General features: G+C 42.3%; 2 protein-coding genes across 3 annotated transcripts in view; one reads left to right on the forward strand and one right to left on the reverse strand.

Moving 5' to 3' along the window:
• The window catches only part of LOC306921680 (glutamate receptor 2-like), a gene marked incomplete at its 3' end in the record, with an annotated part of 52,911 nt that extends 52,303 nt beyond the window's left edge, over positions 1-608 (forward strand). For both annotated transcript variants that reach the window (XM_079498926.1, XM_079498925.1), the window contains exon 18: positions 474-608. In XM_079498926.1, the coding sequence (XP_079355052.1) occupies positions 474-608 (135 nt within the window). The remainder of the gene's footprint in view (positions 1-473) is intronic.
• A 10,404-nt stretch (positions 609-11,012) lies between these two features.
• On the reverse strand, positions 11,013-60,305 carry LOC306921208 (glycine receptor subunit alphaZ1-like; the record flags this gene model as incomplete). The annotated part of the gene is made up of 10 exons (XM_079498319.1): positions 11,013-12,053; positions 21,615-21,764; positions 26,675-26,785; positions 29,751-29,854; positions 41,842-41,979; positions 44,881-44,963; positions 45,247-45,470; positions 53,780-53,847; positions 55,786-55,924; positions 60,180-60,305. The coding sequence occupies 10 exons, from the start codon at positions 60,303-60,305 to the stop codon at positions 11,673-11,675; spliced, it is 1,524 nt and encodes a 507-aa protein (XP_079354445.1). The 3' UTR covers positions 11,013-11,672.
• Between the last annotated feature and the right edge of the window lie 11,784 nt (positions 60,306-72,089).

Genomic DNA, 72,089 nt, shown 5'->3' on the forward strand with positions numbered 1-72,089 from the left:
ATCACATTCTGGCTATTTGTGGCTAATGTTCCCCCCGGAATATGGATTATGGGGTTCAAGTGTTTAAATGATAAATTACTTTAAAGCCTAATTTATTTATTCACAACCCTTAAAATAGCCAAAGTAAAAGCTCACAATGTGGCACATCTGTGACGTGCTGAGATTGTAGACGAGCTATTTTAGGCATACAACACCGCCGTGTGATGAGTATCAATAGGGATTAACTCATGATGTGTCATTGAATCAACCTAAATGAATAACAACCTTTGCAGGTTTTATAATAAGGTTAATGTGTTGTTAATGTTTCTCTCTCTATGCAGATGGCAATCATGTTTACTTTATTCTAATAATGTTAACATGTTTTTTTTCCACAATTATTATCATGAGGTTAATTACATGTCTTATTTTCTCTATGCAGATTACATTTAGGTTTCTTATAAGATTAATGACATATTGTTTCTCTCTCTATGCAGATGACATTCACAGATGCGATGCGCTCTAAGGCTCGTCTGTCAATCACAGGATCGACCAGCGAGAATGGTCGCGTTCCGGTGGCATACCTTCGCCCAGGATTACCCATGAGTCTCAGCATGACTGACCTGTCCTGACCACGCCCTTACCTAGTGCCTTACAGTCCAATCAACATTCACGTCACAAAACATCAACCCTGACACATCAAGCAGCCAATGGAAATACTCAATGTTCACTTCCTCTTAGCCAATCACTGACCATTTCCTTTGTAGTCGACTCCCACCACACCACTTCAACCAACCACAGATGTATGAAAACTCTCGACTCCACCACTGACATCTGGATTGGATATATGACATCACTTCTTTTCCCACCAATCCAGTGGTGAGGCTTCTGCCATGACACGCCCACCCAGGAAGTGAATTAGCCAACCGACAAGAAGGCCCGTTCATTTCCACAGCGATGGAAAAAAAAGGAAGAAAAACAAAACATAAAAATAAACAATCAAGCACAGAGGACAGAGTTTTATAATCAAAGCAAACAAACAACATGGTTGTTTTTCTAAAAGATATTTTGGATAAATAGCATTGCCATGGCGATGGCTTATCAGAATTCAGACCCTTCCTGTATATACCATCCAATGACAATGGCATATTCTGTCGATGCTAATATCTAATGCAACCACGGTAACAACGTCCATGATCATTGAGAACAACATCAGCAACAATAGCAAGAACAATACCAACAACCACCGCCAGTACAGCAGCAACAACAACAAATCAGGAATGCAATAAGGAGCTTCTGAGAAGGGCTTGAAAACGGTTCTGTTATTAACAGAAACAGATTTTTTTTTCTTTCGTTTTCTTAGTACTGGCCTTCCAAACAGGATAGGAACTAAATTAATGTTCTTTAATAATATTTAACTACCATTAAATCACCTACTGATGAGCTACTATAACAGCACATTCTCACATACCCGTGACAGCAAACCAGTGACGAGTTGGGATTTTACCATCCGTTGTGACGTGATGGTGACGTGATGGTGATGGGACAATGGCGCATGTTGACGCGGATACCATGATTCAAAGTTCCCCCACCTGTAATCTTGACCTTTACATCTGTCCCTTATGCCTAACATTAACCTCCCACCCCTTACATGAACATCCCTGCCCTATACCTAACCATCCCTCCCCCTAACAATAACCTTAACCATCCCTCCCCCTAACAATAACCTTAACCATCCCTCCCCCTAACAATAACCTTAATCATCCCTCCCCCTAACAATAACCTTAACCATCCCTCCCCCTAACAATAACCTTAACCATCCCTCCCCCTAACAATAACCTTAACCATCCCTCCCCCTAACAATAACCTTAATCATCCCTCCCCCTAACAATAACCTTAACCATCCCTCCCCCTAACAATAACCTTAATCATCCCTCCCCCTAACAATAACCTTAACCATCCCTCTGCTACTCCTTTAACCTTAGCAATCGCTCCCATTATCTAACCTTAACGAAGACACACACCTAACAATAACCATCGCTCTGCTCCTTCTAAACGTAACAATCGCTGCAGTTATATGCTTAACCTAGCTGCATTTTAAGTGTTTTCTGCTGATTTGCTAACCAATTATGAGTTTGGAGTGAGAGTGGCACTAATGCATTCTAGTATGGGCGGGACCGCGGGTGCCACGTCAAACGCTACTACTTTAAACATTTAGCACAGCTAACCATGAGGTCAGTAATGCAGTAATCAAATCACTAGCATGTCAACAGAATAAAACGACTAGGCTTAAGCATGTCTCAGGTAGGCTGAATCTAAAGATAAATGCCGTTGTTCGTCTATTGTAACTTGTATGCATATGCATACTAGTTTAGCATACACACTTAATTTAGCCAACCTACAATTGAATCGGGATTAAGCAATCTAGAATATTGCTAGATAATTACCAGGCAAAGGCAGTGGATAATCATTCACACATTTGTCTCCTTTATGTAGACGTTTGATATGAGTAGCTGACTGTTATGATACACTAATGCTAAATATAATACTGATATACATAGTATACATGCATATACAGTATACAACACATCTACATGTGGTAGATGTGTTGTTATTTCAGAGGCAGTACAGTTCCCATACATTTTCGTGAAAGGCTTTATTCTGTTTAGCTTGCGCCATTGTCCAGATATTCCCAGGGCAACAAAATAACGCTCTGGCCACAGGTTGCGGGTTGTAAAGCTAAGCCGCTGCATAAGCGCTGTCACATGGCACGTAATCCGTTTTAGTTGTTTAAGTAGTTAACATCTTTTTAAGTATTTGCTTTTGCATACGATCAAAAGACAAAAAAACAAACAAACGAAAAACAATAGCCTATTCATGTTATTTTCATTTTCATTCTCTGAACTGGTTTCAAGCCCTGACTCTGACGTTGCTTACAATAGAAAATAAAAATAAAATAAAAACATGACTCTTAAACGGTATTGTGTCAGAACACACAGACAGGCTGAACAGTCAACCTCCATGAAAACTCAACCTCCATGAAACAATAGGACACCTAATATTAATAATGGCGATGTTATTGATGGTGATATTTTACGCTATTTCTTGTTTCTGCCTGAAAATCCCTCATTTAGTAGAGACTCTTAGATTTAAAAAAAAGAATCTGACTAATGCATGGAGTGGCACATACAGTATAAACACACACACATGTGCACGCACGCATACACACGCAGACGAACATGCACACACACACACGCACACACACCACACCATCTCGTTGCCATATGAGAGTTCAGAAGCCAACGGAAAAAGGAGGTGCCAAACATAACTGAACCCTTAAAATGTGCGCTCTCTTGCGCTCAGCCCCACAGCCAATGGCAGATGCCGATACTGAAACCTGAGCCAATTGGAGCTGTCGATGCTGTGAGGTGGACAATTCTGGGAGGGGAAAAAAAGATCTGTGAAAAAACTTTTGATAAACACCCTGCACTGACGGAGATGATGAAACTGAAGATGATGATGATCATACAGGAGGATGAAGAGGAGAAGTGGCAATATAAAAGTCTGCATGTCATGTTTGCTTAATTTTAGCTTTTCCTTTAAGACAATGCCGTCAGCCTCTAGCTCTACGCTCGGCTGCATTTTAGTGTTTTAATAATAATAGTAATAAGATTTATTGATATTTAATTACAGTATTGATATGGAAGATGATATCATGTTATTTGTATACAGTGTATGTTTCAAAGGGCACACTTTGACATGGGGAAACATTAGCCTGATGTATTTTTTGTTTTGTTTTATTTTTTCACATTGTGTGTTTTTATCATGTAACACAAACCGTACAGCTATTGTTCCTTCAATGTGAAGAATTCTAACAAAAAAAGTGTATTTGTTGAAATGACAAATTCCTCCGGTTTTATGCTGCAGTATGGTGCAAGCTGACAAGTCCCCTTATTGTCCAGATATGAAATGACAATATAAAATGTGTGGATGCAACGCGTTGACAAGCTTGTAAGACAGCTATTTTCGACGAGCTATAAAGCTTAAGGCTACAGCATACTCCAAACAAACATGAACCTTATTCTCCTTTTGGTAGGTCACTAACAACAAAATGACCTCATATATAAACAATTTGGCAGTGCTTTGCCAACGTTCTTTTAGGTAGTTATCGCACCTCCAAGATGTCCTAATTCATCCAATCAACTCTGCTAACCGATCGTCGTTTATGAATGCTCAGAACTTGATGATATATTTAGTTTTCTTTCCACCTTGACGTTGTGCGCAGCCCAAGGTTTCATTCCGCCAGCAGTGGAGTTTTGAAGGGACATTGCCAGAGGAGGTTAGGAGGTACAAAACCTCTGTCCCCGTAATAGTGACCTTGCATAAACATAACCTGTCCCACAATTTGCCAAAGAAGAAAAATAGTGAAGATACAGGTGATACAACCTCAGTTCTCAGTTCCAGCACTGTAAACAATATTATTGACATTACAAACTGTGAGAACCACTGCCAGGTGCTTGCCAGCCATGGTTCTGCAAGGCCTGTTAGCAGAGGAAATACATAAATAAATGAGGTTTTGTTGGTGGTTTGGAGTGTGCTGCAGCCCTTACATTGGATGTCATTCTCATCCAGCTCATGAGTGATAACTTCAATTGACTTAATGTTCATTTGCTGTTAGGCAGAAACCTTGTATGTCCAAAACTGTTACTTGCAGGAAAATACTTCTTATTGGTTCAATGTTTATAACACCCCCCCCCCCCCCCCCCCCACACACACACACACACACACACATACACTATGTGTGACCTGTCCAAAATACAGTAATTCAAGTTGGGATTGTTTCCTTTATTTTTTTATTTTTTATTTTTCTTAATATGGAGATACAAGGTTTCTGCCAGTGACGATAATATTAAGAGTGGAAGTAGAAGCTGAAATTAGAGTCTACATGTGAATCTTAAAGCAGTGCTTCTCAACAGGTTCAGAGAGGTATAAAGCTGTGAAATTGCTTATGCTTGCTGGAGACAAGCTTTCAAAATCAAATGCATTGTCTCATCTTTCTACCATGCATCTTTCACACTTTTTTACAATAATGTATTTTCATTTGATGATGACATATAGCATAATGAATCATTGCAGTCAGTGACACACAGACCCCAGCTAAAGTAGTGAATGGATATCTGCAATTTTGTAACTTTTTTTTGTCTTGAAAGTATAGGAACATATGGGGTCTGTGGCAAAACATATATAAAATAAAAAACAACAAAAAAAATGCATTGAACCAATGCAACATATTAACAAGAGCGTGTGGCTAGATCACAACTACATACAGTCCAAGATCCATTATAGGTAAAACCTTTATTTCCTGAAAAGTCATGATTTTGGACTTGGATGATTTTCACCCAACAGTGTTGATTTCATAATACTGTATTATTATTTTTTAATTATTATTATTTTGTCTTTGACAGTTATTCTTCTGTGGCTTACTGTTTCACACTCTTTGAGAAAAAGAAAAAAAGAGTTCCCTTTGACAAGAGTTTCCTACCAAAGGCTTTGTTCAACACACTTCAGGCCCAGGCCAGAACACAATTATGCATGAGTTTCATTTAGCCATGTTAACAAAACTGCCATTATGCTCTCTTCACACAGTCAAATCATGTTAGGACCTGCATATCTGTACATAGCAGTTTCTCTCTGAGTTGAGTCATCTATGTATTTTGGAAATAGTAACTAGTCTTATTTTGTATTCCAAAATGCATCCCATGGTGTATTTTTAATGAACTCCACCGTTACACTCACGCTTGGTTAGGATCTATTCCAAAAATAAATTATTAATGACATGTACTTTTTATTTTTATTTTTTAACCAATATCTTGTGTTAAAAGTTGCATCACGTTGAATTACTTTCACAAAGTTAAATGCCAAAAGAATATTATATATTGTAACGTTTCGATCAAAGTAATGAGTTCTATTATTGTTGCTTTCTGTGAAGAGTATGGTGTTTTTGTTACATCAGTTCATGAGTTACGTTCACAGACTCTTCAGCTACAGAGGACGGATTTGACTCAAGTGTTCTCCTCGACGTTTGACAGCTGCCATGTTGATTTTATTTGTGTGTTTATGAGAACTGCAATCGAGTTGCAGCACCAACTCGGTTTCAAAACTTCAAAATGTGTGTATATATACAGTATATATATGACTAGTAGAAATGATGATTCTGAAAGTACTTGTGTTATTTGAAGAAACAAATACTAGCCAATTTATATAAAAATGTACTTCATTGCATTGATTACTTAATTAAAGTAATTACACTTCTGTAACGCCGGTAACTATGTCAGTCTGGGCCAGGGCTTGGGTCAGTTCACTTTCAAATCAACACATTCACAAATATTAAGATATTTATTTACTAACAAACAAAAACGTGATTGTTTGATAAGTGACGGTCAGACGTACATGACGTGCCAAAAAAACAACAACCATGGGTTTCGTTTTCCAGTCTCAGAAATGAGAAGAAACAACCCCACCTAGTGGACCGAAGCAGAACTGACCCAGCTCCTGGTGCAACGCTAAACACAGCACGCCATGCTAATAATGTTACAAAGTTAATATCTTGGCATTTTGAACTTTTATCGCAATTGCCTTCACCAGACACCTGTGAGAACGACTTAATTAACCACATGCACCCTATTCTGAGGCCAACATTCAGTGAAAAATATCCAATCCACAAGCTATTATAGATCAACTATTTACGACCATCAGGAAGATCAGACGTTTATGGCTACTTGTTTATAGATCAGATATATCGAAGATATTTAGAGAGCCCATGCATTATCGAGCCCTGAGGGCCTACGATCAAATACGCATGTATATAGGGTTTAAGTGGTTAATTTGATAATTTCAATAATCCTATAGAGAGCTTACAGTATGTACGTTTATGTAAAGATGTGTCTGAGACCGCTCTGCCAGTGACGACACGTGGTGGTGAGGAAAGAAAAACGGATTAAAAGTCAAAATGTCAGGGCTTGACTTTGTTGTTACTAATGTGTTATAAGACTATGTGTACAGTATATATATAAATATCTATATTTATCATTTGACAGGTGTGTATATACAAGCCACTGGTAGGTCACTGTCTGGATATGGAATGTGTGACTGCGGAATTATTTTTGAGACTTTTTTCAAATAAAGATCAATTATAACCCTCCACCTGTCCTGGTCTGTGTTTAAATGATAATTATACTAGAAACTATAAATATATTTGCTCGCTAAGTCTGTGCAACCTTGTGTTTGGGAGGTATACGGGCAAATATAGTGGGGGATACATTGCAATTTTCCCGCCTTCATGGTGGTGGGATTGACTTCCAGTCGTTACCCTTTATTCCGCATACCCATAAATAAGGGGTTAGGCAGAGTTTTGGGTCTAATTTCTGCTTTGATTCATCCATAAATATGATACATATCATGCATAAAATATGCATAGATCCAAGCTGAAAAGTAATTAATTCATGAGCAATCAATTAACAGTAGGAGAAAAAATATTTACATCACAAGGAAGCTGTGCTTTAGGTCAATTTATTTGGCCAAAATATGTGATCTTAGAATTGTGACCAAAAGTTCAGTCAAGCAGCAATAACATTAACCCATTTCAACTGAACTTCAATGATGTATTAGCTATCTATGAAATCAAACAAAGAATGCATTTGCTCGTTTCAGCTGGACTCCAGCCATGTATTACTGTAGCTATCTCATAAAGTCAAACATTCATGTTCGACTTAAGAGAGCTATTACATGGCTTGTGTGCACACATTGTCAAATGAAATAATGAACATGCATAATAAATCGTGCATGCAAAACATTTAATGACAAAATTATAATTGTCACAAATTGTTTCATCATATCGTCATACTAATATACATTTGAATGTGGAGCAGAATGTTAATGTACCTCTAGGCAATTGGTTCAGGGCCCCTTCCGTCCAAGATAATCATTTGTTATTTATTCATGTTTGCCAATTGCCTCCCAGATATGATTCACTTTTTGTGAAGTGTGTCAGATGTTACACATTAATACGGTGTGATCATTCTACCTCATTAAACACCAAGGATCAGGTAAAAAACCTTGGTGTCATACTTGACTCCGATCTCAATTTCAAGGCCCATATCAGTAATATCACCAACGTGTCTTTTTATCACCTGAGGAATATTGTCAGAGTCCGTGGGTTTCTCTCACAGGCTGACACAGAAAGGTTAATGCACACATTTATCACTAGCAGGCTAGATTACTGTAATGCTCTCCTCCTATCTGGTGTCCCCAAAAAAGAAGTTGCCCGGCTACAACTAGTCCAGAATGCAGCAGCACGCGTACTGACCAAGACCAGACGGAGAGCACACATCACACCCATTTTAAAATCACTTCACTGGTTGCCTGTTTCATCTTGAATTGATTTTAAGGTCCTTCTGATAGTTTTTAAATCTATTCATGGAAATGCACCTGCATATTTGTCCGAAATGCTCTTAGGGTAGATCCTCGGGAACTGGTCTTTTAGAGGTTCCTAAGGCTAGACCCAAATCTAAAAGGCATGGAGAAGCAGCCTTTAGCTATTATGGTCCTATAATGTGGAACAGCCTGCCTGTAAACCTGCGGCTCTCTGAATCCACAGACAATTTTAAAAGAAACCTTAAGACATACCTTTTTAGCATTGCTTTTAATTAGGTCATATCATTAATCCTTGTTTATGTTTATTTGTAATGTTTTCAAATGTTTTCTTTTTCCTTTTTTGTTTTTCTTTTCTTTTAATGTCTTATCTATGCCACTGGAAGAAACTGTAGTCAGTGTTTGACTGAACTTCTGAATTCCTACAATGGCCATAATGCTTTGGTGCACTGTCCCTCCTTGTGGAGAAGGGGGAGGTTGTGACTTGTAGTCCAGGAAGGAAGTGAGACCACATTTTCATGACATTTTGTGCCATGACTAACCTATACCTAAAACACATATTATAAAAAACCGAGGAAAGTGTTTCTTGTGTACTAAACATCATTAAAATAGGATCTGGTTGAAAAAGGGGTGAAGTGGCTATTTCAGTTTGTCTGTGGGTTTTGTAAATTGAACCAGTAACCAGAAGTAATAACAAGTGCTTTTGATTAAATACACACTGGATGCATTGGAACACAGCTTCTATTTTTTAACATTTTCTGAAAAGTACCCGACAGTGACAAATAATTATGTTGAGGATTCTGATGATGTCCATTGGGGTAATACACCAGCAACCCTGTCCCTAAACCTAAACCTAATCCTAACTGCACACTAACTGACAGTAATATGCAATTATGTGGCCCTCTGGAGTGAGTGTGGAAGTATAGCGGCCCTCTCCATTGTCAAAGTTGCCCACCCCTGCTCTAGAACAACTCCTGGCTGTGGCTTGAGGGCACAAGCAGAAGATCCCAAAGAAAGACATGTAGTACTTGACTTCCTCATCTGAAACAGGCTCCAGTACAGGCTCGAGGCTCGAGCTGCCTCTATTTACATTATTTAAGACCAGTGTTGGGCAATATTACCCAAGAGAGTAATATATTACTTATTACATATTACCCCTTAAAAGCAATACTATTATATTACTTATTACTTGGAATCAAGAGTAATATATTATATTTCATATTATATTACATGTTACCTTTTTTTACAAAGTACAGTAATATGGTATAATATTACTGTTTTGGCAGAGTAATAACTTACACTACTGGGTAAAGTAATAATATTACAGTAATATATTACTAGTAACTTGTTATTGTTACTGCCCAACACTGTGACTGTTCACAAGTCAGGTAGCCCACTTACATTCAGCTGTTTTAGGACCACCATCATTATTATTGGTGGTGGTACCGTAATACTAATATTTTGAGCCTGGCAGGTATAATCAAATCCTGTGTTGAGTATCACTGTGACACTAAGATTTGTTCATCTCAAATTATTAGTATGCAGCCCAACATGATGGTGGGCTTGGTAGGCCTTCATGGAGTCATAATGATTGATGTTATTGGTTGGGCTCTGAAAATAGACAATCTACAAGGTCACAACGCGTCGCGTGTCAGCTAATTTCAGAGCGCAACACCAGAGCGCAACCAAACCATTACTTTTAGTCTTTTAGTTCTACACAGGATCTCCTCTCCACTAGTCCCTGCCTAATATAACATTTTAGTCTGGTTTGTATTTGTTGTCAACATTGTCAAAACATTGAATTAGTCTCAGTTCCCGTCATCATAGTTTAGTTTTAGTTGATGAAATTAACAATGCAACGTAGTTAGTTTCTTTTACAGTGGTCTTCCTTCAGAATCCCCATCTGTCACAGTGTATGTCTCCCGCTTTTCACTAGTTTACTTCATGTTCATCCTGTGGTCGTTTACACCGACTGTTGATTTGTCCTGCATTCTTGCAGGACAAATTGTATCTCTTCATTAATCATTATTTAGCATTTCATAGCCTTATTATGGAACCATTTTGAATGCATATTTTCCTCTTTCTCCTCATCCCAGAGTTTGAGGGACCCCGAGATAGCTTGATTTAGTATTTAGATTTTTATATGAATTTTATCCCCTTCCTATACAAGCCCATTGTAACTTCAAACTTTATTTTAACCTAAAACAGACACCAGAACCAACGATGGGTGTTTTCAAAGCATCTATCATGGCTAAAATAGAGTTTGAAGTTACAATGGAATGGGTTTGTATAGGAAGGGGGTGGGGCAGAAAGAATCAATACGTTTTTATATATTTTAAACTGTCTGGGGTTCTCTCAAAACCTGAGTAGACGATAAAATGACTAAACATGTATTTATGTTTTCTTAATAAAAACAACAACAGTGAAATACCCTTTAAATAAACAAATAAAAACTCTATCTTGCCAGGCGGCTAATTATATCTTGTGAAAAGTGTTGTGACCAGAGACCAGCGACGAGCCCCAGCCAATGAGAATGCAAGACACAGAGTGAGGAGAAACAGGGGCAGGAACACCCTGCATATACGATGTATCGTCTTAGTTTTTTTTGGCTGCAATCAACGGCACACAAAACTTGGACTAAACGTTTCTGGTGGACATCCATTTTTTGGGAATCCCGTCTTGGTATCTTGCCATGGTATCTGTCATTTCTCATGTCGCCTGTTACTTTCATGACAAGACACAGTTTGGAGAGCTTGACGAGACAGACTCGTCACAGAAAGGCCTTGTAAACACGTGACCGTTCCCTGATGCCGATGAGCCACGTATAGCGTGCCAAAAAAACAACAACGCAAACATCCCATTTTCAAGATGGAAGGTTGTGTTAGCGTGAACTTTACAGCGACACCAGACACTTTGGAAGCCGTGTCGCGACTTGCGTGGACATTGTCGCATGTCGCCTGTTTTTCGTGTCTGTATGTGCATGTGTGTTTGCATAACCACTTAAATCCTGTAGACGTGGTAAACAGGACATCACTTTGCTCTGTACTGTTTCTGTCTACACCAAATATCTTCGCCATAAATTGCCGATCTACAAGCTTGCAAACGTGTCGCAACAAAACGCGTATTTGAGGTTGTAGATCAGCTATCTTTGGCTAATGTTCCCTGCAGAATGCGAATGCTGTGGTTCAAGCTGATAAAACCTACGTAGGATCAGCATCTCTCTCCCTCTCTCTCTCTCTCTCTCTCTGTGCAGATAGCCTATGCGTCTATTGTTTGTGCACATCCTCATGCCTGAGTATCTTGTAGAGAACCCAGTAAAATATGTTGAAGAACAGGAAGGCCAGGGGGAAACCGGCCCGGGACACCGTGTCAATCTTCTTGGCTCGGTCGATGAACAGCTTCCTCATTTCCTCGTGCGTTTTGCCGCCCGGTGTGGTCGCCGGGGCCCCGGGGCCACTGCCCCCTCCCGCCGCCCCTCCTCCTCCTACTCCACCCCCTGCGGGAGGGTTTTGCGTGGCGCTGCTTCCTGGTGTGGTTGCCACGGCGATGGTGTTGTTGGTGCTGGACTTGCAGACAGAGGAGGAGTCCTTGTTGTTGGTGGACGCGGAGGCAGTGAAGCTCAGACGACTCTCGCACACTTCCTCTTCCTGTTTGGGGGAAGGGGGGGGGCAGAGGTTAGAAGGAGGAGATATCACTAGCAGTGGCGGACATCAGTAGTTCTCAAACCTTTTTTATTTGGCTTTTGAGCCACGGACCACCATTTGATGAGATTCAGCCTCTCAGATATAATAGTTAGTTTTAGTTTTAACCGGCAACGCATGTCGGGAGCCACCGGTGAGTCTTAACCAGCCACGCATGTTGTCAGACTGTTGCATGTCGGACTGTAGTGCCTACGTCGGAACAACGTATGCGTCCCCCGACAGACAGATAGATGAAGGAGCATTCATTTTGTAACCTTTTATTTTCTGTTTGCTAGGTAAGTCAGTGTTTTCTTTATTTAAAGTTAGGATAAGACTACTTTGATTATTTATTTGATTTGCCCCATACAGCCTTTATTCTAAGGACAATTTTCAGTTTCAGGTTTGAAATCCTTTAAAATTCTATGTGAATTTGTACTTGACCTTGAAAAAAAGAGCCTATAAAAAGGCCAAAAAACTAAACTTCACTTTCCTTCTATGTTGCAATCCTTTATTCCCCTAGACCTATAAGGATTGTAATATAATGGGGGCTCGTCCGGGATCCCGGACGAAAATGAATCCTACTTCAAGCTGGCTACGCTGAGTCACCTATTCAAAAGGTGGCTTTTACAATAAGCTGACGCCCATACTCCATTAACTTTAAGAATCACTGCTTTTAAAACTGACTTGACATAAGATGCATGTGGTTAACAATGAAGCAGAATGAAAATTTCGGGCTCCATCTTATGCCATGCTTTATCCTCAAGTAATAAACATTTTCCGTGAATTACGCATTTAGGAGCTTCCACTATGCGTAAACGTTATCTTGCGGCCACACAACCCACTATTCATTTTGCCGACTCCTATATTTGCGGGTGGAGGTGTGTCTGTAGGCGTGTTGATGCGCTTTCCCTATATTTGCTATCTTATGCACAAAGGTTTAGGACAATGGAAAGTGCCTCTTCAAACCACCCCTAATGCGAATTCTGTTTGATAAAATAATGCGCTCCTGATTCTGAGACGGTGAGACCTGAGTTGGAGCTGCCTCGGCTCGGCTTGAGACTGTTGCACAACATTCACAGCTCAGAGGTCTCGTTCTGTCTTAATTCTCCACAAATCTCTGTGATTGGAATTTTACTATATAATCAGCAGTGTCAATTCCTTGTGCTTATTGTGTTTAATTGTCTAGTCAAAGAAGTTATTAGATTTGCACAGTGAGGCTGTGTTGGAGCTACTGGACACAAAACAACCCGGCCTCTGTATCAAATATAAATACTGGTAGGCTATATTTCAAGGCAGCAACGTGTATCGCTCTTCCATGGCCATGGGCCATAGTGTAAATCCCTGGGCATAATGTTAAATGGATAATGGATCTCTTAAAGGCAATGGCAGGTGGCATGGTGATTGGTTTAACGCCCAAACCACACCTATGCATAATGTAAGGGGTAATGGAGGTGTTTTAGGGACTTAGGCTGTGGCACAAGATAACACATTGTACGGGGCCACACCTCTCACACAATGCTAAATCCCCAAATTAAGGAAAAATGGCCCCTGCCGCCAAACTCACACACTGGGTACGGGGAAGCAGGAGGCATGGCGCCCAAGATGGCTGCCTCATGTGTTTGTGCAAAGTGAAGTGGATTTAGAATCCAATAGATATCTTTCTTTTTAGCTGCCATCATTTGGATCTCTCAGTTTGAAACAGTTTGGAGCTGTGTTTGGAACCGTTTGGAGCTATTCTTTTTGTGTTTGACTGGTTTGACTGGACCCCCAAATGGCAGAAACACCACCTGTCTTAGAGTACACTATGGAATCCATGAAAGGACTCAGACATTCTGCTCCCCCACTAACTCCTCGCCTGAGAAAGATCTTAAGAAAAGAGGGAGTGGAACGGATACCAACCAGAAAAAGAGGCTGTAGAGGGGGTAAGAATGTTGTGCGCAACATTGGGACTGTTGTTGGCAGAAGATTTGACCACACTAGGCCTCGTCTGTTTGGATTTGGGAACTCCAGAGCTACATCACAATCAAACTTAATTAAAGTTAACACCCAGAATAATAGGCCAACAAACCATGCCATGTTACCAACTTTCTTGATGACAAACCCCAGATCTCTTGTATATAAAATTGGTGAGCTCCAGTCTATTTTGATACAAAACCATGTGGATGTAGCTGCATTTTCAGAAACTTGGTTTGGTCCCCATAAGCCTGAAGAACTATTGGGAATGGATGGTTACACCTTGTTTTCCAAATGTCGCAGCACCCGCCGTGGTGGTGGTATTGCATTGTACATCAGAGATTGTGTCCCATCAGACCCCTTAACCTGCATTAATGTTCCACAACATCTAGAATGTCTTTGGGTGAAAGTGAGACCTCACAGACTCCCACGGAACATATCTGCTATTGCTGTGTGTGTGGTGTATTCACCACCTAAATCACCACACCAGGATGAACTTATTGATCATCTAATAGCCTCAGCTGATTTGCTTCGTACTAAGTACCCAGACATTGGACTTGTAATTCTTGGAGATCTTAACCGCCTTGACATCCGTGACATCTGTCTGGATAATAACCTTTGCCAGGTGGTTGAGAATAATACCAGAGGCGAAGCCATCCTTGACAAGATTATCACTAACATGAAACCAATGTATTTGAAGCCTGAGATTCTCCCTGCCGTTACTTCAAGTGACCACAAATGTGTTCTCTGGAGGCCTAAAGGGAAATCATGCCCCCCCCAGTGCATTAAACGGGTAGTACAACCTATAAGGGAGCCTGGTCTGAGTGAGTTTGGTAGGTGGATCACCACCCATCCATGGCAGGAGGTGACTGAAGCAACCAGCACCAGTGAAAAGACAAATGCCTTTTATAATACTATCTTGCCTGAAATAGATAGAATTTTCCCTATGAAGACAGTGAAAATCTATCCATCAGACAAACCATGGATCACCCCCAAAATCAAGCACCTCATTCACCAGAGACAAAAGGCTTTCAAATGTGGAAAATCATGTGCTTTGGCTAGGTTCTACAAAAATAAGGTCCAAAAGGAAATATATGCAGCAAAAAAGCACTTCTACAAGTCCAAAGTGGAAGGCATGGAAAAAGCTAATTCAAGAGTTTGGCACAACAATATTAGATCGATGTGCAGCAAAACTCCTAAAAAGGAGGCCCGAATTGATGTTCCAGGAATTGACCCCCAGGACTTTGTGACAATTGCCAACGCAATCAATGCAAGGTTTGTCACGGTGTCCCAGTCATTTGAGCCCCTAGAACGAACAGCTTTACCTTCCTTCCTTCCATCCCCCCCATTGCCCACAATACCAGTTTGGGAAGTTTATAATAAACTGTCCTCCATCAACTGTCATAAATCCCCTGGCCCAGACATGATCCCCCCCAAAATATTGAAAGAGTTTGCATGTGAGATCAGTATTCCTCTTTGTGACATCATCAACAGTTCATTTGATGAAGGGGTCGTTCCTAGACAATGGAAAGAGGCTACTGTTGTCCCTATACCAAAATCGTCCCCATGCAACATAGATGAATTGAGACCGATCTCATTAACAGCTCAACTCTCAAAAATATGTGAACATTTTGCTGGGAACTGGATTCTTAACGACATCACGCCAAACCTAGACCCCATGCAGTTTGGCAGCCGACAGAACCGTTCCACAACACACAATCTAGTCAGTTTAATGGACTTTGTTTATATGTCCAGTGATGTTGCTGGCTCAGTGTGCACAGTAATTACAACAGACTTTGCCAAGGCCTTCGATGCTGTAGACCACACAGTGGCAGTGCAGTGTCTCCTTGATTTAGGAGTGAGACCAGGTCTGATTCCATGGATTTGCAGCTTCATGACTGATCGGCAACAAAAAGTGCGCTACCAAGGACACCTGTCTGATTGGGAATACCCCACATGTGGAGTCGCACAGGGAACCGTATTAGGGCCTATAATCTTCCTAGCACTGATCAACAGCGCCCTCCGGGATGGAACACACCACTGGAAATATGTGGATGATATGACCATGGCCCAGTCGTGGAAGCCCAAGGTTCCCTGCACCCTCCAAAAGACCCTGAATGGTCTGGACATCTGGGTAAACGAGCACAAAATGAAACTGAATCCAAGAAAATGCAAAGTCATACATGTCACTGGCATGAGACAGAAACCGGCCCTCCCAACACTCTCCATTGACCAAAACATACTAGAAGTGTGTGACTCAGTAAAGGTTCTGGGGGTCACCATTCAAGCGAACTTGAAATGGGACAGTCAGGTAGACCATATGTTGACCTCAGCCAATAGAAAGCTCTTTGTCCTATGCCGCCTGAAGAAATTTGGGGTCCAAGACCTTGAATTGGTTTCAATCTACACAGGCTACGTGCGCCCGGTGCTGGAATATGCAGCCCCAGTCTGGCACAGTTCCTTGACTGCCAGCCAGACTAAAAGTCTGGAAAGAGTCCAAAAACGGGCTTGCAGAATCATTCTTGGCCGGAGGTACTCGGGATACACAGGAGCTCTCCGCACCCTCACATTGTGCACCCTAGCAGAGAGGCGCACCCACCTATGCCTTGACTTCGCCAGGAAGCTGTTCAAATCTAACTTCAGGAACTGGCTACCTCCCCTCAGAAAAGAGATCTCTGGACGTCAAACTAGAAATGGAGACGACCTGGACACCCCATCATGCAGAACTGAGAGATACAGAAAATCACCAATCCCATATATGTGTGGACTTTTAAATGATAGTGGATTTTAGTTTTGTGTTTTACACCATTTGCATTTTTAGATAGGCTATTGCATTTTAGATTTGAAGTTTTATATTTGTGATCGGCAAAATAATTCAGTGTTTTTAATGGCACCTGTCTTTTAAAACCTGTGATCATGCTGAAAGTTGAATAAACATAAACAGATAAACATAAACATAAACAGATGGAGCCCGTAGCCTACTAAGGGCGCACCGAACTTTCAGAGGCCCATATTATTGACATTTATTACATGGCTTGGTTGAATGCTTGATTCTGATTGGTCAATCGCTTAATTCAGCGGTGAGTTATCTCATGATAATGACCGCTCCGCTGTATAATGACCGCTGCCTAATCAAACCCTCTGAGCACCACCAGCTGCGCGGCTGCGCCCGCTTGATTTACTGCCGTTTCCAACATAACAGCCATGTAAACACACACACTACTGACACACAATGTAATTTACAGCTAAACATTGCTCTTAAAAATGTTTTTGAAAACATTTGAGCGAGAAATAGACGAAGCAGCTGGACCCGAAAATGGATTCTATTTGATCAACTCACTTCCTTGTTTTCCGACAGTGCTTCAGCCCTGCAGCTGGGCAGACGCAGCCAGCGCGAAGTTATGGAATACTTTTTTTGTTGTGTTTTGGATCAATGGATTAATTTATGTTAGTTAGCCATGTAATAAGCGGGATAATATCTGGCTAGGTGGTCATTGTCGGGATATAATTCACCTTCAGGGAGTGTAACCACCTCGGCTTCGCCTCGGTGGTTAAACTCCCTGTCGGTGAATTATCTCCCGACAATGACCACCTAGCCAGATATTATCCCTTACTTGACAACCAAAGCTCTGGACAACCTGCACACAGTAGGCTACTGACAAACTGTGACACACTGCCGGGGAGCACAGGTGAGAACACTTCTTTAAATTAGTGATGTGATGGACAGCCCTCTGCTGATGATTGGTCCAGTCTTGATTGGAGGCAGCCAGAAACAGCAGGTAGGTCTCCTCCCACATACACACACAGCCGAACCTACACTGAAAGCTGCAGTCAGTACTATGGCCAGTAACAAACTGTACTTGAACACACAAGTATGAACACACAAGTATGTAACAGCCTAATATCTATCAATGCCAGATAATAAATGGCATTGTACGATATGCAGTTTGTGTTATTCATAATGCATACAGGAATATTCAATGGATGCTATTTCATAATTTGTGCATGTCACACACAGCTGACAACAGACCAGATTTATCCCCTGAGCAAGCAGGGTATATTAGCTCAATGATAAAAAAAAATACACGCACAAGTGCACGAAACCGGGTTAAAATCCGGGATATCCTTAGCTTTAAGAGGTGACCCAAACCTGTAATCGGAATTATTTTTAAAAGAATGTAATAAAAGTGTCCATGTATATCCGGGACTTTTGTTCCTCTAGTTCATAATAAACTAACCAAAATGCCCTGCCTACTTCACACTGGGTGTGATGTTGTCTTCGTCATAAACATTTTATAAATATCATTTTTTTTTAATTGTTTTTCAAATTACATTGAACTCGGAAAACAACAACTGCATCAACAACAATAACAACAACATCAACAATGACAACAACAAAAATGACACATTGACCACTTAAACCTTATAGTCAGTTGACAGTATCCCCAAGGGCCTCATATACAAGCCCCTTCCAGTTTACACATTAAACTAAACATTGCGTTAAGCTTAACGTGCCAAATTCTATGCTGTCTTGTAACACGCTTTGGAGAAAAGCACTATATGAATGTCATTTACCGCATTTGTGCTTGAAATGTACTGTAATTCTCCAATCAGTTAATATAGACTTGAATCAATCAATCAATCACTCAATCATTTACCATTGTGAGCTTATTGTTGAGCTAGTATAGAGCCCCATGGAATCCGGTCAACGGTTTAAATGTTTAAAACGGAAGCATTGGCTGCACATAGAGACAGTGAGATGGTGAGGCACTGTAGCATAGTGTGTTATTCAGTGGTGGACAGAAACTAAGTAGTTGAGAACCGTATAGTTAGTACATTTTCTTACAAACGTAAATGATATTAAGAATGACCATATTGTATATTTCCAAATAGTAGCTCTCCTGTAAATACCCGCCCACTACCTAATAACCGGTGGGGAGTGGGGACACTGCTAGCCTACATCTGCTATTTACTTATTTTCTTTTATTCATTTCACATTTTGGGGGGACATATTTATTCAAGCAAATATTGTCTCCTCGTATGTCCAAAACTGTTACTTGTAGATTGTCTATTTCCAAATGGAAATGTAGGGCTGAAGTGGTTTAATAGTAATAATAATCAGAATCTACAAAGTAGGCTAACTAGTAAGTAACTCAAGTTTTCAAATAAATGTAGTGGATTAAAAGTACGATGTTTGGAGTAGTGGAGTAGTAGTAAAAGTATTGGAAATTGTACTAAAGTGCAGTAGGCCTTGAGTACATTAGTACTGCTTGAGAGCTAAGTTAATACTTTGTCCACCACTGGTGCTGACATAGGGACGGTGACAGAGTGAGGTGGTGTCATTACCCTCTGTGAGTAGATGAGCTAAGATAATACTTTGTCCACCACTGGTGCTGACATAGGGACGGTGACAGAGTGAGGTGGCATGGTGTCATTACCCTCTGTGAGTAGATGTCATTGAGAGATCCGTACAGTGGCTCTGACGTGTCAATGCCGCGCAGAGACTCTGCTAGCTCCACTGGATCAACTGCACCTTCACCATTCTACCACCAGGTGGGGCAGCATGCAAACGAATCCAAAGCACAGCAACAAGAACACAACACATACAAAAAAACAAACACACAGAAAGGCAACACTGAGACACACACACAGAAACTCAAAATACTTAAGTCGATATAAAATAAATAGCTGTGAAACAATACAAATGAAACACATGGGACCCTGATTGTTCCGTTAATTGCGTAGCCCGGCTAGACTTTTGCCATGATTTATGTTCTGTCAAAGTATAAACTGGGCGTTTAGATGCCGCTTAATTGTGTTAACACTTTCTAAATTCTAGTCTTTATAGTAAGTAATTACATTATGTGCAGCCAGTTATACCACCTGGTTATAATACTAATAATAATAAACATGTGTACACTATGTTTTATGACATTTAGCCTATATAAGAGCCCATATTGATTTACAAGTAGTAGAGCACTCAATAGTATTATTATTATTATTATTATTATATTAATATTATATATATAATAATAATATATATATATTATTATTATTATTATATTATTATATTTCCCAAACTAGATACATTTGATAACACAAACATTACTCTAGCTGATCAACATATCACACCTTAACATTATCTTCCAGCCAAACTAACATGCATAGCTCCCTATTATAATGTGCTATAGCATTGTGTATTTTAAATCATTTCAGTATTATAAATCATTCGTTAGTGCCATGACACATTATAAACACATTATTAGTTAATTACAACTGTACCTTTAACGTAAACATAAATTGTGGCATTGGCTTTACTCTTATGTGTTTATGGATATCGTGATACTGTGCAAATGTCTAGAATTTGCCTTTATTGTCTAATCTGCTCTAAACTGATGTAAATACAAGAGAACGACAGTGACATCTAGTGGCTCTTGTGATGTAATGCACGTGCCCACACTGATGGAGGAAAAAGCTGAATGAAATGAAAAGCTCACATGGAGTGATGGACATGCATGCATAGTGTGCCACACAGAGGGGTACATGAGACATGTCGTGGCTCTTACGCAACATACAAAACCAGAGCATAGCGCATACACCATAGATGAGTCAACATGGTACGAAATACCATGTTTGCCGTTGCTGTTCATTGGAGCAATGCGTCAACACAGCTGCCACTATATTGTCAGGGTCAAGCTGTGGCTCTCAGTGTATACTAAATGGCTATTGAAGCTTGAGGTATCTCCACAATTAAAATAATCATAAGTGTGTGTGTGTGTGTGTGTGTGTGTGTGTGTGTGTGTGTGTGTGTGTGTGTGTGTGTGTGTGTGTGTGCGTGCGTGCGTGCGTGCGTGCGTGTGTGCGTGCGTGCGTGCGTGCGTGCGTGCGTGCGTGCGTGCGTGCGTGCGTGCGTGTATGATTTGGTTTGTTACACAACAAACAACAGGTCAACAAACCAGGTAAATATGTCAATTTTACCTTGTTGTTTGTTGACTAGAGTTACTTACTTTGCTACCGATCTCACATGTAAGTCACTCTGGATTAGAACAACTGCTAATGGCAATTGTAATTGTGATTTAACATGTGCACACCTCCGAACTTTGGCACAAATATCGCTCATGCATCTGCCTTTGAACAGACTACTTTTCCTCCTTCTGATGTGCATTCCCTAAATCAGACTAGTCGAAGCTTTATACAGGTAGCTATATTAGCTGGCTGTTTAGATATTTTAAAAATTATTTCAAAAACTATTTTCATGAACGGAAATGACAAATTTGATGACAGCTTTGTGCCTTTCAGGAGGCATATGGTTCTATGTATAACATTCGAAGATTGTGGAATAAGTTGTCTGGCTTCAAGGACTGAAGAGAATGAATGAGTTCATGAGTTGGCATCCGCCTGCCTCATGGCAGCTCTATCATCTCCGGAATAGAACCAGCAGTATGAATATGTTTTATTGTGGGCGACTGAGGAGGGAATGACTGAGGAGGGAATAACATAGTAATAACAGTGGTTCTCAAAAAGGGCAACGTTATTTAAATTGCACATTGCGTACGTGCATGGTAGATTGTATACCTTGTTCCTGTTCCTTCGTGGTCGGCGGATGCGAAGTAGCTCTTTGTGTTGCCGAGAGACAAAGTTAACAGCAGCGTACTCCAACAGCGCCGAGAACACAAACAGAAGACACACCGCCATCCAGATGTCTATCGCCTTGACGTAGGACACCTATACACACACACACACACACACACACACACACACACACACACACACACACACACACGTGGGGTGAAGCATTTGACACATTGCATGCATCAGTCTGTACAAGGATTCAATACACCTAAGGACACACATATGGCACCTTCTCACAGACACACAGACACAGACATGTTGAGGATGGGTAAGGAGTCCTGACACTGGCCTCTTTCAACATCTGCAGGAAGCTCCTGCAAACATACTTTGCAGGAAGCTCCTGCAGATGTTTTTTGACATTTTTTGACCTGTGACCTGGTGCCAATTTTTGTTTTACACCTCTGCTGCTTAGCGGACAGTGTGGTGTTGTAGAGGAGGTCTCCCCGGACGCGTGCGTATGTCACACTAGTCAAAACATAGCAGGGATTTTTGTCCAGCGTCCAATTTATAAAGTCCATGCTCTCCAGTGAATAGCATTTATCCATTTAGATAACTTTTTAATTACTTATCTTTACACAGAAACATTACTTATTACTTATTTTTACACAGAAACATAATGTGTGTCCTATAGCATCGTTTAAATGCTTAATTAATCGTTTTAATGTGCAAATTAATCTTTTTTTCAATACTCTAGAGGGTACTCTTATTTTGAAGAGATCGTCCCCCAGAAGTCTTATATTTGCTAGCTTAGATTTGCCAGAAAAACAGTGCCCAACATGAGAGGGACTGAGCTTTACTCGTTGTGTCGATGGCAGATAAGAGGACTCTGGCTAAGGCTGAGCTCACACCTTTCATGCAATTCTCTGTGCTCGTTGGGTGTTGTGTCATGGCCGCCCAGCGGCCCAATGCATTTCCAATGGAGGTCACATGGTTTGACCCAACATTGTGTTGTGTGAGGGGGAGGGGCGCAGTCGTCCGCCCCTCCCCCTCACACAACACAATGTTGGGTCAAACCATGTGACCTCCATTGGAAATGCATTGGGCCGCTGGGCGGCCATGACACAACACCCAACGAGCACAGAGAATTGCATTAACCGTGTGAGTGCACCCTTAGGCTGCGTACACACCTAAAGAACAAATGTTTGGTCCGTGTGCGATGCCTGATTGCTATTTGATTGCTGCTCCAATTCATTTTCAATGGGAGTCACGTCGTTTGATCGGACAAACCTGTCCAATGTGGGGGCGGAGGGCACAACAAACACATCGGACACCTTGTAGTCAAAACAGCCAACGAACAGGGTGGGACTTCAGATCGGACAGAAGGGTGGTTTTTAACCGCCAACTAATAGGAGAGAACTTCCGTTCTTGACAGCACTGGGTGGGGTTTAGGCTGTAGTCTTCTGAGTTACGTGACACAGACTATTATATCGCTTGTTTGTATGTCTTCTTTTGGCTACGGCCGTGCGTAACTTGGAGAGTCCAAGTTGCGCACGGCTGTCTCCAGTGAGTGAGTCCAGTCTGGTACTGGTTCTATTCTATATACAGAAATACAGGACGATAGCCAAAATAGCCGTCGGGCCTCGGCAGTTGTGAGGCTGCATTAATAATTAGTTCTAAAAGCATGTCTTTTTTACGGGGATCACTATTGATTTTAATAGTAGACGCATATATGTCTATGAGTAGCCTAGAGTAGAAATGTAATGGCAGCGTACGAGGTTCACATGCGCAAATATAACAGATGTACAAGTTATCGACACGAATGGTACTTACAGTCTGGTACACGATGTAAGCTTGTAGATCTGTTTATTTTAAGCATGCGCTACCGCCACCACGCAAAGTTATGACGCGCGCACATGTGGGGGGAGAGACCCGATATATTTTATAGCTCTATGGGAGAGACGCAGACAGAGAAATATTTAAAATCATCCTGTCTCGCTCTAGCGCAAGGCCGCACGCATAAAGAGCCAATGGAGCAAATGTTAAATAAGCTACACAGGTGGTCCTAAATGATTAATTGATTACATCACTATAGCAAAAGACGTGATATAGGTCAACTCAACTGCAGCGGAGCTGTTCTGACTTGAAGCTTAACTGACCAGCACGGCTTCAAGTTTAAACCATAAGATGACATGGAAATGCCCGTCGATTTGATGCGCAGAAATAACATAGGCCTATATCGAATCAGGTTAAGGTGCACACATGGAAGAAAAGTCCTTTTTATCGGGATTCGGGGATATTTTGTTGTAGGCTATACGTCTCCGGTGAATTGTATGCACCAGCAGCAAGCACATTATTGTTCAAACACCTGCTCCTCTGTTTGTCTTATTTGGCTAATAAAATACTTATTAAGAATTCATGCAATTTCAAGTTGTTGCTGCAATCATGATTCATGTTGCTGTTCTCTTCTCTCTGTGTGACTGAAGTTTGCGCCCAAAAATTGTACAGTGATTTCCCGCACCCCCTCATGTTATTTTTCCCTCCGTAGCAAAATGACCTCTTTTCTTTTTTTCACTATTTGGTTCGCTTAACATGTCCACGTGTCATTTGTTTACATATTTGGTACGCTTTACAAAGTCCAGTGTGAACACCAAACGGACCAAAATCAAAATGCAAATATTTGGTCCTTGGTCCGGACCTTCTAAGTGAACTTTGAGTGTGAAAAACGGCCTCGACAAACTACTGCTAGCTGCTGCTGCAGTCAAGAAAACTACACTGAACATATGTGCATCTATTTCCGCGTGTCGTAGCACCGCCCAAATCGCGCAAAGCATTGTGGGACATGGAGGCATCAAATCATAAAAATGTAATCAGTGGTCGGTCGGACAGATCTGTGTGTCCGAAAGGTGTGTACGAAGCCTTAGACAGACTACAAATGCCTTCTAAATCAGTGGTTCTTAAATGACTTAAATGACTGTCATTGTAATGTGAAACACATGGTTTTTGGTGAAAACAAGCTATCATTCAACTGCCAATAACTAAATAAATTAACATTGCAGAAATGAACACAGTTTTTCCCCAATGAAAGTAGAGACACTTCTTTCTTTTGAGTTATTTGTGTGTACATCGTCATAGAACAAAATATTCTGTGTCTGTGGGTCTTGAAAGATTAGTAAAAAATAACTCTGACAAACATGCTGGCTGTTCTAGAGAAACTCTGGCAGTCAATGAGATTGGAATGTGGTGGAGCAACCATATCTCATCACACAGACAGAGAGGATTAATGTGCTTATACCTTAAAACACACACACACACACACACACACACACACACACACACACACACACACACACACACACACACACACACACACACACACACACACACACACACACCACAAATACAGTACATCGCATGCATTCACTGGCGAGAGAGAGAGAGAGAGAGAGAGAGAGAGAGAGAGAGAGAGAGAGAGAGAGAGAGAGAGAGAGACTTGATAATGAGGGTTACGTAACAAAAGTGTTTCATGTCCAATTGTCTCTCATGCATATGAGACACGCTATCAAGACTGTGGCACTCTCTCTCTCTCTCTCTCACACACACACACACACACACACACACACACACACACACACACACACACACACACACACACACACACACACACACACACACACACACACACACACACACACACACACACGCGTATATGGTACCGTATATAATCCATCTATATCACACTTTTAAAAGCCATCAGCCAAGCTGGTGCAGAACACATAGGGAGTGCTGCCATAGTTTAGTCATGGCAGTCAGTCAGTCACCCTCCAATATCATTCGCTAATGAGTTTACCACTTAAAGCCTCAGAAATGTAATTTTGTCTGTATGGTGGAATATGTTAATACGATATAACTTCTACAATCTGTATATGGTAGAGTATGTTACAATATGGTAGTGTATGGAAATACAGTATATACTGTAACTTATACAATATGTATGGTAGAGTATGTTACAATATGTATGCTAGAGTATGGAAATACAATGTATAACTTATACAATATGTATGCTAGAGTATGGAAATACAATATATAACTTATACAATATGTATGGTAGAGTATGTTACAATATGTATGGTAGAGTATGTTACAATATGTATGGTAGAGTATGTTACAATATGTATGCTAGAGTATGGAAATACAATATATAACTTATACAATATGTATGGTAGAGTATGTTACAATATGTATGGTAGAGTATGTTACAATATGTATGGTAGAGTATGTTACAATATGTATGGTAGAGTATGTTACAATATGTATGCTAGAGTATGTTACAATATGTATGCTAGAGTATGTTACAATATGTATGCTAGAGTATGTTACAATATGTATGCTAGAGTATGTTACAATATGTATGGTAGAGTATGTTACAATATGTATGGTAGAGTATGTTACAATATGTATGGTAGAGTATGTTACAATATGTATGGTAGAGTATGTTACAATATGTATGGTAGAGTATGTTACAATATGTATGCTAGAGTATGTTACAATATGTATGCTAGAGTATGTTACAATATGTATGCTAGAGTATGTTACAATATGTATGCTAGAGTATGTTACAATATGTATGCTAGAGTATGTTACAATATGTATGCTAGAGTATGTTACAATATGTATGCTAGAGTATGTTACAATATGTATGGTAGAGTATGCTGATCATTTCTACAATTGGGATGGTTGTATTTTGTCTCCCTGCTTTTCTAAGACCTATAGATCAGGTCAAAGGTCATGGATCACCTGACACAGGATCTGACACCAATTTTAACCTGATGGTCAAGATTCAATTCATCCCCCGGACATGCAGGCTGGCTCTATTAGCTCAATGGTTACTATGTCAGCATACAAACCGGGTTCAAATCCGGGGTAGAAGAGAAACACACATATTCACTTCTGGGGGTCTCTCTAGATCAAAATGGACTATCTTCCTAAACATGTGGTGAGACTAAGGCAGCTGATATACCGACATCCGGTTTCAGTTGAGGTCAAGGTCACCACTTCCTGTGTACCTTGGGTAGAGAGGTCCTGGATCCCGAGCTCTGTGTCGTCATGGTGAGCACGGTGGTGATGCCCAGGGCCACCCTGGCCGGAGCAGCGTCCATGTTGATCCAGAAAGATACCTGTAACACCATGAAATGTAATAATTGCTGAACATCCCAAAGTAGTAGTAGCGTTGCGGTCGTGCATCATTGTACCAAAACACGGAAGACAATTTATTGACTGGTCTCAAGTAGCCTGCCTGCTGCTATATTATTAATCACAACATAATGTTATATTATATATCATAGTCTTTGAACATTGTCATTGATCCTGGTGACGAACGGTTTATGGATTCATGGTCGGGAAAACTTGGGATTCCCTTCTCGCGTACCAGTGGGACATGTCCCATATACTGTACCAGCACAGGTACACGTACCAGTGGGACATGTCCCATATACTGTACCAGCACAGGTGCACGTACCAGTGGGACATGTCCCATATACTGTACCAGCACAGGTGCACGTACCAGTGGGACATGTCCCATATACTGTACCAGCACAGGTACACGTACCAGTGGGACATGTCCCATATACTGTACCAGCACAGGTACACGTACCAGTGGGACATGTCCCATATACTGTACCAGCACAGGTACACGTACCAGTGGGACATGTCCCATATACTGTACCAGCACAGGTGCACGTACCAGTGGGACATGTCCCATATACTGTACCAGCACAGGTGCACGTACCAGTGGGACATGTCCCATATACTGTACCAGCACAGGTACACGTACCAGTGGGACATGTCCCATATACTGTACCATCACAGGTACACGTACCAGTGGGACATGTCCCATATACTGTACCAGCACAGGTACACGTACCAGTGGGACATGTCCCATATACTGTACCAGCACAGGTACACGTACCAGTGGGACATGTCCCATATACTGTACCAGCACAGGTACACGTACCAGTGGGACATGTCCCATATACTGTACCAGCACAGGTACACGTACCAGTGGGACATGTCCCATATACTGTACCAGCACAGGTGCATGTACCAGTGGGACATGTCCCATATACTGTACCAGCACAGGTACCAGTGGGACATGTCCCATATACTGTACCAGCACAGGTACACGTACCAGTGGGACATGTCCCATATACTGTACCAGCACAGGTACACGTACCAGTGGGACATGTCCCATATACTGTACCAGCACAGGTACACGTACCAGTGGTTGGGAACCTCTGCATTAAACGAGGTCAAATGGCGTTAAACTCACTTTGCCACTCAATTTGCCAATCACAATACTAACATTTGGGGATTTTACGATATTCTTTTGCTGAATGCGGCGAATTTGTTTGAGTGCATTGTGAGTACACTAGAGGTTCGGACCGCTACGCGGCCCTCAGATCTAGTAACCTCTCTCTCCTCTCACTCCTCCCTCTCTCCCCCTCTCTTCCCCTGCTCTCTCTCCCCCTCTCTTCCCCTGCTCTCTCTCCCCTCTCTCTCCCCCAGACCTCATACTATTTCTGAGGGCCTCCTATATACAGCTTTTTGTCCTAACTCTTGTCACATTTGCCATTGACAATGAAAGGAGAATTTACGTCATGTGTCTGAGAAAATCGGCGTTTTGGGCTAACATTAACATTAAATTCCATTGACAATGAACGGAGAATTTACGTCATATGTGTCTGAGCAAATCGACATGTTATGTCATGATAATGTACGATGAATAAGAGCGCCCCTCACTTCACACGTGTGATCTTTTTCATCTATACGTTCCCACTTATATAGGCACAAACGTTATGCAAAGCTCAGCCTCTCTCTCTCTCCCTCCCTCCCCCCCCCCCCCCCCCCCCTCTCTCTCTCTCTTTTTGAGTGGTGTAAACCACTCCAAAACTGGCTTTGTTAGTTTACGTGTCCACGTGTTTGTTCGTACCAAAAAAATGAGCATGGTTGCTATGGTCACTCAGTTCACACGGGTGTGATTTCATTACGTCAGACCACAGCTGATCAGGCTATATAATACCTTACACCACTCAGTTCACACAGGTGTGATTTCTCATCATATCGGGGATATTTAATTGGCACATCAAAGTTTGAGAACCACTGATTTAGAATGCATTTGTATTATCAGCCTCAGATCATGATGTTAAAGTTATTACAAGAACCAGATTTATCTAAAATAGCTTTCTAAAATACCAGCTGTAAGACTCCCTGAGGAGGTTGTGTGCACGCATCCGCCTGTGTGACGGCAGACTGCTGGGCGAGTGCTGGCGCTTTGGCATGGGGGTTCAGATCAACATATGGAATGAATTCTGTCTGTACTGGACATATATGGAGCGTGTCTTGAGTGTACAGGGTGTGATATGCAGCTCAGCTCCATATATGGAGATCTAAGGGTGGCAGCGGGGGCAGTGTCTTGAGTGCACAGGGTTTGATGAGGTCAGATGAGATCAGATCAACATATGGAATTAATTCTGTATTGGCCATATATGGAGCGTGGCACGATGTGTGATGGACTGACTGACAGGTTTCCAGGTTTCCATAGTAACCTGCGACTGTATTGACAGGGCTACCCACCCAGGACTGTATAACTGTAGACAGGGCTACCCACCCAGGACTGTATAACTGTAGACAGAGCTACCCACCCAGGACTGTATAACTGTAGACAGGGCTACCCACCCAGGACTGTATAACTGTAGACAGGGCTACCCACCCAGGACTGTATAACTGTAGACAGGGCTACCCACCCAGGACTGTATAACTGTAGACAGGGCTACCCACCCAGGACTGTATAACTGTAGACAGGGCTACCCACCCAGGACTGTATAACTGTAGACAGGGCTACCCACCCAGGACTGTATAACTGTAGACAGGGCTACCCACCCAGGACTGTATAACTGTAGACGGGGCTACCCACCCAGGACTGTATAACTGTAGACGGGGCTACCCACCCAGGACTGTATAACTGTAGACAGGGCTACCCACCCAGGACTGTATAACTGTAGACAGAGCTACCCACCCAGGACTGTATAACTGTAGACAGAGCTACCCACCCAGGACTGTATAACTGTAGACAGGGCTACCCACCCAGGACAGGATGACGATGAGAAGAGATGGGATGTACATCTGGATCAGGTAGTATCCCATCTGACGCTCCAGGTGGAACCGCACCTCGATGCAGGTGAATTTACCTGTGTACACACACACACACACACACACACACACACACACACACACACACACACACACACACACACACACACACACACACACACACACGATACAGTAAGTAGGTTATTTAGTCAAAAAATTGATCTGTGTGAAATATTACATGGATAGTGTAGGATTTGTCTTTTAAGAGAGAACTTATTGACTAATCATGGATTTAAATGAGTAAACACCAAGATACAATAGGAAACGTCACTCGAAGCACACTCGTCAAAGCATTTCTTTCCATTGAAAAATCCCATGGTGAATTCTTAGATTGTGCCATGTTAGAACTGTGTAAAGAAATCAGCCATTCTGTCTGGTATGTCGTTTATCCTGAGTTACATTTGATAATGTCTGTGTTTCCATTCATACTGCAGTTTTAGGTGATAAGCAACTCACCACGGTGTTGTTTTCTAAAGTTAGAAAACTACAACATCACAGTACGTCACTGCGTGATTTCTTTCTACGTCCGAGTAACGCCCCGCCTGCCTATAATACAAGAGAATGACAGCTTGGCACGCGCGACAGTAACTTTTATTTTTCTATAAGAGGCAAACTAATACCCATCTCTTTCCCTCTAGTCTATCCCCGTTCACTGATTGGTCTAGAAGTTGGGTGGGCATCTGAACTAGAGGGAGGCGGGGTCACAGCTCAAGGACATCACCACAAGTATGATGGCCTCAACTCGTTATCACCGTTTAGGTGAAGGTGAGTTGCTTATCAACTAAAACTGGAGTGTGAATAGGCATTTATCTTTGTAACACAGTTACTCTATGGAGAAATTCAATGACAAAAAATTATGCCATGACCCAGGGTGACAGCACCTCTAGCATGTCAGATGATGTCAGAGTTGGGTGCTGTTTACATACACTTAATTTGACCTCATGACCACACCCTGACACATACAGACACACACCACACATTCCTACAGTAGATGGATGCAGTGTAGCGACATGGAGTGCAGCATTAAGTCATTCAATCTAAAGTATTTTTTACTCCACTACAATTATTTAAAAACTTTGGTTAGTAGTTACTTTGTATTTTGAATATTATTACTATTTCAACTACTTTTTATATACTTCGGCTATGCGTACTTTTACTCATACTGAATACATGATACATGAATACTGGACTTTTACTTTACAGATTATTTCTACCTTGTGGTATTAATACTTTCACTTAACTCAATAAGACCGGGAAAGCATCTGTGTCATTCTAGATTTTTGCTAAAAGCATTATTTTAGACTTTGGCGAATATTCAAGCTTGTAAATGTGCTATTTGTTTTTTAAATTGTGAAAACGTGTGCAAATCTTTGAATATGTATGTTTTTTTAAGCAAATATTTTTAACTCAAATCTTCTGGGGGTCTCTGGAACAATATATCGGCAGCCAAATACATCATTTTGAGGGTCCTTGACATGAAAAGGTTTGAGAACCACTCACATTTAGAAGACATTTGTAGAATCGGCCTCAGGTCTTAATGGTAGTGTGTAAACTATGGTACGCGTACCAAACCTGACTCCGCCAGATGGGGCAGCAACCCAGTGTACTCTCTGCTGCCCCATCTGGCGGAGTCAGGTTAACGCGTACCACTGGTGGTACAAAAGACCTCCTCTGGTGGTACGAGAAATCTTCCCGAACATGAAAAAGGAGGGGGTGGCCCGGGTGGGGGGTTGCAAGTTTTGTTGTTGGCTTTGTGCTGAGCACTGCCGACGAAGTGTTCACGGATCACAACAAACTAAAGGTGGCAACGGACGGACCTACAGCACTATTGCTCCAGTGAAACGACATCCAGGCTGCATGGTGTTGTGGTCCCAGCAATTTGCGCATCGCGAAACCACAGTAAAAGTAAAACTTCTCACTCTGTGTGTGTGTGTGTGTGTGTGTGTGTGTGTGTGTGTGTGTGTGTGTGTGTGTGTGTGTGTGTGTGTGTGTGTGTGTGTGTGAGAGAGAGAGAGAGAGAGAGAGTGAAAGTCTCCCTCTCGTGTGTGTCTGTCTGTCCGTCCGTCCGTCCGCCCGAGGTGGTACTTGGTGAAAAAAGGTTGAGAACCACTGCTTTAGAGAGAAACAAAATGAGTTCTCCCACCCTCCCTCAGGCCTACGGATGTGGGGCAATTAGGATTGCTCAGAAAATGTGTCCCTCGTGAACCCATCTCAGCTGGCACAAAGTGTCCCCTCTGCATGTGACCCATCCTAACTGCTAGTGGCCTTAAGGCCAGTGGGCAGGAATATGTCCTTACCCATCATGTCTGTGTGCACCAAACCCATGAGGTCGGTCTCTCTCTCTCTCTGTCTCACACACACACACACACACACACACACACACACACACACACACACACACACACACACACACACACACACACACACACACACACACACACACACACACACACACACACACACACATCAGCGCGCGGTACTCTATATTATCTCCATTTCGTCCAGGCTTCATCAAACATGTCTGTACTAGGATCAAATATTTTGGCCATGCGGAAAACACAAATGTGCACACACGCACGCACACACACACACACACACACACACACACACACACACACACACACACACACACACACACACACACACGTACACACACACACACTACAGCAGAAAAATAGGATTATGATGTACTGTATGCAATAAGCATGCAAAGCTTTTAAACTAATGGTGTGCGTGTATGCGCTTGTGCGTGTGTAATTGTATTATTGACCAAATTGTCCCACAATGTTTTATGGTTAAAATATATAACCAATATCGATATAACCAGTCGGGTTTGGTAAGGGTGGGGGGGGGGGTTTATTTTGGGGCACAGTTTTCTAATGTTTAGTAATGAGTACCACAGACGAATAACAGTCTAAGTCCACACTATTGATCCATAATATATAAATGATAGATAAGGGTTCAGGACAACGAGGCCTTTTCGTGGAGGGGTCAGTCTGAAATTTGGACTTAGACTGTTTTTCGTCTGTGGTACATGTATTTTCCTTTGTTGATTCCGGACAGTTCAGTTAGGGTTAGAATAGTTAGTGTTGATTTTGTGTTGTTTTGCTGCTCAGACTCCCCCCCCCCCCTAAAGACGAAATAAAACCCATGGAAACACTGTACTCCTGTTTGCTGGTGGTTCATTTGAGAGGTTTTAAGAGGGGTCCATCGCATTCATGTTGCAGTCCAGTTCCAGCTAGGCTGTGGCTGTAACACATTTTTCAATTAGGAAAAGATTCAGGTTGGTACAGTAGGTTTAGATATTTAGAAGGTAGGTTTAGGGGTTTGGATTGACTGAGGCCCAACATATGGGATGGACTTCGACTGCAGGGAAAATTGGCCTGTGTTGATTCCGCTGATCATTCTGCTTCACATTTGATGTACAAAAATGCTGTTATTGGGGAGAATGTTTTAAAATTCACCATCAAAGCAAGACTGCAAATATTACCAACCAAGTACAATCTGTCAGTCTGGTATGCTGACATCCATACTCCACTCTGTATAAACCATCATGATTCTGAATCCATTGTACACATAACTAATGGATGCCGTGCATTTACAACATTTGTACATTGCTCGCCACGACCATACTGTTGACCTGTAGGGTCTGATGCAGTTCAATAATGTATGCCATCCAGTGCAGCAATGTATAAATTCAATGTTTGTTTGTTTTTGACAGCAGTTTTTTGTTGACACCAGTCACAAGCAGGTCTTGATTCTGGGGGTGGGCTGTACTTTGATTTGTACATGGACCAGACATTTCAAGATAATCATTCCAACCGTTATTTAGAATCATAACAAACCTTGGGTACATACTGTATGTAGATTATCCGTACTGATATTTGGAAACCTGGGCCATGTACCTAAACTGAGAGCAAAGCCAAACAACTTGCCAAATATAGCTGTTATAGGCAGTTTGACTGTATGTATGGAGGAGAAGGTGCCATATGTGTGTCCTTAGGTGTATTGAATCCTTGTACAGACTGATGGATGCAATGTGACAAATTCTTCACCCGTGTGTGTGTGTGTGTGTGTGTGTGTGTGTGTGTGTGTGTGTGTGTGTGTGTGTGTGTGTGTGTGTGTGTGTGTGTGTGTGTGTGTGTGTGCGTGTGCGTGTGCGTGTGTGTGTGTGTGTGTGTGTGAGAAGTGTGAAAGCCACCAGCTATAGGCAGGAATGGAAGGATACATAATTGACAACGAGAGCAGAAGAAACACGCTTTTTCAATTATCACTCCTCTCTCTCGCCGCGCATCTCTCTCGCATTGTTTCCGTGCCATGGTAGTGTCGCTTTTTTGCTTTCATGTATTGTCTTTTTTTCACCTCGTTTCATTTTTTCCCTTTTTTTTCATTTGTTGACAAAACTATTACTGTTGAACAGTTGAGTTGGTTGAACTTCTTTGAACCTGGTGTCCCTCCTAAAATAAATACATAAATCATGTATTGATAAAACAAAATGATTATAATAAAATAAATACAAAATACAAAAAAGGGAATAATTTGAGTTTATTCATTGAAAATGGCCAAAAAAAAAAGGTCTACAAGCTTTGGTTCTACATCGTCTCTGCCGGGTGGAAACCTCTTTATATGTCCAAAACTGTTCTCTTTTCGTGATTCAAATTAAAAAAAAACGCAAAAGTAGCAGATCTACAAGCTCAAAGTGCACCGCTTCGCACCTCATTTCGAGCTTGTAGATTTTCCACTTTTGATACTTTTGTCTGACGCTAGTATATGATCAAGTAGGGCGGTAATTTAAACCACAAAAAGTTAGAATAATAAGTTTCTTCCCCGAGTGTAAATCACATGGTGTGAGCTTGTGGTATGACTATTTGCAGCTATTTGCAATTGTATTGTTTCCAATTATATTATTATTATTTTTTTTAAAGATGTTTTTTTTTTTTTGCCTTATGGAGGGATAGACAGTAAGGCTGACAGGAAATGGGGAGAGAGATGGGCGGTGACATGCAGTAAAGTCGTGATCGGGAGTGGAATAGAACCCGCGGCACACTGCCAGACTGGATTACCAGCCAAGGTGCCTGGACCGCTGAGCCACGGCCCATGAGCACACTGCCAGACTGGATTACCAGCCAAGGTGCCTGGACCGCTGAGCCACGGCCCATGAGGCATTATATTACATTTTAATTTGGGGCGGCCATAGCTGAGTGCATGGTTCTCAAACTTTTCATTTCAAGAACTCCCAAATTAGTGTTTGACCGCAGACCCTCCTCTGAAAATATTTGGTGCCAGGGACCCCATACAAGATTTGTGCCGTTTAAAATGTCTAAAAAATTTAAGATTTTTTGAAAATGCAATGTCTTGTGAGCTTGTAGAATATTTTCAAATAGCCAATTTGGGGTTAGAGTGGTTAAACAGATCTTTATGCCATATTAACAACACATTTTGCTTCATCTTCCAACCTGTAGAATATGGTGCACCAACTTTGGTTCCCAGTTCAGGGCAAGAAAATGAAGTATTTTTTTGTTCCAGTTCTGTACCAACTTTTATGGTTCTGAACCAATTCATTTTCAGTGGAAACAAGTCTGAACTGGTTCAATATTAAGCATGAAAAAAGACCCCGGTGGAAAAGGGGCCTTGTCCCTGAGCAGGACATTTAACCCCCTAACTGCCAGGGGGCATGTTTTACTTTACTTGAGTATTTCCAATTCCAAGTAGCCTACTTTTACTTCTACTCCACTACATCTCACAGGTAAATAGTGTACCTCTACTCCACTACAATTATTATTACAAAACATACATTAACCACTTCAGCCATATATATATACATTTAGGCCCATTTGAAAATAGACAATCTACATTAAATGGGACATTCTGTACAATAGTAGTATAATTTTACTTTTACTCAAGTACATTTTGAATTCTTGGCTTTTACTTGTAACAGAGTAGGCTATTTCTACATTGCAGTATTGATACTTTTATTTAAGTAAACATCGGAGTACTTTTTCCACCACTGGTGGTGATGAAGTAGGACATTAATTGATGGGGGAAAACATCAACAGAAAACTAAATCTGGAGATATGAGGTTTCTGCCCGACAGCAACGACAATGTGAAGCAGTGAGCTGAAAGGCTTGATGTGATAATAATGTCCTTTGCATGTTGTAACAGGAGTTGTTGTGGTTCCATTAAAACTCTTCCTACATAACTTGGAGAGAGATAACAAGAAAGCCCCCAAAAAGTATGAAATGTAGAATTTCACTCAGCCAAACTAGCTAGTGTGCTTTTAGTGTGGCTTTTACACGCTCATGTGTCTACAGTAGGTAGGCCAACAACTGCACTCATCGATGTCATTAACCAAACTCAGCTGTCATTTTATATTTCAACTTTTTTTCAGAAAACTCTTAGAAGTGAGAACAGTGGTTCGCAAAATAGCAGATGTACAAAATGTACAAGCTTGTATACATCAGCATTTTTAAGTGTTTAAAACATTTTTTAACACAGATGGTGGTTCGCGGCCAAATAGACTACATATAAACGTGGAACTATAAAGGCGTTTGTGGAATCAGCCTCATGTTTAAAACGATGGAATTGCTGCCACTGCTATGAAAGACATATACATGACAAACTTTATAAACATGATCAACTGTTGTGATTTAACAAACTGTGAGTCATCATCTCTGACCGCATGCAAGATGAAACCTGACTAGTCAATTTGACGATTAAATTTGACTAGTCACATTTGATAAGTCAAATTGTTTGCGTGTGTGCGTGTGTACGTGCGTGTCAACCACAGTAAGATTAAGTGAGTCAGTATACGTGTGACAGAGGCTGAGTACAGTAGAATATAACAGCAGTGACAACACACATTAATGAGGAATGAATCGACATAACGACTACATTGGGGAGAGAGTAATTATTTTGCATTTGAGTATACTTGTAAGCAATAAAGGCTGTCTGTAGGGGCGGACTTTAGTTACGGGCAGAGACGTGCTGGCCATTGGGAAATTCGGGACAACTCCCGAACGGAACCTAGAGGGCCTCCGCAACTCCACTTCCCGGGGCTGAATTATGGGCCCACCATGTCTCTGGTTACGGGCCTTTGGATATAGCTTGTTTTGACCAAAAACGCAATCTGGGAATAGAATCCGAGATAAATGTAATTTTCTACATCTGATAACGTTGAGGCGGATGGAGGCAGAGTTTACACTTCCGGTTCATTTTCGGTTGTATTAGTCACCTAGCAACCTACAGTAGTATCATTCATACCGCCAAAAAATGCTGAATAAACGCACATGCACGCCCACACGTCTGTGCTCCAGCGCCTATTGACTTACAAATTAAGCAATGGACGCCATCAAGGCCCGGCAAAATACATTTTTGTCGACAAAATCAACTGTAGATATAATACACTCTAAAATCTTATATTTAGTCAACTAAAACTAAACTAAAACTTGTCAGATAACTAAAATATGACAAAAACTAAATTCATCTTTATTCAAAAGACTATACTAAAACTACATAAACCTGCTTTAGGCAGGTTTCTAAACTGTCCGCAGTCCACAATCTGAGACAGAGGTAGCAGACAGGTATGGTGCCATCTTAAAATCAGCATTTGTGAGGACCAGTGATATGAATGATGATATGAATGATACTAATGATATGATATGATAAGGTTGAACATGGCTGAAGTGTTCCTTTCAGTGTACTTACTTTTTTGCCCCCCCCCCCCCCAGTGTTTTTTTCTCTGAAATGACATCCCTGTTTTGTGTCATCGTGTCGCCTCCACTCTCTCTCTCTCTCTCTCTCTCTCTCTCTCTCTCTCTCTCTCTCTCTCTCTCTCTCTCTCTCTCTCTCTCTCTCTCTCTCTCTCTCTCTCTCTCTCTCTCTCTCTCTCTCCCCGGTGGCACTTGGGGGCTTTCATTATGCAGAGTCGGATGTGGTATATGTGGTACTCTACTCTACTTAGCCTCTACAACATACACTTACAAGCACTGACTCACTTATCCTTACTTATCCTCGCTGTGGCCGACACACACACACACACACACACACACACACACACACACACACACACACACACACACACACACACACACACACACACACACACACACACACACACACACACACACACACACACACACACACACACAGAGACGCGTGCACACATACTTTATCAAACTTGCAGCTGTGGCCATCTCCATTATTCACAAGGTAAGACGCGCTGCAAATGTCAACGCTCTGATTGCTGCTTATGTGCAAGCACTCACGCACGCACACACACACACACACGCACACACACACTTGAGTGCACAAACACACAGGGGTTTGAATGGTGGTACGTAACTGATAGCTACAGATGACCTTTAGTCCATGGTGGCGGGAGAAGTGCTCAACCACATAACGACCTGCCGGAGGTCAGCACCAACTGAGGAGATGAAGACGACCAACACGCATGCCACGTGCACACACAGACATCATGCAGGGGTAAAAAAGGGCCCCTACCATTTTTACCAGTAAAAAAAAGTTTAAAAAAAAATAGTAGTTGTGGAAGAAGAACTTTTTAATCGATTTGTGACCCATACAAATTCATCCGTGACCCACAAATGGGTCCCGACCCACTGTTTGGGGAACCAGTGCAGTAGATCAGGGGTGCCCACAGTTTTTGGACTTTCAAAATGACCAGCTCAACCCACCAAAAATTAAGATCTCATTGCTGAAACTAGTTTAAAAATGTATACGTGAGGGGCTTTGGAATAGCAGTGCTGTCGTTATAAGACAAACACACTTGGAATGGGAATAGAGGGGGAAATGGAATTCTTATTTTTTTTATTTTTTATTTTTATAAAACTTCTTAATGCTACTGACATTTGTGGGCAACCTTCTTGAAAACGTATATTGCATTTCTGGTTTGAGCTGACAGGCCTGTTTTTCATGTCAATCAAGTCACCTTAATTCAAGTGGCAGATTTCAAAAATATTTTTATATTTTATATCTATTTTTATATCTTATTTAAATTATATTTTCAGGGCCATGTCAAGTGGTCTACCTGCATGGCCTTTGTGATGTACTCAACCTTTTGGGCACCCCTGCTCTAGACACTGCACTCTCTCTCTGGTCGTCCTCAGACAAGCCCTCCATCGTCACTTCCAGTCATCCCGGTTTGCCATACATCTGGCCAGCTCGTTGGTGCTTTGCACTCCTGCGTCTTTCTTGAGTATATCCACATATGTTAATGTGGAACGTCCTCTTGCCCATGTGTTGGTTCCCACAGCACTACTTTGCTGGCTGGCAGTTCTTGATGTCTTAGCACTAGCAGTGTCCTGCTAGTCTCATTCTCCTGGCTGCTACTTTCTGGCTCACCCTTGGTATTCCCTCATACAGGGTATTTTTGGTAACATGTACGCTCTTGCTGATGTTATGTACTGCACACAACATTCTGGTGTAGCACCCATCTAGAGACTTCTGCAGGGTTGGCTTCAGGATACAGCATTCGCTGCCGTATATAGAACAGATTCCACCGTTGCATAGAAGAAGCTGAATTTGATTTGTCAGGGGAGATTGGAGTTCCATACACTGGTGTGCCTTCCTCACTTTCCTGCTCGGTTGAGTTGACCCATGAGCCCAGCCCAGGTACTTGAAGTCCTTGACTTCCTTCAGCACAGTTCCTCCTGTCTGAGATGTTATAGGTGATAACCTCAGTTTTCTTGGTATTTAACCTGAGGCCCACCTTGGCACACTCGGACTCCACTCTGGTCAGGAGTTACTGTGCTTGCTGCACGTTGTCAGAGAGTAGGCTGATGTCGTCCGCACAGCCACGCACAGCTTTGCTGTAATGTCAACATCATGTATGCTGATGCCATGACGGTGAGCGGCCGGATTGAGAACAATGTCTGGCTACACAGGGAAGTGGTGACGTCACTGGCACGTCACGTTGCAGTGGAGAGGGTCAGCAATTTAAAGTTCCTCGGTGTACACATCGAGGAGGAGCTCAAGTGGGACACACACACCACGCATGTGAGGAAAAAGGCTCAGTAGCAACTGTACAGGTTCCGTCAAAGCTCACCGTATCAAGGACACCACCCCAGCCACAATCGGTTCATACTACGACCACAACCAGGCAAAGCGCTCTCCTGGGCTCTCTATGAGACCCCTGTTACTGAACATCACAATATAGAGCTATATTTAACACTGTTACTGAACGAACAAACACTCTATAGCAATGACTGCCATCAAAATATAGAGCTTTAACACTGTTACTAAACAAACACTATTCTAGCAATGACTGCCATCAAAATAGAGCTATTTAACACTGTTACTGAACAAACACTCTATAGTCTATAGCAATGACTGCTATCACAATATAGAGATATGTAACACTGTTACTGAACAAACACACTACAACAATGATTACTATCAGTAAATTAAACATCTACTGATGCACAAACTTGGACACATAATCAGTGTTGTAACCTGGAATCGTTGGGTGTTTCTGGGTCTTACAACAGACATCCTCCTCCAGGCGACCCGGCCAAGGCTGATCAGACACCCCACTGTCTCTTGCGAGACTGAGACACAGTCAATAGGGAAGATGGCTGATGAGATGTTGGCGACGCTAAGAGGCTCCAGGCACTGTAGGTGTCTGGGCCTGGCTCCTGCTTCGTCAGACCACAAGTACAGAATCCTTTGGTGCGTTGCGTCGTCATTGCAGCTGAACAGCACACATCTCAGCCTCGGCACAATATGAGGACGACTTTAAACCCTTCTTGCAGGTTTTACTGCAGTCTGTAGCTTTGGTTCCTCCTCAGGGAGGAAGTGGTGGTTTGGGCTGCCAACCCTCAACACCCCAGTCCCAGATTGCCGTCTCTCCGGCCGTCCTCTGTCTCACCAGATCACAATAGAGCTCCAACAAAAAAAAAGAAAGAAAAGAAAAAGAAACCTATACCTGTATATAAACACTAGAGATGTCCCGATACTGTATCGGTCCTTATTTGTCATATCAGGTCATATCGGTATCGGCAAATATGCCAGTCTAACCACCGTTCTGACACATGGGGTAAGGGTTTGACACAATGGCAGGTAATGTGGAGTTTGCTTTTGAGAGATATATAGCTAGATAGCTACTGTATAAACACAACACGAGATCACAACACTGGTATCGGTATTCAGTATTGGTAACGGCTAACAGAAATTGTGGTATCAGGATCGGATCGGGAACAAAAAAAGTGTATCAGGACATCCCCATTAAACACGTATCCCTTTATCTCTGTATATAAACACATGCATCCCTTTTAATCAAATTGATCACTGATGCTTTACAATCCTTTTCTTTCAGTGTGTATAGTGAACGTGGCTCATTCCCCTGACAATAATGCTTTTTGTCTGGTGCGATGAATAGAAAATGTTGCCGTGGCCATTAGACAGTGTTGTATATTCTCCCTGTACGGCTGTAAAATACGGTTTAAATATTCTGTGTGTAATGCTGTACGGCCGGCCTAAATGGCTCTGTGATGGCTTTAGTGTTTGGCACGCATGAGAAAGCCATGGACCGGTAACTTATAAAGCATTTAGTGCTGTGCACTGGGGTGTAAAGTACTCACACTGACGATACTGATGCTACTCAAAACCCAATGCACCGCACACACCTAAAACCACACCTAAAACTCTCTTGCATACACGCCCATGTGTACGCACACACACGTCAATCGAGCAACCCACATAATTGTGGAAACATTTCGTGTCTCATCCATGTGTCACTTATAAGCCTTTTTTTACTCAATGCACTGCTCAGTCAGTCAATAAAACCTTAAATCAAATAAAAATATTGAGATTTCTGCCTGGTAAAGCATATCAAGTGCGTGCGTGCGTGCGTGCGTGCGTGCGTGCGTGCGTGCGTGCGTGCGTGCGTGCGTGCACGTGTGTGTGATGTGTGTGTCGTGTGTGTGTTGTGTGTGTGTTGTGTGCGTGTGTGTGTGTGCGCGCACGTGTGTGTGCGTGTGCGTGTGTGTGTGTGTGTGTGCGTGCCCGTACCTGTGTTGTAATGTTTGGTACAGTATCTCATATCTAATTCGTCCTTTAGGAGGAATTGGGGGAGGGTCAGCCCCTCGGCCACTTGGACTGGTCCATTCTCCTGCCACTCAAAGATCAGGTCATTCATGGTGTAACCAACTGCACAAAAAAAGAAGAAAACATGACATTTAGTTACTGCAGTGATTATCTCTTTTTCTTCTTTCTTCTTATTAGGGAATTCAATGTGAGGGTACAAAGGTGCAGGTGCAGATGTGTATATCCCTCTTTTTTACAGATTTACTACAGATTAAAGTAGACAGTTGGTCGTTACTTAGATTAACTTTGTTTTGTTTTAACTATGTATGGTCCCGTTAATATTTTTTAAATTATGCATCAGGCTATTTGGTAGGCTATTATCTATTGTTTCCTGTGTTCTGAGGTGGAATAGAATAAAGTTTACCTTCAGAAAAAGGTCACGTCACGTCACGTCACGTCAACACCATTAGCTCAGAAAAGGGGGCGGGGAAAGGCTGTGAGATAGGCCTATTGAGAGACTGATCACTGAAGACTGCCAGCTGATGTGGGGAATTGGCCATCATCACAGATTGGTTGGCTCTGATGACACCTGCAGTGGCTTGGGTGGTGGCCACACCCAGTCTACTATAAAGCTCATTCACAAACAAGTCTGATCAGAGGACTGTCAGCTTCAGGGCAGCAGGGAATCGGTCCTCCTGTCCTCTCACCCCAACCCAAACCTGTGACCATCCGGTCTTTGAGCACATTTGGAAGAGACTCATTTAGTAACCTGCCTCAGTCTGCAAGTCTTGAGAAGGACAGTTCTTTATTTGTGCTTTTGATTTCTGTCATTTGATTTGTGTTTCTAGTTGGGTTTTGTTAGGTAACTTAGGTGTGTGTTTACTGTTTATTGTATATTTTTGCCATTATTACACATTTGGTCTGTAAATAAATACATTCAGTTTTATTCCAATTGTCTTTTTGCATTTTATGTTGCCCCATAACCCTAGACTAGGGGGCGTAACAACCTAATAGGAAAAGAAAGGAGAAAGACAGGGAATAAAAGGAAAGGAAATATGTCTGGGGGCGACTGTGGCTCAAGAGGTAGAGCAGGTCGTCCAATGATCCATGGGTCGGCGGTTCGAATCCCGGCTCCTCCTGTCTACATGTCGAAGTGTCCTTGGGCAAGACACTGAACCCCAAATTGCTCCCGATGTGCTGGTTGGTACCTTGCATGGCTTCCGCCGCAATCGGTGTATGAATGTGTGTGTGAATGGGTGAATGTAATGCACAATCTATGTAAAGCGCCTTGGATAAAGGCGCTATATAAATGCACCATTTACCATTTTTACCATGTCTGTGTGTGTGTGTGTGTGTGTGTGTGTGTGTGTGTGTGTGTGTGTGTGTGTGTGTGTGTGTGTGTGTGTGTGTGTGTGTGTGTGTGATAACCACATTGGTTATTTAATAACTACGTTATTTCCAATCTGTTCTATACTAAATGTATTTCCCATATAGCGATACTGGAAAGAAGTCTAAATTCTATTTTAAGAGACTGTAATCAGCCTGAAGAAGGTCAGTAGACCGAAAGCTTGCTAAATAAAATGTATTGTGCGCAGATCTGAGTGTGCGGAGCTTCCCTTTATTTTTCTCAAGAGACTTGTAATCACAAACTGAAAGAAAGAGTGAACATAATGCTTTCAACTGTGTGCATTAATTTGAATATTGTGGTCACCATCACCATCTTATATGGTAATAATATGATTCAATAATGATAATAATATGACATTAATCATGCCAATGATACAAATAGTTAGTAGTAAAATATGCCTTGAATATAAGTTGCTATAGTGAACATAATAACAATTGCTCAATTAAAAATGGAGGAATGACCTCCCAGAAGCACCAGCCTGTGCGTGCGTGCGTGCGTGCGTGCGTGCGTGCGCCCGTGTGTGCGCCCATGTGTGTGTGTGTGTGTGTGTGTGTGTGTTGCCCCCTCAGGGCCAGGCTACACTCTTGCATAGCACAATGGATGCATTAGTCATGACCCCTCAACAGTAATTAGCAAGATGCCGTGTCTTGAAATAGATCAAGTTATTTCCGGGTTTGCTCGTCGTGTCAAAGCACATGTAGCAATGTTGACTCTGTCTTCACTATGCCGAGAACACTGAACGCACAGTGATCCATGGAGAGTAAACCCTATATAACGTTTTTTAGTTTACTTGAGTATGCATTTTTCTGGATACCTATATGACTTTCAGTATACATTTCAAAGACATCAGTTAGAAGGTCCGGTGTTCGATTCCCGCTGGGGACGCTGTGGGTGCTGGGGCCGTGTTCTCTCTGTCATCAGTGCTCATATACCTGAGGTGGGTTTGGCAAAAGGGCCTTTCTGTGTGGAGGTTGCATGTTCTCCCCGTGTCCCCTATAGGGTAGGTATACATTCACAAAAAACAAGCAGTGATCCTGGTCTCTACACTGCCTCCCCCTAGTTAGCCAGGGTGCCTGATGGAGGGGAAAGGAACTGGTTGGAATAATGTGTTCCTTCCACGCGCTACGTCCAACCGGGGAAACTCCCCCATGGCAGGTGACAAGAAGCTGCCTGCTCACTCCTCATGCATTGAAGCATGAGCTAACTTTGAGGCTCCCCCCCAGGTTGGCAGAGGGAGAGTATGCACCAGGGATTACAGCTTAGGCAAATGGGTTACAAAATCGTGGGATAAAAATTTAGGGAAAAATCTAAGACATTTTTTATTTATTTTGACTTGGAAAAAGTACATTATGAATTAACCATTTGAGCCCGATTTCAAATACTCCCATATTAAAATTGCCTAGCGGGTGGCTGGACGCATACATGTGGACCTGCGAGGCGCACCGTTGCTCCAATCCACATCAAACATAGCACCAAGGGGTCTGCCATCAGAATAGTCACAACATGGACCACGTGTGGATGTGTGTGTGTGTGTGTGTGTGTGTGTGTGTGTGTGCGTGCGTGCGTGCGTGCGTGCGTGCGTGCGTACGTGCGTGCGTGCGTGCGTGCGTACTTACAGCTCTCCAGTTGCATAATGCAGGTCTGTACATCCATGGGAAAGTTCTTGAGATCCATGGGACACGACAGAGTCAGTGTTAGTCTGACAGACAGACAGACAGACAGACAGACAGACAGACAGACAGACAGACAGACAGACAGACAGACAGACAGACAGACAGACAGACAGACAGCGAGAACAAGGAAGAATGAGGCTGAGCCAATGATCGAGTGACAGAGAGACAGTCCGTAGGACAGCAATATTTGTCTTTGAAACATAATGGAGTGATGAAGCATCCCAAAATACAAACAAAGTGTGGATACAAAAATATATATATAATTTAAGCACAATACTAATTTAACCCAACACTGCTCCAAAATCTCACCTGATGGAGTACAGAACATTTCCGTTCTTGAATATCCGGAGCAGCTTGTTGTCCGTGGTGACCTCGTGGAAGTGGGCTCCCTTCTCGTTGGCGAAGAACAAGTCGGGCTTCCAGATGGAGTCCAGCATGGACGGGTCCAGGTCCAGAGAGTCGTCCGGGTACTCCGTGTAGGCCAACCGAGGATCGTTCCACTGCTGGCGGAGGAAGATGTTAACGCGGTAGTCCTGGGGAGAGAGAGGGGCAAGAGAGAGAATCAAGAATAGGCCTAATCACAATTATTTTAGATAATCGCAATTATTTTTTGCATAATATTTAAGTTATTTGTTTTTCAGACGGGGTCAGCAGCCAAATACAATTTGGGGGTCCTTGGCATGAAAACGTTTGAGAGAACTGATTCAGAAGCCATTTAGAATCGGCCTCCAGTCTAAGTGGGTTAAGTAAAGTGAATGAAACAGAGAAGGACAGTTATTGAGTTTGCAGTGAATGGAATGCAGTTGATGATGTCACTTCTTCTCAGCTGCATGGTTGTGTTGTCAGATGTGAGAGGGGAAGCCAGATGGTCTGAGAGGAAGGGTGCTAATCCTGATGTGACATATAAACTCTCTCTCTCTCTCTCTCTCTCTCTCTTTCTTTCTCTCTTTCACCTTTCATCCTCTCTCTGTCTCTCACGCTCTATTTGTCCTTGTTCTCTATGCGTTCCATCAGCCCCTCCTCTCCAACACACAACCTAGACCAGAACTGCAACACAATGTACATACAGCAGGCTGAGATGGATGCATCAGTCTGAGCCTGAGGGGGCATTGTCAAACTGGGGAAGTGGTTCTCAAAGTGGTCATCCCTATGTTCCACATGTAGCCCAGTGGTTATTTCATGCCCTTAGCCCTTGTATTGTAATACATAGTACAAGTCATTCTAAAACAGTTGACTAAGTTAAAAATGTATGCCTTTAATAAAAAGTTGTCTGTTATAAATAGATCTCTAAATAAATTGGTTTTAGTACAGGACTTATGTGTAAAACGATGCATGCCGTTCATAGCAGTTAAAGGGTAAAATGCATAGGAGAGACTGTGGAAAAACCCCAATAACGAGGTGCAATGTTAAACAGGTGTGTTCCAGGGTTACTGGGCCTCATGCGCCAACCGTTCTTAAGAAGTTCTTAAGAGGAAATTTGTTCTTAGACCCACTTAGGAAGTTTTTAAGAAGGTTTTGGGATCCCTCAATCTTTTCTTAGCTGTGATTTGTTCGTAGGTAAGAACAGAATCTACGCACACTGTGGAGCACTCTTAGGGTGCCTTTTTCGTTCTTAAGTGCAATCTGAAAACATAAAGGGAAAACAGCGCCATCTGCATGATGCTCAAAGTTTGGTCTGAGGACCTCAAGGGGTCCTTGAGGAAGTTCCAGGCAGTCCACAGCAAAATATGGAATATTTTACCACTTTAATCCCATTTTATACTTTGAAAATAGCCAATATACAAGCTCACAAACGCGTCCCATTACTGCCCATTTTGAGCTTGTAGATCGGCTATTTTCAAAACATTTTGATAAATCTTCAAAACATTACCCTAGCAGAAAAAAAATTCATATGGGGGTCTGCAGAATGCATGTCAATTTGGGGGTCCTTGACATGAAAATGTTTGAGAACCTGGTTTAGAGTTCACAACCCAACCCAAACAAACGCACCATACCCACCACATAACCCCCCCCCCCCCCCCCCCCCCCCAGTTGACTATTGTGAGATAAATAATAAAATACATTCATGAATATTGAAAATATTAAAATATTGAAATATTGAAAATGTGAAAACTTCTGTTCACTTCAGTACCTCCACAGTATTATTGATTTTTAATGTTTGGAGTCTGGTGTTCCACCATATTTAGACTTTAGTTTAGGTATTCTTGACTTCACTCAACTTTATTTCTATGTGTGAGGTCCTGTGAGCTGCAATCACACACAGGTGTGACTGCAGGCAAGGCCATGGAGTCATGCAAAACCACACCCACCTGGGTGAACACAGGTAGGAAAGTGAATTACCAATGCCTTATATGGGATTGGTGGGGCGGTTCCCTATGGTAATTAGGATGCTAATTAGGATATGTGGGGCGTCTACCTATGATAATTTGAATGAACTGGCACACCCCTTCAAGTTACGAGGATTTGGATTCATCATCATAAGAACATGCTTACGAACAATTCTGCCTACTTAAGAACGTTTCATGAATCTGACTGGACTTCTCTTAGGAATTCACTTAGGAAGAAATGTAAGAGGAAAAGTTAGGAACTTATTGGCGCATGAGGCCCAATGAGTTTAGTGAGCAAAGAGTAAATGAGACAGTTAACCAGGTACTGGAGTTCTTCATTCTGATTGGTGTGTGATCAAGTGATGTGTTCTGATTGGGGGTTTCTCAATTAGGTGAAATGGGGAGGAGAGAGAATATTGAGTGAGTGGAACTTTACTGAACAGATTCACCAGAGTATGACCTGACACAGGTTGACATGACACAGAAGTGAAGTGGAAGTGTTCTGATAGTTCGGTGCACAGTGCACAGTGCATGATTCTTGTGTCTGTTTGTTTGAGTGAGTTATAAGAAGTCTTAAGTGAGTGGTAATGTGACATGTGTTTGGACTGAGTGAAGAAAGCAAGTTAGTTTCTCAACAAGAGGAGACTTTGGCTCATTCTAAGAGACTGTGTTTTGGAGTGTGTTCCTGACGAGGATTCGACGTTCCTGCAGTCTGCTCGGCTTCATCACATCTCACCATCTCACGAACTGTTCAACAGATCTGACAAAGAACTGTGAGTAGGACTTTTGCTGTTGCTCAAGTCATCAACAAGGACGGAGGATCAAATCATCATCGCCCCACCATCACCACGATCAGGCCTGCAACTTTTGGTTTGTGTGTGTGCGCGTGTGTATGAGTGTGGGCCCACTGTGTGTTTAATGTATTAGGGTTTTGTATTTTGTCTCGCTATTTAGGAATAGGATTCTGATTTTGGTCATGTAAATGTAAAAGGGAGTTTGTACAGATTTGTCTTACAGTCTTACAGGTTTTGAAGAGTTGCGTTTTTGATATTTTATTTTAAGCCAAGTCAAGAGTGTTTGGTTTTGTGAAGGTAATTAAGGGACTCTACATTAGGTAGAGTTTATTTGGTTTCACTGGTTTAAAGGCTAGAGCCTAATTGGTTATATTACAAGGCCTACAAGGCCTATTGTTGGTTCATTCTAAAAAGGGTTTACCATTCTTGTATTGTATTGTCTACTGTATTGTATATTTCATGTTTTTATTACTGTCTTAACACTTAAAAAGGGTTAAACAAAGCAAATAACCTATTAACCCTATCAGTAAATCTGATTTACATTTAAAGTGTGGTCTGGTATATTTCTTAAAAATAGGTATACTGAGCTTGTAGATCTGCTAGTTTGCAGTTAAAGTCAAGTTATTCAGCCTTGTGGTTTATTCTATAAATACAGGGTTATACAGAGGTTAAGTTAACAAACTCAAACGCCCCATCATTCCCTTTAAGACGGTACCGGGGTGCTACACACATCGCATCACATTCACTTATACCTTAGGGTTTCTGGGTGTTGTTGTAGTTGATGTAGTCGACTAAAATCTATCAGGTTTAGTTGCAGTGTTGAGAAGTAGAAGGTCTGCACACCACTGAGGTCTTTGCTAGGTCCCTGGCAAAAATATTTTTGTTATAATTATAATAACTAGGCCGGCTGTAGAGCAATGAGTCGGTAACAATGGCGATCCATGCCCCACCCGGTTATGCAGTACAGAATATAGACAATTGTGAAATTGTCAAATATTTGTGCTGGGGGTTGAACGGTGAGTTCAAGTGGGATTTAAAACGGGGCAGAGATTCAGCAAGCCTTATCTCCTCGGGCAAGGCATTCCAAAGTATCGGGGCTCTAAGTGGCACTTTGGTAGCCTGGTTAATAAACCAGACCGAATCAGCCGTTGGCCAAAAAAAATTGCCTACCAGCGGATTACGGTCTGGCGAGGCTCAGTAGCACGCCTCTTTCCTACAACCGAGAACAGGTCGGACCAATCGGGACACGGTATGCAATATGGGCGGGCTTTGGTACAGTGACGTTCAATGCTTGAGACTTTTGACTGACAGTAGCTCTGACCAATTGCGTCAAAGAGAAAATGTTTGAACCCGCCCCCCGGGAAATGAAATCCAAGTGGAGCCAGCCCAGACTAATATACCGCGACAGTGTTGTGTGATATTAGTCTGGCTTATTAGCCAGGCTAGCACTTTGGAGTGTTCAGCAGTGCTTTGTCCGAAGCTCTAAGTTTGCGGGGTGGCATGTGAGGGTCAAGTAAATCCAAAATGTAGGAAGATGCGAGAACAGATGTGGTAACATTTTAAACTCAATTCAAAAATAAATGGGCAAGTGTGAGGAAGCTAGAATGGGTGTTGTTTAATGTGATATAGGGTTCTGCAACCAAAATGCATAACTATCATAAAAGACAATTCAATATCCGACCTGGCAGTCTGTGACTGTGCTGGACAGATGTGCAGAACTCATAAGCCATTAGCTGATAGAAATGTGTGTGCTCTGTACTCAGAACGAGTCATACATGCAACCGACATATTGAGACGCGATGGTGGGTGACAGGTTGAGAGTAGGTTGTCAGAACAAAACAAAAACAGCTGTCCTGACATCTGCTCACCTCACATCTGGAGCACGCGTCTCTCTGCCTCTGTTTGACTCTTGTCTCTTTTGGCTCCGTTTGAAGAGCTGAGCAGACGCTGTTGAGCTCATTTCATGGTGTTGTTCATGGGCTTGTTTCCATCAGTGTTAAATTTGGCGACTAAAACTATGACAAAAAGCGTCTGTCGACTACCTTTTATTCACTGGCGAATAGTAAATAAAAACGAAATGAAATTTAAGCTATGATGACTAAAACTAAGACCAAATATACTGACAATTTCGTCAACAAAAAACTAGACAAAAATGTTAGGGAGGGATGGAGAAGAGATCTAGTAGAACTAAAAGACAAGTCATGGTTGCATGCTAAAAATAGCAAAATATAGACTATTCGGCTATTTTCAGCATGCAACTGCTGTCAAAATCAGCATATAATTTCCATATTTTACGCTACGTCTGGGTTTCTAACCTCATTCGGGCTACAGTTGTGTGTGTATGTGCTACACTCCCTCTGCAAACCTGGTGAGAGCAACGGCCTGACCTCATGCTTCCTTCAATGTAAGATGAGTCCAAGCCGCTTCTTTTCACCTGACAGGGGGGGGGAGGGTTACCCCAGTAGCGAGTGGAAGGAACACGTTATTCCAACCAGTTCCTTTCCCTCTCCATCAGCATCAGGCGCCCCAGTTGGTCAGGGGGAGGCAGTATAGAGACCAGGATTACTGTATGTTTTTGTGAGGGTCCCTACCGTAGGAGACACGGTGAGAACATGCAAACTCCACACAGAAAGGCCCTTTTGCCAAACCCACCTATAGGTATATGGGCACTGAGGAGAGAACACACTCCCAGCGCCCACAGCATCCCCAGTGGGAATCCAACCCACCTTCTTGCTGTGAGGCGACAGCGCCACTGATTGCACCACTGTGCCCCCACAGTCTTCGCGACACTGATTCCGATATAACTTGTGCATTGGTCGATACTACTACTACTACTCGCCTGCAATTGGTCCAGAATGCGATATCTGATTAGAGAGAGAGAGAGAGAGAGAGAGAGAGAGAGGCAGGGGGAGAGGGGAGTTGCACCACTCAGTTCACACAGGTGTGATTTTTACTTAAGTAAAGACATTTAGCACAGTCACACACAGAGTGAGTGGACCGACACAGTGCCATCGTATAATGAGCATTGGTGAGGATCAGTTATATGATGAAAAAAGTTCTGCTTTGAGTAAAGGTAGCACTACGACAACATTGGAATACTCCTGGTCCTGCTGCTTTCGGCTCAGCCGCACAGAATATTAAATAATACATAATCGTAATGTACTAATTCAATGAAAACTACTATGTTTGAGTGGACATGATCTGTTCTAGAAACGCTGACATGCAACACTGTTCAAAAAAATGAAAAACTTCCACTCAGGCCTGTCACAATTACTACTTAGTTAAGTCTAAGTTAAGTATAAGTTAGCTATTTTGTTTTGTTCTTCAATACTTTCAATACAAAAGTTTAGGCAAAAGCTAAGCCTTGCTTAGACTCTTTCTTTGAAATTAATAGTCTGATGTTTTCTTTTTTCTTCTATTTTTTTGGGGGAAGGGGGGATGAATGTCTGACAATATACTTTGTTTTGTTTCAAACCTGAGTTATGTTTAAAAAGGATGGGCAATATAAGCCTCGGCTTCAGCCTATACCTTTTCTGTGCCACTAGTAATAATGGATTTAAATGCATCTCTGTGTGTATGTATATGTGCTCCTTTTATTGGACCGAAATAAAAATATTACTTACTTCATCGCCCATGACCGCAAATAGTTGAGATAATCACAATGATCTTGCACACTGAGCAGTTGAGACGAATAACAGTCTAAGTCCATAATTTATTCTGACCCCTCCCTGAAACGGCCTATATAGCTGTCCTGAAACCTAATCCATAATTTATACATTATGGATAATTAGTGTGGACTTAGACTGTTATTCGTCTCAACTGCTTGCATAATTTGGCTCAAAGAAGGGGTTAAATGTGTCCTCCCTCTATGCCACAACAATGTGGAACACCCGACCAACAGTACTGTAAATCCTTACTCTCCTTTAAAACAGTTGAGTTGAGTTGACTGGACTGTTGCCATACCCCTGAACAGTGTTTGTGTCAGGTTTGGAGCAGATTTGAGCAAGAGTGTGCCTGTCGGAGCCCCTAACATGGCCCCTGGGGAGCCACATATTTTGTAATAATAATCTAAATCTAAAATGTAACTACTGACAAAAATAGTTGTCATGGAGTAAAATGTATTTGCCTCTGAGAAGTAAATAATATAAAAATGGAATTACTCAAATAAAATAAAAGTACTCAAAATTATTCTGTCTTAATTGTACTAGTCACAATGTTGTTCTACACTTTAAGTTCATGTAAATAAATGATAATAATAAAATAAAAACAGAATCCTGCTTCCTTAGCTGGACCTGGTGTACTTCCAGCCATCGTCCGTCCGTGGGGAAAATATCAAATATGGATTTGGGACAAACACAAAATTGTACCCGCTGGGGAATGGTAGAGGATGCATGTTTTATCTCATTTATTCCACTTGGAAAATGTTAACTAAGCTTGCATGTCAGCGGGGTGTATCACTGGCACTGACAAACTGCATTTGGGCTGCTCTGTACTAGCCCTGCTACACAGCAGTGCAGGGCTGACATTTGGGGCCTCAGGGGGGGCGGTAAGTAAGTACCACCCCTCTTTTCTGTTAACTTATGTGCATATTTTCTGTAACTCTAATAACATTTTTGGCAGATTAATCTGATTTTGGATCAACGCTGAGTCACAGTGCATCTCAATCCATGCCCGTCCATTTGATATCTCTTGACATGCACATCTCTGTCAGGTGGAAACCTCACATGTCCAATAGCAATACTGTTACTGTTCACGATTCAAATTAAAGACAGTAAGCCTGACAGCGACAATGTGTTTTCTTGTCTGCAACCATACATTCAGGGCGCTAAATTGAGCCACCCCTTACCCCTTATCCATGAACTTATTTGCCATTTTTTACTATTTTGAAAAACACTTTAAAATAGTTCAACTAGCCAATCTACATGTTGTGAACTTGTAGATCAGCTATTTTAACTATTTTAAAAGGGTTTTCAAAATAGTAAGACATGGCAAATAAGTTTAGGGATAAGGGGTAAGGGGTGGTGCAAGATATAGCCATTAGGGTATTAACCACTTTCAACCTGTCATCCCTATTTCTGGGCATTATAAACAAACATGTCCAGGCTTCAGACGTGCCTCCTGCAGTCAGACATGTTTTGGGTCTGAGAGGAAATGGTGTCTGTGGCTCAAACAAATAATGGACCTTGATATGAAAAAGGTTGAAAACCACTGCACTACCACCTATTATTTGCTATTTTGGAAATGGGGCAATGTAGTTTTTTTCCACTCTCTATATACATTTTTTTTCTTCTGAAGTGACGCTTCTTGCTGCTACTGTACACCAAACATGTCTGGCCCGGGGACAGGTCGCGGCACATGGTGGGGATATTTGTACATGTCATTCGGCTTCCTTCCTAAAATGTATTATTCATGGCCTGCTATATAGTCATGTGAAATTCATACATTGACGTTTCTGAGTGTTTTGAATTTCATCTGGGGAGATAGGCTATTTCTCAATAGGATTTGGTAAGGATTTCCTATCCTTTCCTATCCTCATTCTTGAGATGTGACCACAACCAATTTCCTGCAAGGATATTTAATGTCAGAAATAGAACAGAAAAGACATTAGCCCTGAGGGACTCCCGGTCAACCATCATGGTTCAAGTCGTTAACTGACATAACATTGTGCCACATAATGGAATGACTATTAGATAGCATTAGATAGTGATAGTAAATACATACCATGGTTGTCTCCGCTATGGACCCAAAGCTGTTGATGAAGATATTACAGGACACATTCACTGGAGGACCTGCCACACACACACACACACACACACACACACACACACACACACACACACACACACACACACACACACACACACACACACACACACACACACACACACACACACACACACAATAAATACACAATGATATTTAGAATATTGTAGGCAATTTTGGCATTTAGCAGATGCTCTTAATCCAGAGAAATTTACAGTAAGCAAGGTAAACACCAGGTGAGGTATAATACATCAAATCCATAGAAATAGTAATCTAGGAATGGATCATAGGTAAACCAAGAACCTATAGTCTAAAGTTCTAAACAGTATGATATCAGAAAATCAATACTCTGTACATTGAAACTATACACACTATATGGATGCCAGGTCAACAAAATAATGAACCTGGCATTTGTCTGTAGACACAACATGATCTACTGGTAGATCTACCTGTTGGGCACCTGCCGTAGAACTACGTTTAATAACATACATCACACCGTCATGATTGGAATAAGTGGGATTTAACGTAACCACTAACTCACCAAGCAGAGTGCACTGATCGCGCACATCCTGCTGCTGTTTTGCTAAATAAATCAAGCCATGCGTCCTCCTTTCACTGTGGTCCGTGACACCACACTTATGAGAAATAGATATCAGTCCCGTGGTCAAAACCTACATTGATCCCTTGTGCTGGCTTGGCACAGCTGGCTTTCAAGGGTCGGGTTATTGTTAAATGGTATACTATAGTAACCAAGTTGGTAGAATTCACTTTCCATTCTCCATGTTATGAAAATATTCCAGCACAGGCAGCGCTCCGAAAGTACCCTCGCATGTATGCGCTCCTACTGTACAGAGCCAGTAAAGCACTGTTTAAATGGCTGAATGATTAAGCATACCTAACTTGTTTTTAAATGCACAATTTGAATTCCTTAATTGTAGCCTACTTTGAAGTATCCTACTGTACCAATTCCAATTCCATATGTCGATGTACCTTTACAATAATAAAAACAATTGTATAGGGCCTATGTATGTATTTTACTGCGACCATAGGTCACAGATTACTATGAAAACCTGCAAAACCTGTCAGTCCATCACGCCTCGTGACACAGCACGCCACCATATATATGGTTGTCAATCCGTCACGCCTTGTGACACGCTCCATATACGGCCGTCTCCATGTATATGAAGATCACGACACTGACCTCATCAAACCCTGGATAGCCATACATGGAGAAGACTGGATCATCACCTAGATCTGCATATATGGAGCCAGCTAGCAACTCTACATCTGACCTCAAACCCTTAGATCTCCATATATGGAGCTGACCTGTTCTGACAAACCATATGTTGATCCCTCCCCACTCGTCCTTCCTCTTCGATGTCTCCCTTTTGACCTATACCTGTCCATTCAAACTCTAGACTGGCCTGCCGCAAAGTTATTAGTGCAGCTGCACATGGCAGCCGGTTCTCAACAGGCCCGTAAATTAAGGCCCGGCCCTACCTGTGCCCTCATCAAACCCTGTACACTGAAGACACTGCCCCCGCTGCCACCCTTAGATCTCCATATATGGAGCTGACCTGTTCTAACAGTCCATATGTTGATCTGACCTCATCAAACCCTGTACACTCAAGACACGGTCCATATATGGCCAGTACAGAATTCATTCCATATGTTCTGACCCCCCGTGCCAAAGCGCCAGTGCTCGCCCAGCAGTCTGCTGCCACCCAGGCGGATGCGTGCACGCATCCATATGGTCAGACAATGCAACCAGACGTGAGCTTAATTTGGCGTGAGGTATACAGTACGTCAAAAGTCAAAATCACGATGCAATAAATTCCGACAATTGCTGCGATTTCGACACCACTTTGATAAATGAGGGCCATGAAGACTCCTGTTACTGAACAAACACACTAATACAGAGCTGAACAATAATCCTATACCTGGATAAATGGCAATACACACACCTTTAAAATCAGGTCTGATTCTGGCATCATATCCAGACGTTCTGCCCATCAGCTTGTCCAGGAAGTCAGATGGGGACCAGGGTACCTGGCGATTCCTGACCGCTAGGTCCAACTCCTTACCCAGTCCATTACTGAGAGAGAGAGAGAGAGAGAGAGAGAGAATTAATTAGCAGTGGGACTACTTTCCGGTGACCAATATAAACACCATCCGCCACAAGAGGGGAGGGGGACAACAGAGTGGAAATAAAAGGGAGCCCTGCATATATTAGCCCAAAATAAAATGGTGAATTCATAATGCATTTTTGTACATTTGGGTCCCACGTACCTATTGTACATTTTTGGTCTCAAGCTGAAAAGGTGTAGGAAGCCCTGCACTATACGTAAATTCAACTCATACTGCATGGCCATCATTTTTGAGTGGTGCAACCACTCCAAGGAACAGCAATGTCCGTGTTCACCTATGTGACACCTATGTGACTCGTGTTAACCTATGTTTGTGTGTGACTCATGTGTGACTCATGAGTACCAGTAGGGGCGCTGTCGTGCCAGAAACAGAGAGAGAGAAATAGTGCTGCACTGTTGCCTGCTAATGAGAGCGAGAGAGAGAGAGAGAGGGGGGGGGGGGGGGGGGGGGGGGTTGTAAGGGGGGGAGTTGCTAGCCTGGTTAATAAACCAGACCGAATCAGCCGTTGGCAAAAAAAAGTTGCCTACCAGCGGATTACGGTCTGGCGAGGCTCAGTAGCACGCCTCTTTCCTACAGCAGAGAACAGGTCGGACCAATCGGGACACGGTATGCAATATAGGCGGGCTTTGGTACAGTGACGTTCAATGCTTGATACTTTTGACTGACAGTAGCTCTGACCAATTGCGTCAAAGAGAAAATGTTCCCCGGGAAATGAAATCCAAGTGGAGCCAGCCCAGACTGATATACCGCGACAGTGTTGTGTGATATTAGTCTGGCTTATTAGCCAGGCTAGGGAGTTGCACCACTCAGTTCACACGGGTGTGATTTTATATTTTGAAAACAAACCGAGCTGCCCTTCTCTTAATTGCCATTCTTAGAGAGCAACATTGCAGCGTTTGAATTATTTATAAGGTACTGTGTAGCAGCAATTAAGCCCCCTTTTTGTATTTATCCTCATCTTTAAAATCTGAAACTACTGGATATCAAACATGCTCACAGACACACACTTTTAATCCACTTATGAACAGTGAAAAAGGAAAGACTGGACTAAAATATTGCAATAATTTATATTTATAAGTATTTTGCATAATGCAGGTGAAGGAGCCCATCGCAGCTCTGAGCATGCACGTTGGGCTGTGGTGGAAAGTAACTAAGTACATTTACTTAATATTTAAGTACAATTTTGAGGTATTTGTACTTTACTTGAGTATTTCCAATTTCCAATACTTTTACTTCTACTCCACTACATCTCAGAGCCAAAATTGATACTTTTACTCCACTACAATTATTTAAAAACTTTAGTTACTAGTTACTTTGGACATTTAATTGATTAGAAAACCAGTCAACCACTTCAACCCTATTAATTTGGCCATTTGAAAATAGGAGATCTACAAGCTCACAATGCATCGCGATGCGACGCATTGTGACGCGAGCATTGTGACGCGAGCAAAAGATTTTGCACACATTTCGAACTTGTGAAACTGGACATTCTGCAATATGAGTACACTTTTAGTACTTTAAGTACATTTTGATGCAGGTACTTTTGTACTTTTACTCAAGTACATTTTTAATCCGGGACTTCTACTTGTAACGGAGTACAAATCTACATTGCAGTATTTATACTTTTACTTGAGTAAAACATGTGAGTACTTTTTCCACCACTGGTGTTGGGTAAGCCAATAATTTGATGACCGTGTCATCAGTCAATATAGGAGACTCTGTAGGACAGTGGTTCCCAAAGTGGGGTCCGGGACCCCTAGGGGTCCTTGAGGGAGTTCCAGGGGGTCCCCAGCTAAATTATAGTTTGGAACCAAATGGACCCATGAGTCTGTAACAAATGGAACCAAATGGATCTAACGGGTCCATTTGTACACTCTCAGAGTTAAATTAACATTGATTTTACAATATTAATTGGAGTCTCTGAGATAGGATTGCCATTAAATGGGGGTTCGTTCGTAGCCTGTTGCATAGCGAACTGGGGGTCCTTGAAATGAAAATGGTTGAAAATCACTGCTAGAGCTGTAAAGATCTTCTCTTATAGAGGTCTTATAAAGGCATATATTTTAAAATGGGCTCCGCAGGCTAATAAGTGTCATTTTGGGGGTCCTTGACATGAAAAGGTTTGGGAACCACTGCTGTAGGAGACTCTTTGAGTCTTATACAAACTACTGACTCAGGAATGCGACAAAAACTGAAGGATCTCCATTAATGTAAGGCTTCATCAGGTGTGTAATTGATAGAAAATAAGTCATTTATTGGGTGAACTACTCCTCTAAAGCCGGCCACGCTTCACTGGGACACGTTGTTTACCGTGTAGATCTGCTGTTTGTCACACAACAGGGTTAAGTGAGACGGAAGCCTCACTTCCGTCTCGCTTAACCCTTAATTCCCATACAGTAGGGAATGTTTCACTGCCTCAATTGGCTACTGTTTGCACGTGTGTGTGTGTGTGTTTGTGTGTGTGTGTGAGTGCGTGCGTGCGTGCGTGCGTGCGTGCGTGCGTGCGTGCGTGCGTGCGTGCGTGTGTTTGTGCATGCGTGTGTCAATGTAAAGGGGTGAGGATGGAACCCACAGATGGAAGAAATAAATGGATCAGTAGTCACAATTCAGTCATAACACACACACGCACGCACACGCACACATGTACATGCACACGCACACACACACACACACACACACACACACACACACACACACACACACACACACACACACACACACACACGTGCAAGCAGTAGTCTTAATTCAGTCATAATGCTGTGTGTATCCTGAGGCTAAGTGCACTACCATAAACTCATCTGTTACATAAGAGACCGACCAAGGCTTGCCACACACGCACGCAGACGCACGCACACGCACGCACGCACGCACGCACGCACGCACGCACGCACGCACGCACGCACGCACGCACGCACGCACGCACGCACACACACACACACACACACACACACACACACACACACACACGCATGCACCTATTTACAGAGATGCCAAGGCCTATACTGTCAAAAGATCATTCTACTGAAAGAGAACATATCTGAAAAGTGATAGAGGAAACACAGCGGGAAAAACACATGTGCATAAACTGTGGCGACAAGAAGATGGAGAACACAGATAGACGGATGGACGAACGGACGGACAGACAGGATTGCCAACCGTTCTTTGAAATAAGGAATCATACCTTAATTGGAAACTATAAAGGACTTATTGAATCGATAAGGCAGCCGCCCTCAAACTTTTGTGGCTCATGGGGCAACCCCTGTAAATTCATCCACAGCACCCCCGAATTACCTTGTCACTTTATAGCACTTTATATTTATGTCATATACGTAAATATGTAAATCTTTCCCCCTCAAGATACAGTATGTCACGAGGAAGACTAAAGAGCTTGTAGATCTGCTGTTTTTGGTGAAGAGATTTTGTGTAGATCAAAAAAGTACAGGTCTGTTTCAGTTAAACAGAATCACCTAATAAAAATATTGGGCGATTGGACAAGTCCAATGCACGATTGCCGATATATTAATCCCATCGCCCAAGCCCATTGTTAACCACGTAAACCCAGAGCTAGACCAGGGGGTCTTCAACAGGGATTCCTGGGAGTTACTATAGTGGGGCCACCACGTCTTTGGCCTGCACCTTTACACGGCAACGGTCTATAGAGAAAATGGCACTGCCAGAGAGACCACTTCCGTTCCACTTCCTATCAGACGGCTGTTTGTTTACATTCACCAATGTAGCGGCTCGCTAATTTTGCATTCCTATGATGAGCGGGGCGAGGGAGCACTTGCTCATCCGAGGAACTCACATATCACCTAGGGCTCTGCACCAATGTAATAAACTTTCATCTGACAGGAGAGAGTTTCCCCGGCCGGTTTTCTCTAGAGCCTGTTGCCGTGTGGCCTTTGGGTGATAAGCATAGCATCCCTATTCTGAGCCCAAGATCTGCAGGCTTGTAAATCGGCAGTTTTCGGCCAAAAAAAGGTTTGGTGTATAGAGGGAAAAGTTACAGAGGTCGTGAGGGTTCGATCTGCAACACAATTTGATACAAAAGATGTCCCGGCTGCATCTCTCTCTCAGATAAGAGGTCCTTGGCCTGAAAAACATTGAAAACCCCTGTTCTAGACATAGTAAACTGGACCTAAGTTGTCTCAGCTTTTGTTTTTCTGTACACCAAATCTCTTTGCCAAAAATAGACGATTTACAAGCTCACCTGCCAGTGAGGGGCCCCCACTGTTAGGGCGTATAGATCCTTCATCCTACTCGTCTTGCCCAGCGCTCCCTGCTGACAGATGCCACCCCAGCCAGTAATGACCAATATCACCCTCGCCGCCTGCATAACTTCCTTTCCCTTGTTCAATAGTCTGTGACTGCATGACTATCAAGAAAGTTAATTGCCAAAACGGTTGCAGACCCCTACTGTAGTAGATAAAGTATAGGCAATTGACAGACGGACGGACGGACGGACAGACTTGACCCAGTGAGAAAGCATCCGCTGTAACCATTATTTTATACTTTGGTTATTCAAAAATAGCATACATAGCATGTACAAATTGTACATGTATCTTATATACAATTGAAAAGGTGTCCCCAGGAAGGTGTCCCCAGGACAGGAACAAAAGGCACCAGCTACTACGTCACTGACACGCTGCAACACGCTGCAACACACACTGCAACAACACACTAACACGTCACACACTTACCCTCCGCGTCGTTGGTTCCCTATCTCCTCATGTCGCGCCGCACGGCCACACTCAACACCAGCCGCGTAAAAATTGTCATCGCACTGCCACTACAGCCGGCTCCCGTCCACACTCGCAAACAATATCCATATCAATAACAAACACAAACACGCCACAAGCACCGACACCCCCGCCTAATTTGTTGCCACGTCTATGAAAACAAGCACAGAAAAAATGCCATTCAACACGCTACTTACACACACTACCACTCGCTTACAATACGCGGACCTGGCAACACTACATTCCCTCTCCCATTCGCTCACAGCCCACCACGTGACCCACACAGGGAGGGAGACGATTGCGTCATGCTTCTAGGTACAGGATTCTATAGGTCACCACTTTTGGTGTGACACACACACACAGTGTACAGCCTGCCGGAAACCAACAGTAGAAGAAGAAGAACAACAACAACACAGGTTCTACACTGATTCTAACTTGGATGGAGAGCGCCGCGATTACATACATACAAAGTTACAATCATGCAAACACGACCGCATCGACACCTGGCGTGGTACAATCGGGCCGAACCGAGCATATATGGATAACAACAACAACGCCAACACTACACGCACACGCTGCAACAACGCGATGCAACACAAAACGTAAGTTATGTATGTAACTATGGTTCTATGAATCCTGGATGACTGCTTAACACTGGATGATTTGCGTCCAGTGTTAAGCACTGCCTCTGGCAGTCAGTACGGATGAAATACAACAGCTGTGTACAACGCAGTGTCACTGCAGACACGTGTGTGTGTGTGTGTGTGTGGTGTGTGCGTGCGTGCGTGCGCGGGGGGGGGGGGGGGGCATTTGGATCGCCTCGCGATGCAGCTGAAATGGCACGCACACACACACACGCCACAAAACGCTAATAATAATAATAACACAAAATTACAACACTACACTAATCATAACAACAGCACAGAGAACAGTACAGTACACATGAGTACAGTACAGTACAGTACAGAAAAAAAGCTCACATCAGCATATTCATCCATATCCAATAATAATAATAATAACAAATACTAACACAACACTAATAACTATAATATCAACAGTACAGACAACAGCACAGTACAGTACATCAGAATATTAATCCATGTAATCATAATAATAATAATAAATAAGAACACAACACTAATAACAGTACAGAGAACAGTACAGTACAGTACACATGAGTACAGTACAGTACAGTATACTGTTCCTGCGCCTTGCCATGCTCTCTTTCTATCATAATAACAATAATCAATAACACTACTAATAACAACAATAATATCAACAATACAGAGAACAGCACAGTACACATGAGTACAGTACAGTACAGAAACAAAGCTCACATCAGAATATTAATCCATGTAATAATACTAATAATAATAATAAGAAATAATAACACAACACTAATAACTATAATATCAACAGTACAGAGAACAGTACAGTACAGTACATCACAATATTAATCCATGTAATAATAATAATAATAATAATAAAAAATAACACTAATACAACAGCACAGAGAACAGTACAGTACAGTACACATGAGTACAGTACAGTACAAAGACTTACAGTACAGCACAGTACAGTACAGTATACTGTTCCTGCGCCTTGCCATGCTCACTTTCAGACGCAAATACACAAAACCACACAGGGCCACTCAGCCAGCTTGGCAACTTTGCGCTTTCCAAGCAAATGCATAAATTAAAACATCATGGCTTGCCATTGCCTTCTTCCCATTTGCGACGCATCGCATGGCGCGAGGATGAGCGGGCCGAAGGCCCGCGAAATTCTAGTAGCCTACAGATCAAATCTTTAAAATGAACGTTCTTAACTCAAAACATTGCTTCTGGGGGTCCCTGGAACAACATATTTTGAGATGGGGGTTGGTGTCAAATACATATAATTTTGGGGGTTCTTGACATGAAAATGTTTGAGATCAACAGTGACCACAGAAATGTACGTTTTCTTAAAAAACTGTTGTAGAAGACATTTTGTAGAATCTGCTTCTGGTCTGAATGGGTTAACCGACCCTCCGTTCATCCATGACCTTATAAGAAGATTTACAGCAGCTTTTGGTCTTTTCGCAGCTGTTTTTTGTATGCTTAAAGTTTGTATAGCCTGCTTGCTTTGACTTTCAAAACATATTATAATCCCATATTTTACATAATTCATGCTATACGTTACAGTTCAAAGAACGGGTAAATCTTAGACAGGAAAAGCCTTTTTTTTCTCTCCTTTAATTCTTTGAGGGAGGGGAGTTGTGTAAGACGCAAGATGTAACTGATAACATGTAGGGCTTACCGCTATGTATTCTCGCGAGTGGACACACACACACACACGCACGCACGCGCGCACGCACGCACGCGCGCACGCACACACGCACGCACGCACAAACCACATGCGCACGCACACACACACACACACACACACACACACACACACACACACACACACACACACACACACACACACACACACACACACACACACACACACACACATTTGGTATGCTATTAAGTTTGGAATTAATATGTTTCATGAGCAGATTGCAGTGCACTGTGCATCACAATAGAACACATAAGTCCTGACATCACTCGCTCATCCCCTGGTTCGCGAAGGTTTTTCTCTACGAAGCATTGGTCCAAAACTAAACAAACTGTCTGCAATATTGTCGGAGGGTGGCCCTGTATCATTTACGATAGACTCATTCACTCACAATACAGTCTGTTCTAGCAAAGATTTAACTAATTATGTGGCAGTAACATTAGCAATTTTCAGTTGATTTTATCCATATGAGTGAAACCATCAATCATTTGTTTACTTTTGGAACACAGTTCTTATTTAACGCAATATATATATTTTAAAGTCTTTGGGGATTCAGAATGGGGAAAAAGAAAACATGTGGGATGTGTAATTTACGTCATATTTCGGTGCTCTATGAAAACTCAATAAGGATCATGCGTGCACGCACGGCACGCTCGCACGTACACACGCACACACATTGTGTGTGTGTGCGGGTACTGGTAGAAATAAAGTTCTGCAAGAAGAGAGGTAGACAGAGAGAGAAGAGAGACAGAGAGAGACACAGAGACCCCTTTTTCACCGGTTGGTTCCCAAGTTCTTTTTGCTTCTTAGTCCATGAGCCATGCAGAGCTCCAACATTAGAACGTTATGAATTGAGTGTGCAAAACCATATTAGATTGTTATCACCATGAAACTTCCCAGACAGACAGACAGACAGACAGACAGTGAGTCAGAGACAGACAGAGACATACAGCGGGACATGAGACAGACAGAGGGTTACTATACCGGTACCTCAGTAACAGCAATATGTTACAGACTAGTAAGCAGCCCTTCGCTCTCCCGGCACCGGACATATCCACGTGCACGCTCCTCCTGCCCACGTGCACACTCCTCCTCTGTCGTCCTCCTCAGTCGTCCACCTGCCGGGTGTCTTGGGCGCCCCCTGGAGGCCCAGACTGCCGTCGACACCGCCGTCCGTCAAAGTGACACAAACTAGCGCTCCGCAATGACAGCCATAGTGATGCACACGAGCAATAACACCTTGGCAAAGTTGCATTAATAATACTAATGATGATAATACTACTACTACTACTATTAATAATAATAATAATAGCATGTAGCTCACACGGCAGATGGTGCGAGTCGGCTTTTGCTCTGTGCACTGCTCCTGTGGCGCGAGGGAGATGGGAGCACTTTCCTTTTCCACGATAGGACCCCGCCCCCCTGACAGACAGACACACACACACACACACACACACACGCATGCATTCACACACACGCACTCACGGACGCGTGCACACACACACACACACACACACACACACACACACACACACACACACACACACACACACACACACACACACAATCTCCATCTCTCTCTCTCTCTCTCTCTCTCTCTCTCTCTCTCTCTCTCTCTCTAGCTCTCTCTCCTAATCCGCTCTGGCTCTCCCCATAATTTGCCAGTTGAGTAGAAGCAGCGGAAATTAGAGACTCACCGAGGTGGGGATTAAACAATCCATCTGCTCTCTCTCTCTCTCTCTCATTGTCTCTCCCATTGTCTCTCTCTCTTTCTCTCTCTCTCTATCTCTCACACAGTATCTCTTTCTCCTCTCTACGTCCGATTCGTTGTGACCCCAATATGCTTGATCCTTGCACGGCGGTGCCGTGCATCGGTAAATAGCCGACCTACAAGCTCACAACACGTTGCGGTATGACGCGTTGTGAGCTTGTATGTCAACTATTTTCTGTTGTGCGGCAGAGCTTAAATTAGTTTCTTTCTGCTCCGTTAGACTATTATAGCGGACTGTGAGCCACGTGGCCACTGGATGGGCGTAAACCATGTTCCTCACCATATGCAGCCCTCGTACACGGCATGGTATAGCAATGAATTATTTATTATATATTATTATTTATTTATTATTTAATTAAATGTATACTATTCATTGAAATATGGATTTACCTTGAGGAGAATGATTATAGTTTTATATTTTAGAATACCCGTATAATGAGGGCACGGTGGCACAGTTGGTAGTGCTGTCGCCTCACAGCTAGAAGGTCCTGGGTTCGATTCCCGCTCGGGACGCTGTGGGTGCTGGTGGCGTGTTTCCTCCTCCGCGTCATCAGTGCCCATACCTGAGGCGGGGTTGGCGAAAGGGCCTTTCTGTGTGGAGTTTGCATGTTCTCCCCGTGTCCCCTAGGGTAGGTACCAGACAATTGCACGAGTCTCTCCGATCCGAGTCCGAGTCGAGTAGCAAGTCATTTGGTCCAAGTCTCAAGCAAGTCTCAAGTTTTTCTGTTGTGGGCAAGTCAAGTCAACTCGAGTCTCAAGTTTTTACCCTCGAGTCCAAGTCGAGTTGCAAGTCGTCAAATCAATGACTCGAGTCGGACTCGAGTCGAGTCATCAAGTCTCGAGTCCAATACTCTGCCGGACAGGCCGGTTACTTAAGTTGTCCGAGTCAGCTTGTCTCAAGTCGAGTCGAGTCTGGAGTCATTGTCTTCCAAGTCAAGTCGAGTCTCAAGTTTTTACCCTCAAGTCCAAGTCGAGTTGCAAGTCGTCAAATCAATGACTCGAGTCGGACTCGAGTCGAGTCATCGAGTCTCGAGTCCAATACTCTGGTAGGTACCCTCGCAAAAAACATGCAGTAATCCTGGTCTCTAAACTGCCTCCACCTGGCCAGCCGGGGCGCCTGATGGAGGGGAAAGGAACTGGTTGGAATAACGTGTTCCTTCCATGCGCTACGTCCAACCAGGGAAACTCCCCCTGTCAGGTGTAAAGGAGCAACTTGGACACTCAGGCATGAAGGAAGCATGAGTTCAAGTCCGTTGCTCTCCCCATGTCCCCCATATATGGGGACAAGGTTGGCGGAGGGTGTGTAGAGCCCAGGATCACATTAGATAATTGACACAGGGGTGACAAATGGGTTACAAAATCGTGGGATAAAAATTATTAAAAAAAAAAAAGAATACCCGTATAATACCGTAATAACATACGTAATAAAATAATACCCGTAATAACCGTTTCAGACGCGGGGCGGCTCGCCGAAACCGGGCCGCCCCCCTGAGCGAAACCAAATGGACCCTTACAGCTCAGACATCTTAGCATGTTAGCATTAGCATGTTAGCATTAGCATTAGCATGTTAGCGGCTAAATGTCATCAAATGGTGGTCCGTGGCTCAAATGCTGCACAGACTTGGCGAGCTGCAGGCACCCAGTACAATTTCTTGAAATTTTGTTTCTAGTTAAGTATGTGTTTCGGATTTCAAAATCATAAAAAATCATAAAAAATCATAAAAAAATCATATCGACTTTGACTATCGACTTTGACTATCGACTTTGACTATCGACTTTGAGACTATCGACTTTGACTATCGACTTTGACTATCGCATTTTTGACATAAAAAAATCATAAAAAAACATATATACATTATATAATAAATCATAAAAAATCATATACAAAAATCATATAAAAAAACCATATAAAAAAAACATAAGAAAATCATATAAAAACATATTAAAATATCATACAAAAATCATATAAAAAAAATCTAAAAATCATATAAAAAAATCAAAATCATACAAAATCATTAAAAGAAATCATAAAAAATCATAAAAAATCATATCGACTTTGAGACTATTGACTTTGAGACTATCGACTTTGAGACTATCGACTTTGAGACTATCGACTTTGACTATCGACTTTGACTATCAACTTTGTGACTATCGAATTTGACTATCGACTTTGACTATCGACTTTGACTATCACATTTTTGACTATCACATTTTTGACATAAAGAATCATAAAAAATCATAAAGAAATCATAAAAAAATCATAAAAAAATCATAAAAAAATCATAAAAAAATCATAAAGAAATCTTAAAAAATCATATAAATCATAAAAAATCTTAAAAAATCTTAAATCTTAAAAAATCATTAAAAAAACATTATAAACTCATAAAAAAGCCTTTTTTTCCCATGGCCTATTGACTTTGACATTTTCCCAGCGACAGTGTTTTAGGGGCAACAGTGGTTTTACAACAGTGTTGAAACTTGTATTTTCCTTTTTTTCAAAGTTTGACGCCTATGGCCGGCCGGCGGCCGCACTGTTTAACCAATCCCCGCAACATATACGTCAAAACGTGCGGCTCGGCCCGGAATGGTGTGCTTGTGCTTTTCTTTCCTTCACGCTTTACCATGGCGACGTAATTCGCAATAAACTATGACAAAAATACCCCTTATTGCAACCTACGGCTGCAATAAGAAACTCACGACGGCAATAAGCAACATCTGGCTGTAATAAGCAACCTACGGCTGGAATAAGCAACCTATGGCTGGAATAAGCAACCTATGGTTGGAATAAGACATACAAAATCATACAAAAAATCATACAAAAAATCATATAAAAAATCATATAAAAAAATCATATAAAAAAATCATATAACAAATCATAAAAAATCATAAAAGATCATACAAAAATCATAAAAAATCATAAAAAATCATATCAACTTTGACTATCGACTTTGACTATCGACTTTGACTATTGACTTTGAGACTATCGACTTTGTGACTATCGACTTTGTGACTATCGACTTTGACTATCGACTTTGACTATCGACTTTGACTATCGACTTTGAGACTATCGACTTTGAGACTATCGACTTTGAGACTATCGACTTTTTGACTATCGACTTTGACTATCGACTTTGAGACTATCGACTTTGACTATCGACTTTGACTATCGACTTTCAGACTATCGACTTTCAGACTATCGACTTTGACTATCGACACTAATGAAACACTAAACACTAATGAAACACTAATGAAACACTAATGAAACACTAAACACTAATGCAACACTAAACACTAATGAAACACTAATGAAACACTAAACACTAATGAAACACTAATGAAACACTAAACACTAATGAAACACTAAACACTAATGAAACACTAAACACTAATGAAACACTATGTCATGTCACACTAGTGTGACATGACACTATGAGATATGAACAATAAGATGTAAACAGGGAATAGACTAGGGGTCTATTAGGGGTAAAATTATATGGAAGACTGTCCTGACAAACAGGATATGAAAAACTGTCCAGCTTGACATGAAGTGTAAACAACATCAATTTTATCCATCATTCATGCGTCAGGAAATCTTTTCATGCATATACAACTCTAATGTGCTTCCGATTTTGTTTGTTTTTTAACCACTTTTCTTATTTAGTCGTTATGGCAAGCCCCCACCGGGAGAACGTATAGAGCCTTCGTCCTACTCCTCCCAGATACCGGCCAACAATCCCTGCCCACAGGGGGAGCTGCCCATAATGTTACCACTGACAGACCCGGATGACAGTGAAGTGACAATTTAAGGACTTTTATAAGACAGAAGAGAAAAAGTCCATTTCTGCATCGAAAGTATAGCCTGGTTTCCAGCCTGCTTCTCTGCGTTCCGTGATTTGTTAGTCACTCTGATAAACTCAGTCTGGTCCTGCATTTGCACCCGCCACTCTGTCCATGCTTTTCTCACTATTGAAGAAAATAGCGCCAGTTCGAGACTCAAGTAAAACTTACGGTAAAAAGTAAACACTATTTTTCAGTAATCCACTACAGGGACCCCCACACGGTAACTCTGTCATTTCTCGACCGTTTCGGACGCGGGTGGCTCGCCGGAACCGGGCAAGCCCCCTGGCCGCATTCCTGGGAGTCTGGATTTTCCAGCGACCCCCGGGGACCCCCACATGGTAACTCTGTCATTTCTTGACTGTTTCGGACGCAGGGCGGCTCGCCGGAACCGGGCCAGCCCCCTGCGCATGTTCTTGGTGTTCTGGATGTTCCGGACGCGGGGTGGCTCGCCAGGAACCGGGCCGGCACCCTGTGGGTCTGGAACTTCCGGGGACCCCCCGGGGACGCCCACACGGCACCACTCACTTCACACGGGTGTGATTTTTCTTAATGTATGACATTCTCTTGCATTTTTCATTTTAATTTATAAAAAGCAAGGCTTTTGCACACCTACAAGCGACAGGTGCGTAGCAGAGAGTTAAGTGCCCGACGTCATGAAAAAGAAAAAACACCCGCACACTGTTTTCAAATGCAGTGAAAAAACGTTAATGTAGGGAAACAGCAACGTTTCGGCCTATGCAGCCTTCATCAGGCTATCTTTATGAACAGAAAATGAGAGAGCATCTTTTTTTAGGCTGTCTAACCTAAGGTAGGCCTATCAGGTCAAATCAAGATATGACATCACTCACTTAAGGTGACAGGTAGGCCTACTCTCATATGGTTAAATGAGAATAATCAGTCATATATTTAAGGTCAATACACCAGTGCAAAGAAAAACGTCATAATATTCCATATAAATAATGAATCATGACCGTATACATTATAGGTAACATTATATGTAATACGGTATACAAAAATCATGATCAATCAATCAAAAATCATGAAGCTTCATGAAAAACTTTCCATGTAAAAGAAAAGGGAACCGTTTACAAAAGGTAAAAAACGGACACAAAAGAAAACTAACATTACAAAAAAGTTTAACTTTTTGTAATGTGATGTTGGTATAGGAATACGAGACGGCTCGCCCCTTTTCCAACTCGCCCAAAGCGGCGAAGATCGGTCGCCCCAACGGGAAGAGCGGTCGCCCCAACGGACCGAGAATTTAAAACCTTAGAAGTTAGACTTATTACCCCCTTTTAGACTTATAGCATAATGTACAGATAATAGCCTACTACTATACTATACTATACATACTATACTATATTATATATTATACATGTGTAGGCCTACTATAAAGTGCTATGACTATTCGAAATTCTGTGGCGAGCCGTCTTCACTTTTCGAAATTCTGTGGCGAGCCGTCTTCACTTTTCGCGGGGGCGAGTTGGAAAAGGGGCGAGATGACCTGGTACCTGGTATAGGACTACCTGTTTGACCTGATAGGCCTACCTTAGGTTAGTTAAAAAGATGCTCACACACACACAGTCACACGCATGCACGCACACGCACGCACACACACACACACACACACACACACACACACACACACACACACACACACACACACACACACACACACACACACACACACACACTTACTATTACTGGTGAGTTTCTACAGTTCAAACTGTTTTTCATTAACCTCGCTTCACCAGGCTTTCCGCCGTTTTTCATTAGAGTAGGCCTACCTTCCTTCCTTTCCTTCCTTGTTCGTCCATCAGAGTTGATGATGACCATGGCACGTCTCAATTTGTTGACTTTTGGTGAGTGCGCAGATGACTGGAAAGACCCCTTTGAGCCTGGAATCCTCTGTGGCACACAGGACAGGTCAGAGTCAGAGAGGATGCAGAGCCCTGAGGTGTCTGTCTGTCTGTCTGTCTGTCTGTGTGATCTTTATTCAGTGACAGTTACACATACACACTTTCTCCGCCAGGTGGCGATAGGCATAAGGCAACAGTGTTTTAACCGTAGGTTAACTGCGCATGTGCGAAACACTTTGACCCGCCTGGATGTACTATCAAAGATGGTTTATGTATGAAGATGGGCCACCTTCATTGGAACCACTAGAGGCGAAATGGTACACAAAGCCTACAAATGGTCTCCTAAATATAGTAGGCGTGGTTTGCTTCTCCCCGACCTCCACCCTCCCCCCCTGACAACAACACTGTTTCCACACTCAGTCTAGTAGGTGGCGGTAATGCACCATTTAGGTTTGCCGACCGCCATGAAACCTGATAGAAGAAGAAGACAACAACACTGACAAGTCATTTAACAAAGTACATTGAAAACAACTGACAAGGTGTACTTTTGAAATAGTCGTTTTAGTTTCTCGAAGTCCTCCAACCATATAAATTCATGATTTGTATCTATCTCATTAAAAAGTCTCTCCCTAATAGAGTTGTAGAATGGACAATAACAATTTCCTTTAGATCACACAGACTACATAATCTATCCTCCTCAACCGTGCCTACATATCTGCCTGTCTCAATATGCAGACCAAGTATGCCAGCTCTAATTTGGGCACATAAGGATCATTTCTAATCGTTTTAAATATGTCCATTCATTTCACATTATAATATTCACATATTATCATCTTAAATATGGGGTCAGAGCCCCCTATGTGTTGTCCGTGAAATTGCAGATGGACAGAGAGAGGCTTCCGGACTCATCTCAAATCTCGCGAGAGTTTGTTGCTGGGATAAAGAAATGTCATTAACAAAGTCGATTTTCTCCTGATTTGTCTCGCTAAAAGAAGCCATTTTACTATGAATATCTTGTAAATATTGTGTGCCTTGTGATGATTTGGTCCAGTATTTAGTTCAGTGACCATGGAGTTAAGGAATGGTTCAGAAGCTGTGTTCACGTTCACTCTCCCATTGGAAATGAATAGACTCCAACATTCTTCCTGTCTCCTAATAATGTTACCGCCCACCTCACGCAGATACAGGAAGTAAAGCAAAGTGGTCTCTCTTGCTAATTCTCCTCTTGGGTACTATGATGTAAACTGTTGTTGTTTTCGTGGCGAGGAAAAAAGATAACTTTAACTAGGCCTATATGAGAATTAAAGAAAAACACAGGTGAAAACGGAACTGCGGCAGTTGATACATGAACACATTAGGCCTACGTCCGTCGGTAGGAGAGGAGATATTGTGTGTCTTGGAGAATCAGGAGCGTGGTTCTGATGTTTGTAGTGTGGAGCTTAATGTCAGAGTGTTTGTGTTGGAGCGACTCAAAGCGGTTCAAGACTTCGTGTGCAACCTCTTCTAGAGAGAGATGGAGACACTGCTGGAGAAACAAAACAAACTGGACATGCTTTTACAGCCACACATCAAACTACACAGAGCAGGTTGGT

Source organism: Electrona antarctica (genome assembly GCF_951216825.1).
Source record: "Electrona antarctica genome assembly, chromosome: 4".
Taxonomy (NCBI): Eukaryota; Metazoa; Chordata; class Actinopteri; order Myctophiformes; family Myctophidae; genus Electrona; species Electrona antarctica.